Source organism: Poecile atricapillus, chromosome W (assembly GCF_030490865.1).
Source record: "Poecile atricapillus isolate bPoeAtr1 chromosome W, bPoeAtr1.hap1, whole genome shotgun sequence".
Taxonomy (NCBI): domain Eukaryota; kingdom Metazoa; phylum Chordata; class Aves; order Passeriformes; family Paridae; genus Poecile; species Poecile atricapillus.
This window is the reverse complement of record NC_081288.1, coordinates 25,025,345-25,097,433: the sequence shown is the minus strand read 5'-3', so window position 1 is coordinate 25,097,433 and position 72,089 is coordinate 25,025,345. Positions and strand designations below refer to the sequence as shown.

The 72,089-nt window shown below is 42.4% G+C and overlaps 1 protein-coding gene across 1 annotated transcript; it reads right to left on the bottom strand.

Annotated features, from left to right (window-relative positions):
• Positions 1 to 24,141: 24,141 nt before the first annotated feature.
• Positions 24,142 to 47,303, bottom strand: LOC131592037 (intestine-specific homeobox-like). Its single transcript, XM_058863280.1, has 5 exons — positions 47,132 to 47,303; positions 39,578 to 39,820; positions 29,146 to 29,297; positions 25,132 to 25,242; positions 24,142 to 24,437 (listed from the first exon to the last, which is right to left on the bottom strand). The coding sequence occupies exons 1-5, from the start codon at positions 47,301 to 47,303 to the stop codon at positions 24,201 to 24,203; spliced, it is 915 nt and encodes a 304-aa protein (XP_058719263.1). The 3' UTR covers positions 24,142 to 24,200.
• Between the last annotated feature and the right edge of the window lie 24,786 nt (positions 47,304 to 72,089).

Sequence of the window (72,089 nt, the reverse complement as noted above, 5' to 3'; positions counted from 1 at the left end):
TTCCAGAGTATTATGAAAAAAAAAGTGGGGGGATTAGGGGGGAAAACTAAGAGAAAAGGAAATTTTTATACTTCCTGCATGACAGCTCAGATTGTTGTGTTTGGAAAAATGAATCTACCTGCTACAACGATGTGCAATCCCCTTTGAAATGGAGTGTGTATGTGTGTGCTTTCAGATTCCTGGGTTAGTTTTAGAGATTTCTCTTTAGGAGCAGTGCTTAGCACACACTGGTAACAGGTTAGACATGTCCATTTTGAAACTGGAGCTGTCTAGGGAAGACTGAATGGAATAATTGATTTTTTATCAGACAAAATAATTGAGGAATAATGGAAAAGGAAAGCTCAGAGGAAGAAGGGCCTGGGAATTGTGGTAATACAAAGTAGAGGAATCCCTTGGGGACAGATCATATCAACTGAAGTGGAAGAAATATATAGGCTTTTCTGTCCTTATGGCCTCTTGTAATAGCAAAATGAAGAGGAGAGCTGGGAGTATGAAGGGAAAAATAAAGCAAACTTCTTCTCTCTTTCACTCCACTTTCAGTTTAACCCTCTGCTGTCTTGTGCAATTGAATGTAAAATGGGATGTCCTGCCTTTCTTCCTCGAATTGATGGATTGGGAAACTGTAATGCTCCTGGAAAACAATAGCAGTTCAGCAGGTTCAAGGGTAATGGCAAAGAGGCAGGCCTGGTGAGTCTGGTTTTGGGGTTTGGAAGATGCCATTTGGAGAATGTCTAAGAATAAGAAGCTCATGACACTTCCTGGGTAGCATTTAAAGAATGTGTGGATGGTCTGCATCGAGAAAAACAACCCCAAAATGTAAATAAATGTCTGAAAAACGTCAGGAAACCTTGGCAAAATCAACTGTCAATTTCCCTGCAAGCTGCCTACAAAACCCTTTTAGGGACTGATGGCATCTTACAATATCTCAGGTCACTGGGATGCACTGCCTTCCCTTGAAGAAACAAGTAGCATACTATCATTTCCTGATAAAGTTTTCTGAGACTTTCTGAATTAATTGATTTCTTTAGCTCTTCTCATGTTCCTCTTCCTTCCAGTAATTTTGCTGTCCCTCTTTTATATCTGCCTCCTTATCAGAAATGATCCTACTTACTTTCAGTCACTACTTAGTGAACTGGTACAAACTTTACTCTTTCCACTTTTTCTTGTAATGAGATGTCTCTATTCTGGTAATCAATATATATTGCTCTGTCAATAGCTTTTGGGTGTTGAAATGCCCAGAATAGAGAACAGTAGTTTAGGTGTGACATCCATAGAGAAAGAAGAGCATGATTTGATGCTGCATAATCTCTACAGTGCTTCTGTACACAAACAAGGGGCTTGCATTGTCTTGCCAAAGTCATATGCAATTTGCCCTCTATTATAGCCCTTAGTGCTCCAGTGTTGCAGTATCTTTCCCATTAAGCACCTGTGGTTTGGGTTATTTTCCTCCTCCCTCCCTGATCTCAGATAATTACCTTTTTTTCCTAAGCTTAATGTTTCATTTGGGTAATTTCTTCCTGTTGTTTCAATTTCTCCAGCTCCCAGTTTGTTATTTCTTCTCCTTGCCTGCCTTTGAAAGCAGACTCTCATATCCTCTCTACTCTTCCCCCCCCAACTATTCCACATCTTAAATGAAGATATTAATAAAACCAGAATAAACAATGGAACAATAAGAGTCTTGCTGCAACACCCCTCCTGATGCTCCCCTCACTGGGCACATGCCACCAGGCATGGCTTGCAGGCTTTGTTCCTGCTTTGTTACGTCCACATCTATGCCTCCATGAATTTGTTTTGCCACTGTAAGAACTCTCAAGTTGCTCTATGAAATCCCCTCCTTACCAATGTGTGCAGAACTGCATCTGGTGCATTTCCTTTTTCCCAACATATTTTTAGCTAGTGTGCCAGGAATGCAAGCCAGCATGTCCCGATGTGCTCAGTCATTTCCCAACACTCCTAACCCACGGTGCTCCTGTATTCTTCACTTGGCAGCCCACTTGCTCTGCTTGTGTTCCTCAGCTTTGTTTTACATTTATCTCCAAAACCCTTCCCAGTTCCCCAAACACCAATATACATCCTTAACCTGTGGTGTATGCAGCCCTTCACAGTTCCCTTCCAAGCTCACGGCAGTTTGTAGGACCAGAGCCTCAGCTGCTATAAATTGTTATAGCTCCACAGAAATCAATTGAGCTATGTGATTTGTTCACCAGCTGGACATCTGGATGGGATTTTATGAAAGACCATTTGCCTGGACTGCAAATAGGGCATTAAAGGTCCCTAGGGCCAAGTGAGCTTGGGGAATGAAGGAGGGAAAAGTTAAAAAACAAAAGAGATACTGTGGAATAAGCCAGCTCTAGCAGCCAAAAGACCTGGAAAAGAGCCAGATGAGACAGAGAAGTCCATCAGCATGGACTTCTGTACTCTGAAAATGCCATTAATTGTACTCCTGCAGAGATCTCTCACCTCCTTATTTTGATGGTTCACCTAGTCCCTTATACAAGTTCTTAGTATTGGGTCACGTCCCATTCTCTTGTATTTCAGCAGTGTCTCTCCTCAGGCAGCAAGACTCTTACTGTCCAAGGTGCTGTACCTGCACAAAAAGACCAAAAACTTATCTTAGAAACCTGCACACCACCTGCTACCAGTGGATACAGGCAGTGAGCAGAATACTGCTGTTAAAAAAGAGGGTGGGCGACTTGAGAGGCAGTGAGCCTTGTCCTTAATGCTGGGAAAGTTGACCCCATGGCTCCTGCTTCCTCTACCTTCTTCCCTCCCTTCCTCAGGTCCCATCTTTTCACATTGTCCCTTTTCTTTTGGTGAATCTCCTCCTGAAAACAACAAATCTGTTGTATTACTTAGAACAAGATAGTGAATGACAGTAATACCACGATGCCTTGTGTCTGTAGCTAACACTTGTGTCCTCCTTTCTCAAAGAGGAAAAGGGGAAGCAGGAAAACCCATCAAAAGAATGCTTTCAGAGGACTGCCCAGTGCATAACCTGGCATATGTTTGTGAAATCTTGGAGCCACTCTCCTAGAGAGCCAGAAATCACTCAACTTGTCCTAGCTGAGCCACAATAACTCACTGCATACCTTCCCTTAGCTCAAGACACGCTGCCCTTGGTGAACCCTTGCAGGAGGAGGTCTGAGCAGGGCTCAGTGCCCTCTGGCTTGTCACCAGCCCTGTGTGCCAGGAGGCAGCTGCTGGTGACCCTGAGCAGAAACTCTTGCCCTGGAAAGGGGCCTCTGCTGCTCACCTCTAAGAAACAATTTGTACTTGAGACGGAGAAAAGCTGAGGCTTCTAGCAATCATTAGGAAAGCACTGAGGCGTATAAGCTGTTGGGTTGTTAGTCATTTGGGCAGTCCCCAAGAGGCATTTGTGTGGATGGGAGGGTGAAAAATGTGCCTTACACAACATGTGTAAATGGCAACTAATTTTTCTTTTTTTTTCTTCTTTTTTTTTTCTTTCTCTGGAGTGCAAAAGGCCTATAAAACAATTAGAGCTTAAAATTGGACTCCTGGCAGAGAAGGAGAGAGGGAGTTTATGCCTTGTTAAGTGTAATCAGTCTGGTGATAAGGGGACAATTTCAGCTGTGTGAGATATAATTACATCATAAACTCCACATTACAAACAGGTCAAGCAGAGGTGAAAAGGTAAAGAGGGAATCAACTACGATACCCTTTGGGGGACGTGGCAGAGGAGACTTTTCTGGACTCCATTTCCCAGAGAAGCTTCTCTAGCTGGAATGGGAGCTGTGAGCATGCAGGAAAGGCATGCTGGCATCTCAGGGCTACTGCCTGCCCTCATTCTGCTGGGCAGCTGAACAGGGGACCTTGCCACAGCCACACCTGAGGTTTCACATCTGCCAGCTGGACTGGAATCTTACTTTGGGCAAGTTAAATATTAATCATGTTTCAGAAAACAGACAAACATTTCTTTGTGGCCTGAAGCTGGAGGAGAGTGTTCATGGCTTTGCTGCCAGGTGAATTTAGGATGACAGCCAGCTATGCAGAAAAAGGAGGTATAAATAATCCTCCCAGGTGGTGGTGGCACACCTGGGGCTGAGGATGCAGAGCCTGTTTGCAGGGACAGGGGCTGCAGCACAGCTCAGTGCCGAGCTGGGGAGAGCATGGTGCCTGAACAGGTGTGGGAATGCTGCTCTGGAGTCCACTTCCCAGAGCTCCTAGACCTCAAACAGGACCCTCAAGGAATCTCGTCAAAGGAGTGGTGGTGCAGAGCTCAGCACCAGCTTGTCCCTCTCCCAGGCTACCTGGGGCAGCAGTGGGAGAGTCTCCTCCCTCCACCCAGGAAATCACATCAGGCACAGACAGGGGACCAGACTTGCCCTGGGGCATATCTCAGAAATGCTTCTTAGAGTACAAGTGTCTGCTTGGGCCTATCCAAGAAAAATGAGAAACAAAAATCTGGTTTAACATCTGGTACTTTAGGCAAATATTTCTAGAGGTGATGTTTTGAAATGAGGAAAGTTGAGTAACAAAAAAGAAGGAACACAGGGAGGGGAAATGGGTTTGTTTAGGAACAGTTTAAGGAAATGTAAGATTTCTCAGCTCAGGGACTTGAATTATTGACAAAATATTTAAGTAATGTTGGGAAATTCTTCTTTCATAGTTTTCTGTCTCAAAAATAGCTGAGCATTTTTAAAACAGTTGTTTCAGTAATTCTGGTCCTCATTTCTGAATTTGCTACTAAAGATCTGCTTTATAGACTGGAGAAGTGTGTCTAGGTCTGGGATCAAGAGTTCCAGTTTTTTCTTGTCACTGACATGCTTCATGTTATTAGATAAATCACTTAACCTTTCTGTGACATACTTCCCCATCTGTAAAATGAGGTTGATAATCATATTTGCTTACTTCACAAAAGTGTTAGAAGAATGAATTATCGCTGTTTTTATAAGCACTTATATCTCCCTCTGGGGCAAAGACTGCTTTTTTTCCCCTGTACTCATGTGACAGCACAGGAGTCCTGCTCTGTAATGGATGTTGGTAAGCTCTATTATGATATAGAAAGATAAAAATTAAATATAGCTTTTGACAATGCAGCCATTGGGGTTTGCAAGTATGACAAGTACAGTGGGTTAAATTAAAAGAGCAGGGTCTCCTTTTTTTTTGATGCTGAAGGAGTAATCAATTACATATAATGATAGTGTCCTGAAATACAGTCCTGTGTCAAAGTGGGCAGTGTAACCCTTCTGTGATGACCACTCTTCTGTAAAGGACAGAAAAAATGATTGATGTTTATATAGCATTATGAATTGATTATTTTCACTTAGAGTGCTTGGAGAATTTGGTCAAGATCAAGCTGCTTTACAAGCCCAGAGCTGGAGACAGTCCTCACCCAAAAGAGTTAGAGACCAAAAGAGACACAGCAAGAACTTTAGAGAAACCATGCCAGGAGAAGTAGAAATATGTAAGTCCAAGAACATACAACAAACATGTCACTGCCAGAGATGGGGATTCCCAGGCTGGTGTTGCTTTAAGTCATTCGTGTCACTGCCTCCTTGTGACTGTGGCTCTTGTGCAGGTCACCTTTATTCACACAGGCTTGGTGTTCTTACTAGGAATAGACACAAAAATGCAGACTGGCTAATCTGGAGACTTAGTGACCATTCAGACAACTGAGAAAGCAGGGAATTGGGGAAGTTTGAGCTGGCTTTTAAAGTGGGACCATCACCAGCAGCAGTCAATGCAGCCTTAGCTAGAGCCTGATGCTGTTGTCATGGAAGAGACTTTCATGCATCAACCAGATCTGAGTCAGTCATAAGTAAGGAGCTCAGCACTTACTGACATATTACATTTAAAAGGACTAATTAGTCCCTGGTGTGGTCTACAAGGAAAGACTTAAGCTGCAAGTAGCTTAGCACAGTTTCACAGGATGGCAGTGAAGAAGCCTGGATTAAGCCCTGCTGTGAATCATTACTGCCACAGCTGTAGCATCATACAGACTGCTCACAAATAACTCTGTGTGAAGTTATGCTGACATTATTAGGCATCTTCTTGAGGCATTCCCTTTATGACTGGCTCTGTCCCTCCTATTCATGCCTTTTTGGACCAGCACAGAGGGAGTAAACAAGGGTCCTAGTTTATGGACAGAGAATTACAGCTCTGGCTATGCTTTAGGACACAGAAGTGGTTCCTCTTTCCTGGCTGTGCCAAGAGCAAATCTCACACAAAATTGCTGCTCTTGTGTCTAGGCCACTTTGTCACCTTCCTTTGACTTTGGGGGTCTCATGGCTTCTCCAAGGCCATGGGGAAGATAGTTTTTGTCATTTTCCTGAAGTGGCAGGGCCATAATTTCCAGGAGTTTTAGAGACCCTTCTCAGTATGACTTTCCAAAGGGTTTAAGGAAGGCTCACAAACTGGAGGATGGGCACCCTGCCCTTCCTGCCAAAGCTACCAGGGGTGGTAAGGACAGGGGTATGGAGATGAACAGCTGGGGCTGTGAGGAGAAACACAAACCAGACATCATGGAGCAGTGGGTGAGTCTTGTCCAGTCTGAATGTAATAACCTTTGGACTGAGCCCTTGTGAGACCATAGGACAGTCTGTGGTGTTTGTCTGACAGGTTTCCTGCAGTGCTGCCTGATCCTAAGGTGGGTTTCAGCTGCCAGATGAGGAGAAACAGGCACTGCAAGACCAGACAGGTTCTCCAGTCATTCCACCCACATACAAAGTATGCCTGTCTGGAGAAAATTTAGAGGGAAACACTTTTGTTTGCATGATTGCAAAAAAATATCCAAAAGCCAGTGGAAGTACAAAGTATTTATTCCCTACAGTCTATATTTTAGTCTATATTTTATAGACTAAAATATAGACTTTATAATATAGATTTTATAGTCTATATTTTATTCTCTATAGTCCTTGCCCAGCCTGGAGCCACCTCAGCTTGGCAATGTGGTGATGTACCTGGCTGGACACCCCTCCTGCCTGTGCTCCCTTTTTCTGCAGGGGAAAAAGCCAAAGAAATCTGTTTGTACACCAAAGAAATCTGACAGCAACTGGAAAAGAGCCCAAAAAGTTGAAACCCGCCATCAGTGTGGGAAAGGATGAGAGAGAAATTATGGCAGGCAGACCTGACACCACTATTTCTTGGCAGGAGACAAGTGCCTGTGCATCTCAGATAACTTCCCAGAGTGAGAAAACACAATCATAGCTCAGCATAGAGGAGCAAAGACCTTGGAGACAAAGGCCCCATCCTTCTCCTGACCCTTAAGGGAAAACCAATGTCCTCGCCACCCAGACTGGACAGTCTGACCAGCTTGGCTCCTCACTTGGCTTTCCAAACTTTCTGGGCAGTGGTTGGGGAGCTCTGTCTTCCCACCCTGCTGTCTCAGACAAAATCACTGTCTGCAGAAGGAATGCCTCCACGAGCAGGGCTGAACCTGGCTACGATGCCATCACTTTGCTCCCTGTGCTGCTGTGGTGAGAAATGCATGGGTTTGATCAATCCCAGCTGGACAAGCAGCCTGAGAGTTGGCTTTTCCCAGTTTCTAAGGACTTAGTTGCATTATCTGACCACACTTGGTGGTCACCTAATACCTGTGCCCAGTCTTTTTCATCCTTGGAAAAGGAAACAGCTGACATATTGCTTTGACTGTAACTGTTAAAAGGAGTCTGCCATCTGGCTGAAGCAAAACCCCAGGAAATCCTTAACAAAACTCCCAGCAGTGTCAGGAAAGTGACAAGAGACTGAAGCAAGGGCTTAATAATGGAGTGACTCTTCCAATCAATTGGTGTGAGTTAATTAATTAATTGCTGCAGTTGCAATGACATTCCCTCTGGCTGAGTAATCGGGGAAATCAGCCACCTGAGGCTCTTAGGGAGTTAATTGCCTTAAACTTTGTTAAAGCAGAGTGATAATACCATTTAAAAAATGCTATCAATGCACATTTCTTGTCTTTTGGGACCTTCCAAACCCATTCTTCATTTTGCAGAGCAAAACCTTTAGAGTTTTACTTGGAACAACCGAGTAATGGAGACAGATGAGGTGGAGAAACAGAGAGCACAACTGTGAAATACAAGTTCTGTATCATCTGAAACAAGAGCCATGCTGGTGAATTTGAAATACCCTGAATCGCTCTCCAAACTTTCAGTGTCCACCCAGACTCCTGTCCCTTCTTAAGCGTTTTTTCTCCATCAGGGAGTAGAGTTTCCCTATTCTCTGGAGTCACTATTCTCTTTTAAACCTTTTATGAGAACCCTTTTCTTTTTTTCAACCTGATTTTATCTCAAAGAAGTGTTGGCAGAAATAAGAGAACTATTCTGGGAAGAGAAGAAACCCTTCTCCTTTCACAGCTACCTATTTCTCAGGCTGAAGCTGAGTTTCTCTGTGCTTTAGACCTCCCTCTCGAGTGAGCCCTTTGAGATCTTTGCAGGACATTTGGTCTTCTGTCAGTGGAAGTGGGTATTTTTGGCTGGAGCCCCTGCAGACATCTTTTTAAGGAGGCAAAGTGGAGGCCTTTGAATGATGTCAAGCTGTCCTGAGGCAAAACTAGCCCTGTCTCAGCAGCAGAAAAATCCCTGTCAGAAAGCTTAGCCTGTGGTGTGTCTGGCTCTCAGGCTGTCAGGTCTCTGCGCTCTCCCTGCATTCCTGGCTTGTTTGTCTGTGGCTCCAACACACAGCGTGTTCCAGGCTTTGCTCTTCTGCCCAGGGCTCCCATCTGTACCCTGTAAGGTTTTGGATCCCTGACAAGTGATGGAACAGGAGGAAAAAAATTCTCTCTAGCACTCTGAGTTTTCCCTAGCCAGACCCTTCTAGAAAACTTCACCTTTTCTTGATGTTGCTGACTGGAAGCAACCCACAAAAAGTGAGCTGAAATAAACCAAAAGAAGGAAATAGCTTTGTCTCTCAAAAGTTCATCAAATGACAGTGAGCACATACAGAAGAAGCATTGAGAACTTGATGATATCAATTCCCATAATTTTTATTCCAGTTGTTTACAGTGCTTATTTCCTTGTTTTCCTCATAAAGCCCTTTGAGTCCTGCCATCATTGCACAGTCTCAGGGTTTGTCAAAAAATGAAAGGAGAGCATAGCCCTTTAAAAGACAGAGGAAAGACTGAAATGGTTAGATCTACAGCCTCAGAAAACTGAACAAAACCAAACGACTCATGTTATAAATGGTACGTTTAATCATTCCAGAGATTTTATAGGGCCATAATAATAATTTTCTTATTGCTTGAGGCTGGCAAAACTGGTATTTTCTTCCTTTTCCAGCATGAAGCATTCCTGGTCTCCAAGGGCCTTTTGGGGAGGTGACTCGGGGCTGAGTGTCTCAGATCTCCCCGCTGCAGCCCTGTGAGAGGCTCCCAGTGAGGAACGCCGCAGCTCTCAGATGCAAACCGCCGTTTTCTCCCTTCTATCTTATCTATCAGTCACTTCGTGTGGGAGTTCATACACATATTATTAAATATAAATACAAACCCCAGGCACACTTTTTTATCCTTAAGTAATAAAATCTAATGGAAGAATTTACAGTCATGGGTTGTAAAGCAATAATAGTTGTAAAATCATTTAGCAGGGTTCAAACACAGGTGAAAGGAGAAGTTCAGAAGTTCAGCATCTAAATATGTTTCCTGGCAGTTTCCTATGACAAACAGCAAATCCCCTATTGACATGGTACCAGCAAGGAAAGAGCAGAACTGTTCTCAGCAGCTCCACTGGTATTTTTGAGTTCATGGCTTGTTCAGGTTTATTACTTCTGAAGTGCACTTTCTACAGGTCAAGTTATTCAGTGGGCAGAAGTGAGAACTGGCTGAAAAGGTCACTGTAGAGACAACAGGAATCCAAATTTCTGTATGGTGCCACTCAAGCCCAATGAAGGGTGAATAAACTTTTTACTTGAGACATGGTACACAAGATGTATTACAGATGGAGACCACTGGCATTACCTGAGGGAAATTCCTGGTACAAGCAAGCCTGGGCTCTGCTTTTATTGGCACCTAGCGCTACACCGAAAAGACTAAGACGCAATTATCATTAAGACACTTACATGTATATTGCTTATATTGCAGTTTCTGCCATTTCTGGCAAGCAGCACTTTCTAGCAACTGCTGCTTACTACATGTAGCCATTCTAAGTTGGGCAACAACTTTGTTAAATATCTTCACCATGCCAAAGCATAAAACACATGCTTGGTTCGTAAGAGATCGAGCCTGCCTTCCTGTGCCTCTGTTGTTTATTGGTGTAGGAATAAAAGCTACTCAACCTAGGCCTCAGGAGTTGCATGAAGCACATCAGGTGGCTGACTTTAAACTCCAGGTCCCACCTGCCATGTGATGCCAGCCTGAGGCACTGAGGCAGGAATGAGGTAGGAATCCCACAGCCATTGTTCCTTCTGCTTCTGCATTACTTAACATCCCACCTGAACTTTGCCCTAATGATGGGGGCAGATAAGTAGTAAGGTTGCTTACTGGATAAGAAGATAACTTTGCCCTATGCTTCATTTCGTAATTATTTCTTTTAAGAACAAATTATTAGAAGGTGTGAGAGGTACTAAACAGAGTGTACCTTCTCTCAATAAAAAAGAACTCAATTTCTTCAGTAAGCTAGCAGGAAGGTGATAGCTATGATCTGTGCAACACAAGAACTTTAGCATTTCATGGTCTTTGGCACTTTTTAACTTAATTAACCTTGGCAATCTTAACTACTTCCCGAGAATCAAGGCTGTGCTCCCAAACAAGCCCGTTAGTGCCCTATCTGAAGAAATATCACCACTTCCTCAAAGCAAATCAAACACTCATATTTTTTCCATGGGAACTGAAGAGATTCCCTGCCATAATAATGTGCATAAAACGTATCTAAACATCCTACACTCTTATTGGAACAGGCTGCCATTTTGGTGTTGTGCTATTTCCACACTCTGGGATGCCTGATGTGCTGAAGCAGGCAGCCAAACAGCTGATTCCCCAGCAAACAGCCCATTATTCCTTCTGTGCATACAAGTGCATCATCCTTTCCCATGCTGTCCTCTGCACTAACACGCAGCAGGGAACGAGCTGCCCAGAGATTTCTGATGGGCTACAAGGGAGTTAGGGGACACTGTGGTAAGACAGGGGCTTAGAAAAGTGCTGAAACCTATCACTAGTGAAAGTGAGGATGGCTTCTCTATTTTGCTTGGTTTCTCATGTTGCCAGGCTGCTCTTTTAGGGTTTGGAAAAAAATCTAGAGAAAGCTTTAGTTCTGGTGGAAGTTAACACATTAGTAGTTTTACTTTTTCACCTGCTTTGCTCCCTCTGTCTGTTCTCTTTGTTTCTTTCTTCTTAATTTAGTCCTAATTCCTGGTATGATTTGCTTTCCACTTCCCAGCTCTTTCCTCAAGGACAGGTGACAGAAACCAAGCACAGGGTCACTGGCTGGAAACAAAAGGGCATCTCTGTGGATTGCTCCCATGCTGACCTCTTCTGAGAGTTTATGCAGTCTTGTCTGCAAAGAAACTGTGCTGGACACAGAGCAGGTTTGCAAGGCAAGTTCTCTGGAAGGCAGAGAAAGGCAGCATTTTGGCTGCCTGGAGGGGCTTGGTGCCTCCCTCTCTGTGCTGTCCTCCCTTATGCTCCGGTGCTACTGGCTACAACACCTTCAAACCTCGTTAGAAGAGGATCATCAGCTGAGAAACACATGGATCAAGAATTGTTGCCTGCCTGGGACGGGAAATCAGTGTGTTGGGCTTCTGGTGCAGCAGGGTAAATCAAAAGAGGACAGTTTACTGGGAAAAGATCCCAGGCCCAGTTTTCAGGGCTCAAGCAAACTGAACAGTGCTGGTACTGACAGAACTGTGGCCTTGCAAAGCAACAGAGACTGGCCCTGCACTTGTCAGGGATATGGTTACCCCAAAGGTAAACCTCCTTGCTTTCTGACATTAATTATCTATCTCTGGTTCTGCCATCTTTTTCTCATACATGTCTTTACCCTCCTTCAGTAAAGTCCTGCAGCTGGCTACAAGATTTGTCAATGCAGTCAGATGCCCTGAGACTGGACCCTAGGAGCAGAAGGCAAGCAAAACCATCTACAGTTTGCATCCTCCTGGGATCTCCAGGTAGTCTCATTTTCCCAAGTGAACAGCTCCAATACTGCATGAGGCAACTGGGACAAAACAGCTCCTCCAGCTCCACAAACAGGCAAGAAAAAGCGCTGCGTGCACAATGGCTCATGAACTCAGGCCAAATGTTTATAGTACAAATTTAGCATCGACTGAAGCAGATGAACAATTGGTTGCAGAGTTTTATCCACATCCCCATTGTCCCCCAGGACATCATGAGTCAGTGAGCAAGCTGTTGACAGCACAAGAGATCAGACCGTATCAGCACAGCAGTAACTCGTACCACTGTGGGCATCAGAACCTGCAGGTGGAGATCAGTGGGGAAAACTGGGCCTACTGATGTTGTTGTTAGGGCTTGGTGGGGTTTTAATTCCTAGCCTGACAGATGTCAGATAAGGGGGACAACACACTGGCAAGGGAAAACAGGAAAACATGGTTCAGAGAGCAGACACCCAATCCCCTCATCTGCAGGGCTCTTTGTGGTGGATTTGCAATGGGTCAGTTTAACCTACAAAAATTAGTTCTCCCCACAATCAGGAAAGACTGCATGAGATGGTTTAGAGGAACTGAAATCGAGCCCATGTCCTTGCCTGACCTGTAGTAAGAGCATGAATTTGTACCTAATACATGAGGCTAAGTGCCAGCCACAGCACCGTCAGGGGTCCTGGTATCCCAATACATGAAAAATACCAGATAGATGAATGCAAATAACATCACACTTACAGCAAACACTGTGGATGTACTGTACAGTTCTGCTTCTCAGGGAACTGAAAAAAATTAATGTCTTTCTTTATGAAGGAAGACATGAAGACTTTTCTTACTGTGTAGACACAGAAGCAGAAGTTGGAAACACTGGTTAGTTGTTCATGATATATTACTTGATTTGGAAAAGGTGTTAATGTTTCTCACTTGTCCCTAAAATGGCACATTGTGGATTCCATTGTGGCACTTGAGAGTTAAACCTTTTTATGGGTCACATTATTTTCCCTTATTTAGCTCTATGCTCCATTTCAGCACCACCAAAACCCAGACTGGTTTATGACCTCCCTCAAACAACATCTTGGAACTCCAAAGTTGCCAGGAACCATAGTACAATTGTAAATGAGCTAAGCTGGTTGGGAGGCTAATTGCTGCTAAGTGACTTTATTGTCTCATGCAGACAGCAGGAAGGTCTCTCTGTTCACATCTCATGTGTACAGTGCAGAACTGGGGTCACTTAGCAGGTGGCTGGTTAAAAAAAGTAAATGCAAAGGCTGCTGGCCTGCCCAGTCAGTCAGATACCTGTTTCCAGTCTATGGGGCTAGGTGGCTTTCTGGAGCTTTTGAATAGTCTGGATCTCCTCAGAGGGTTTGGGAGGTGCTTTCCTTCAAGAAGAGGGCATGGTTGCCAGGTACTCCCTCCAGCCTGGTGATGGTCCTCAGCCTCGTGTAAGTCCACAATATTTACATTTTGCAGCCTTTATTTCCTCATACCCTGGCACTGCTGAGGAGGTTTAAGTGCAACTGCACGTGGAGTGTGTAGTACGTGTGGGTCATTGCTATACTGCACTTTCTCCTAAGCACCCACTCTGCCAGCTGGGCTGAGGGGGAGCTGGGATCCTCCTGAGCTGGTCCCAGGCAGTAAAACCTATGCTATCAGCCATTTGATGAAATGAGCTTCCTATTCCTCATTTTCTTACCCAATGGGCAGAGCAGGGTGGTGCTCTCAGCTACAGGAGCAGACACCTCCTGGGGAGGCACAGAGACCAGTAGCTGTCCTGTTCCATGCACTGGCCTATGCAGTACAATGTACTCTTTCAGTGTAGGGAAATGGCAAAAAGTGGCAGAAGTGAAGCCAGGCTCTGAGGCAGGATCACAGCTTGTGTGTGGTGCTGCTCAGGGAACATAAAAGCAAGGACTGTGAGATGTGTGTCACACCTGATGCTGTTATTGACAATGATCACTGTGTGTGACCTTGCACCAAACTTCCCTGATGACTGAATGCCAGTCCCCTCTAAGCATTTTGCCTTCCCAGAGGAGATATTTAGGAACAGCATCTGTCAAGAAGTAGGATGACTCTGGGCCAGACTGTATGTGGGGAGACACAGATGTATTGCACACAATTTCTGCAAATGCTGAGGGGCAAATATCAGGCTGAATGGCCTTTCACAGGGCAGGAAACTCAAGATGTGGGGCAAATAAGTACTTCCTTTGCAAAGGAAAATTCCATCACTCAGAAGACCATGGTTTTATTTCTCCATGGCATTTTTGACTGGCATGTGGGCATTGACATTATGGTGGATAATGCAACCATTGCTCAGAGCAAGTGATAAAGCAGTCAGGATTTTCAGTTGAATTTTGCCACAAAGAAAAAAAAAAGTAAGTTAAAAAGTAAGATAAATCTTTAGTCTTTATTAGGATAAATGGGGCAAAGCTTAGATTAAACTCTGCTACTGAAGCAGCATTGATTGTGGGTAGGAGTTGCAGAGCTCAGCAATAGGAAGGCAACCGTGATGTCTTTGGCTAATGAACACATTCCTGCTGTCATCAGCCCAGGGGCAGCCTTTGCCCTGCCCAGCTAATAAGACAGAAAAGTTGCTCTGAGTTTTTAATATAGCTCCTACCTAATGTGTTCATTCCATCTGAGGTTGGCTCAGGTATTTTTCCAGCCTAAGGAGAAAACTCTGGGGCTTTGAAGCCATTCCTGCTTGGGAAAAAGAAGTCATTAGCAGAGACTTGTGCAGGAGCTTGTACCACACAGGCTGGTGGAATTCTGCTCATTGTGATGTTGCAGGATGTGGCAAGATAAATAATTTTCATCACAGAGCCAGTGGAGAATGTCTTTCTCCCCTTAGATTTTCAGATGACCCATGTGTAATAATGAAAAAAAAAATATCCCTTGAAAGGACTTGTAGCCGTTTCAGAATCAAGATTTAATACACTATAGGATGGAAATATATGGGAAGCATCTGTCAATGTGTCAGCATTTTAAAACAAGGAGAACAAAAAAACCAAAAAACAACTAACAAAGAAACTCCCAAGTGGACAAAATGGAGTATGTCTGAGAAAGACTATCCAGAAAGGATATTGCTTTGTTTTTGCTTGGATTTCTTAAGCTTTGTTGTCCCCTCATTTTATGCTAATGTCTCAGCACGCTCAGGAGATTCTGCCTGAAATGTCAGAGTTAATTTACACCAGGAAAATTCTGTGAGCCTTTGCAGGAAACCATGAAGCACCTCAGGGTGTTTAACATATTTTGATTCTTGCCCAGAGAAGCTGTGGGTGTTCCATTCCTGGAAGTGTTCAAGGCCAGGTTGGATAGGGCTCTGAGAAATCTGGTCTAGTAGTGGAAGGTGCCCCTACACATGGAACTGGATGATCTTTAAGGTCCCTTTCAACTCAAACCATTCTATGGTGCTGTGATTCTTTGGTTATTTTCCTAGGTGAGACAGCTCTCTGGGGAGAAAAAGTCGAGTTGGAGCAGTGGGTGGCAGTCCACGTCCAACATGCCGTGCATCTCTGGGGAGTCCAGGTGTTTGCCTAAGCTGTCCCACATTTTCAGGGATCCATGCCCATATAGTGGTGCCAGAGTGAAATGACTGTGGAAGGAACTCAGAATCGAAATTGTGTAAAATGCTTCCAAATTTGTGTAATTGGTGAATGCAGACTGCCTTTCCATAGCAAAGAGCTGGTGGGGGAAAACTCTTCCTAACATGTCCATCCTTCCCTCTCCTATTCTGGAGCTTGGCTCTCTGGTGAAAGGCTTCTTTGAACAGGGCGAGGATATCCCATGAAAGTGAATACAAACTGATTAAGAAGAAAAAAGATTATTTGGCAATCAGCCAAGGAAAAGGACTTGTATTTCTGTTCAGAAGTCACATGGTCTGGACATCACCAGAAGGTTTTCTTGTTTTGTGTTTGGGTAGCAAAACTCATCATTGTCAACAGAGAGATTGTGAGGCTTATCTGATCTTCCCAGAGGTTTTCAAGTTGATCTTTATTGGCACATACGTCTCAAAATTGATGGCCCATGCAGGGAGAGATTTTATTCATTCCAAGTGCAGCTGAGATGGGAATAAGAAAGCATATATATGTGACACAGGCATTCACAGTGCCTGTGGGATACCTGAAGATTCTTCATCTGCTCCTCCCCACCAAGGGCAGGGTACTTTGCTGAGGTGCAGCTCCTGGGCTGGTGTCCCTGAGTAGCTTGCAGGCTGAACCTGGCTGGTGCCTCACCATGTTATTGCTCTGCATTGGCCAGAACTCAGCACACCTTGACTGTCACTTCACTTTGCTCGGAGGTGACATTTAGCATGACCCATGACAGCTGGCATGACATGCCAACTGACCCATGACATGCTCTGTGTTGCATGAAAATGTTGGCACACCATTTGGCTACTATGGAGCTGGAGGAACAGGTCCTGTCTCTGGGAGGTGCAATCTGATTTATTCAGCAATTGAGTGTCTGCTTTTATTTTTATTTTTTTTTACAGTGGGACCCTGTAATGAGTTTAGTGAGTTAAAATCAGATTGTCAAGGGTGGCTCTTTACTGCCAGCAAAACAGAAAAAATTCATCAAGAGTTTCTTGTCAACTGCTAGAAAATACTTTCCATCACCCCTAGGGAGCTGTGCCTACTGGAGACTGAGTGATTTTGGAAGCAGCAGGCAGGGAAATCACTTATTTTATTAGCTATATTTTGCAGCCCAGTATGTTTGTACAGTAAATAATATTTTGCATAAAGTTACTGGCTGATGCTGTGCTTTTTATCATGGACTGCTATTTTTTACAGCTGCTCTTTTAAGTGTCAGCGCTGAGCATTTGTTTGTGTCATCATCTGTGCTTTACACTGCTATGTGTGGTGATATAACTGTTCCAAAGCTTTGTACTGTGACAGGGGTGTCACAGTTATTTGGGAGAGATGGAACCACACTTTGAACATTTTTCACTCTTTCCATGGCCACATTTATGGTGTTTGTAAAATTCTATGCGATTTTATGGCGTTTCTAAAATAACGTCATTTTATGGCAGTTGGGAAATGCTGTGATTTCAATGAAAAATGAACTACACTGGTTTCAGTGGGAGAATTTTCCAATGCCACTGAGGGATAAAAAAACCAGCCAAACTTTCTGAGCATAACAGAAAACTCTTTTGAGGACAGCAGCGATTAAAGAGTTTTCTGCCTTTGCTATGTAAGTGATTATTTTTCTTGTGGTAAACAGTATTTGCTGTTTTGTATGATATGTATGAGAGAAGACTGCAACAAGAAAACCCCTACAGTTAAGAATTTTAATAAAGCAGAACCTCAAGGAAATTATGTATTTATAGTCACACGCATATGTGAAGGAGTAATCATGTTCAAAGGCTGACAGGTCTCTAAAACTGGTATTGGTAAAATTTAGTTCTGTGCAAAGGGCCACAGAAAGGGCTTTGGGGGTTGTCTCTGCTCAGTATCCTCCATATTAATTTTTCCCTATTTGCAGGATGTTTATGCTCCTATTTGTCAGAATTAAACAGGAATGTCATTCAATACTGCTGTCATTTTTATTCTATGCAGCTGTGTAACCTTCAGTAGCTATGGGCAACTCCCCCAACCTCACCTCCCCTCCTTGCAGGCTGCACTCTTAGCCATAATTGAAGAAAAATCCTGAGAAGGGCTGGAGAAGGTTTGTCAGAGCTGCTAATTAGCTGATGTCATCACATCAGAATTACAAGCCAATTCCTTGGACGACTCCAGGGCCTTTTCTTGCCAGCTTGGAGACAGATGCCAAATTTACCCTCAGAAAACAGGGGCAGATGATGAGTGCTGACACCCTCCAGTTCTGTCACCGAACTGTCTGGCACAGGGTGGTTGTCTTAAGGGCCTTGACTGGAATTAAAGTTTTCTGTCAAGGCTGCTTTTTAAAAAAAAAATTATTAAAAAGATTTCCAGACTAATTCAACTGAATGTGAAATTTGATGAGGGACATTTCCTTTCCAGAGCTTCTCATTTTGGGAGGAAGGGAAAAACAACAGCAGCTCTGCTGATGATAAAATTCAATTAGAGTTGAACTACCATTGATTGTTGCGCTTTCATTTGCGTTTATCTTTTAATTAAGCTATCCTCATCTGATTTTTAATTTTTTTAATAAGATTTTTTTCCCCTTCTTTCCTTACATGTGGTTCAGGAGCAGGTGTTCTGTGACTCTGAATGAGTATATGTGGTGTTGCATCCCTTATTTCCCATGCTGGATGGTGAAGACAGCCTTCTGAGGAATATTGTTAGATATATATGTTATATTGAGGGCAGCACCCAGACCATGCCTGATACAAACAGGCATTGCAGAGCCATAGTTTTGTGGCCACAGCCAGACTGCCTGAATTAGACAGACTCTGTGGAGAGATTTAGGCATATTTGAAGTTCGAAAGCCCCCGTCACTTGAAAATAATCCTTCTCAGAGGTGGAAACAGCCAGCATTGTTGAGGGTATCTGCCACCACCAGCACTGAAGATGTGATCCCATTGCTGCAATTCCCAGGCCAAAAGACACAGCTGGACCGAAGACCTATTGATCACAGCTCCTACTCTCCAGGATGTGGACCCTCAGTTTTCTCTGCCTTCAGGAAGATGGGATGCACAGCTCTGGTTGGTATGGGCAAAGAGAGTGACCCATTTTCGGGCTGGCTCATGGTGCAGACAGGAATGCAAAGGCTGTGGGGCCAGGAGAGCAAACATCAAAGAGCACAGGCAGGATCTACCGGTCCTCAGAGAGAAGTAGGACTGGGAGTATTCTACCTGATCACACGCTTCCCACGGAAAATGAAGGCACAAGATTAATTTTGTTCCTAGTAAACATTTACACTAAGAACCAGTTATTTTATGACAGTGTGATAAAACATTTCCTGGGCTAGTGCTGTGTGCTGCAAGAGATCCTGCAAGAGCTGAGAAGACTTGGCTTCCCAGTAGTGGAGATTTGAATTTTCATAGCTCCTTCAGCACTATCTATCATTCACTGTAACATGAGTACAAATTTGACTTTATTAAAACAGCTTGTCTGAGATAGCTCAACTAACCACAGAAAACATAAGATGCTACCACATGCTGTTGTTTTCATAAGGACAGCAGCTTTAATATTGGAGAACACTAAATTGCCTGGAATGATATTAACTCCTGGAATGCTATACTAATGCTGGTCTGCATTTGAATAACTCCCTGTGCAACATAAACAGGCATCTCGCTGCAGTTCTCTTTAGTGTGTGTGTTAGAGGTGTTTTTTTCCAGCACACACCAAACTCAGAGTCTGCCAAGGTAGATGGGCATTTTCCTGTTGGTAGCAACAGATACTGAACCAGACTCCCAACTCCCACAGCCAGGCTCATCATCCTTCCTGGAGGCATTCCTAGCTCCCAGTTACAGAGAGCTGAACAGCAGAGTTTTGCAAGGTAAAGATCAAAAGGCAGTGTTTGCCCCATTGCACTCTACGTATTTTGTGAGTGGTCACAGGAAATAATTTATGTGTCTCCCTATTAGGCTTGAGGAGATTGCCCCACCAGGCTGATGCTGTGATTGAGGTAGTGGGGCATTCAGGAAGCAAGGGGAAAGGGCCCTGATGGCTTTCATGAGAGTCTGGGCCATGTGTTGTTCATAGAAAAGCAGGAACTTGTGGGGAGAAATTGTGCTGAGCCATCAGAATAAACGCTCCCAGGGAGCATCGACTCCAGAAGGAATGTAATTGCTATCATCTAAAGGATACACAATAAACCTGTGCAAACCAATACTTTTCGAAGACTAATACTTTGGCCAGATGACAGTAGTTGGTGACAATGATGGCAAACAGGAAAATTAACAGAAAAGGACACCTCTGTGCCAGGTTTTAAGCTCCTGCTCCAAGGGCTGTTTTCAAAAGGGCACCAAAATTTTGTCACCCTGAGTTAAAAAGCGCAATTTCCCTAGCCTCAGGGACTGAATTGCTTAGATTTAAGACACCGGCCTGAGGCAGACAGATAACACAGAGAAATGTCAAAATTTGAAAGTTAAAATTTGTTGAAATTCCAAGTGTCTGAGAGCAGCCAGATTGCACTGTGGAGTGCTGTAAAATGCCATCAATAAAAGACTGCTAACACCTGTGATGCAGGCTCAGATTTAAGACCCCTTGGTGGGGACCTGCTTTTTCGTAACTATAAGAAAGATAATCTTGGGACTCATATGATAGACCTGGAACACCAGACACCTATTTACTTCTGCTCCAGGGAAACAAAGGAAAAAGGCCCTTCTGAGTACGTCTTTACACCAGCAAGATTTTCACAGTAGTGAGGCATTGTTTACCCAGCGAGGCACCCCTAAAATGAGTGTGCACCTACTCTTGCTTGGGAAATCCTGGCAGCATTGTATGGGACAGCTCTAAATTCAGAACAGAAAAAAGAGATTAGTGGAAGGAATAAAGCAAAAGTAGCAGGGGCATTAGTCCTGTTAATGTGTGAGGGAGACAAAAGAAAGGAGGTGGGGAAAAGCAAGGCTTCAGAGAGTGGAAGATTCATGATGGACAAGGTTGGTATTGTTGAGAGCCCTAAAAGTTTTCCTAGCTTCAGTAGTCACAAGCAGAGGAAAGGTCACCCTACAGTTAGGAATGTGCTTCCTGCAGAGAAAGAAAGTGTTAAATCGGCTTTTCCTATTATTAAGGGACACAGACAAAGTGGCCCTTTTCTGCTATTGGAAGCATTGGAAAGCATTAAAAGCTGACAAAGCTTGCACAGGGTCTGCAAGGCTGAAAATAGCAGCATCTATATTTAATCAAAGATGATGAAGGATTCAGTGAATTTCTGTCCTGTAAGCTCAACATCAGCCATAAGACAAAGATGAGTAATGTGATGGCAAAGAACGTGACTATGAGAGTTTTGAAATGTAGAGAAACAGACAACTACTACAGACTCCTGGCACGTGGCTGCTGGCTGGTACTCTTTTAATTCTTAAACAGGTTTCAGATCATTCAGGTGGCCAACATGTACCGCTTGATACGATGGCTCCAGAAAGGGTCACAGTGCCAATGCAAGCTCTCTCATGATGGGACATCCTCTGCTTGAAATGCCCATGATAATATAATATATATCTAATAGCTGTTGGAATAATGAATCATTTGCTACTTTGGGGCACAGATTTTTTTTTTTCTTTTTTTTTTTTCTTTTCTTATTGAAAACCAAACCTGTTTGAGTTTCCTTTTAAAGCATTTAATCTAAACCCACCTTGTGGCTTTGACACCAGATTAATTTTTGATCAAACTCCAGAGTGCTTTCACAAGCTCCAAATCTGAAGACCTGGAATGAAAGGCATTTTCCCTTCCTTCCCTCTCCATTCTGCTGGGCTTCAGGAGGTCAGGAGGTGAGTTTTTATTGTTAGTCACTTGAAAATAAAATCATTCTGTGCCGGTATCTTTGGATAGACACTGTAAATTATGTATTTCAGCAAAAGCAAGAACATGTCCTGGAAGTGGGATAAAGCTGTTCCAGGAAGAGCGGAGGTTTGTGCAGGAACACAAGCAGCAAGGAAGTGTCACAGGAGACCTTCTTCAAAGAGCCAAACTCTCCTGGCTGGATAAAAGCCCACCTGAATTAATTCACTGACCATTTTATTTTGAATTAAGCCCTTATTTACACTAAGTCTTTTGGGTTAATCTCCCTGAGATGTACAGACATTGGCTCATTTGGTGGTTCCTGAGCTAGAAGTGATAGTGTTTTCTCATACCAAAGCCAAATCTAACTACATGGAGGCAAAATGTGAGCAGAGCAAGAAAACAGAAGTAGGCCCTCAGGTGAGACCAATCATCCAGGCTAAGGGGAGATGTGAGGGAACAGAGGAAGGACATTTTACAATTGCTCAGCAAAGTCAGGTCAGAGCACAGAGCAGGAAGAGAATGTAGAACTTGGTCAAAAAGCATGAGGAACCAGATGTTTGGCTGCTTTAAATCACAGCTTTTTTTGACCCAAGGTCTCGTGTGTACCTGCATGGAATTGCAGAGCAGGCATCGCCCTCTCTGCATGCTGTCTTTGTGACTGTGATCAAAACACGTGGTAAACACAAGAGAAAAAAAAGAGAAAAAGAAAAAAGAAAACAAGAGATACATTTAAAAGTAAACAACCCCCTCAAAACCCCAGCTCTCTTTTCTAGCCACCACCAAAAAACAACAGCAGCGACCATAAAAGGGAAGCTTTCTAGAGGCCCCTGGGCTCGCTTACTCTCTTTCTTTCACCAAAAAGTGAGTGTGAAAATGGAAATCAGGGCCATAAGCCAGGGAGAGAAATTGTTTGGGTCACAAGGGGTTTTAGGGAAGATTAAAGGTTGAAGCTGTCATACGGAAAATACAAGTGGAATGTCATGGAGAACTGTGAGACTACAGGAGTTTACCCCAGGGGGCTTGTAAACCCTGTCATTTGAATCACTTGTTATCAGGTGAAGAAGATTAGGATGAAACTATGACCACATTTCTGTCCTCATGTCTTGTGTGGTCAGCTTCCTTGGATGACTTCTCCCTGAAGCAACTCTTTGTCAGGTTTAAGATGTGTTTGCCGAAGTAATCCTGTATGTCTGAAGAACTGCAGAGTTGAGGATGTCCCAAGGACTGGTGTGTCTAACCTGGCATTATGTGGAAACATCAAGAGTATGAAACAATGTAAAAGTAGCATCCTAAGCTTCTGACCACCATATCCTGACCAAGGAAAATGGTGATGTTGTGATCATCCCAGAATCCTCCTCTAGGCTAAAGAAATATTCATGCAGGAAAAGCTATCTCAACCCAGGTTATTGTGCAGTCATGTCCCCTTAGCTTTAGATGATTATGATGCCTATATTCCAGATAATCACTGTGTAAGGACAATTCACATCCCAGAAACTGCACTCATGAGTGAACTGCACCTAATAAAGAAACCTTAGTGTGATCACTTTTTCTTCTTTAAAGTAAGCTCAAGGTCCTTAATTTGACTCTGTGTGTGTGTGTGTGTGTATCTACAAAGCAGTCATCTGAAGTTGCATGATGTGAACACCACAACTAATTTGTGTTGATGTAATCAGTTAGGTGTTTAAGCTCTTTGCTGGAGATGAAGTTTAGCCCTGTATCTGACCTGAGTGTCCTTCACTGACTGATAAGATGACAGGGATGAAGATGATAGAGCATTCAGGAAAAGGTCTTGTAGAAGATCTGTAAGAGTAAGGATACAGTATATACACTGCAGACAGTGGAAGCAGAACTGGACCCTGAATAAGCAGGGGAGAGAAAAGCACCATATGTTGGAAGGTGATGAGTATTATGTAAATAACAGGGATAGAGACGTTTTGTAAATGGGCAGGCTGATCTCATTATTTATCTACAATTAAACTAAACTATGGGGTCATATCATCCTATTGAATCTAGCAGATTAAACTCAGGCTGTCTCCTTTTGTTATTGTTTTTGGGGGAGTTTTGGAGCTTTCTTAATTTAGATCAAAAAATGAGAGGCTTCCTCATAAGCATTTTAATTAACCAGCTGAAGAATTCTCTTGCCCCCAGAGACTTGCAGTACCAAATTCAGAGCTCAGACTGTTGTATTTCAGCTCAGATTGTGTTTGTGTCCCTTTATTCAAGTCAAAAACATAGACAGCAAAACAACTTCCCCCTCCCCGCCACCAACTGACTACTTGGAAAAAAAATAAGGTATCTTCAAAGTTTGATTTTTGACCTAAACATATTCTTTGCAGCAGCCCAGTACTTGAAGACCAGAATGTAAGAGGAAAGTGACCAAAACCTGCAGAGAAAAGCACTTTTATCTGGACCTTATGCCTATGCACACTTTATCCCAGGCACCTTTCCTGCCCCAAGGCATGAGTGCAATAGGGTCATCCAGTGTCTCGTGGCTGAGTAAAATCCCAGTCCTTCCACAGGGCTGCTTGGTGCACTGTCCCGCTGGGGAGAGGCTCTTGGTTGAAGCGCTGGGTTTCCATGGAATGTGCTGCTCCTCAGGGAGATGAGGAGCTCCTTTCTGGTCCTTGGTGCCTCTTGCCCACATCCATTGGGCTGCGGCAACTCCCGACAGCACTCCTCCAGCACGGCGACCTGGCACCACTGCCACCCATCATCCCAGCAGGTTTGTTCAAGGAGAGGAACCGCACACCTTCATGGAGGACACGGGGAGAAACACACTCCCCAGACAGCCTGTGTCCTCCTCTAAGAGGAGCTGGCACAGATACTGCTCCTTTCCAACTTGTGGGGTAGCAGCGAGCCGTAAGGGGGCAGGACATTGAAGAGCAAGTATGGTTTTGGGAAGGGCAGCAGCTCCACGTGGTGGGGAGCGAAGGAGAGCGTGCTGGGCAGCCGGGCAGTTGTCAGCTGTCCTTGCAGTGGTGAGTAGTATCCCATGGCAGGAAAGGAAGCAGAGAGCTTTCTTGGCATCAAGCTAGAAGCCTTTCAAGAATAAAAGCGTAGTCTCAAGTGAATTAATATGGACTTAATAAGGATGAAATTTACAATCAACCTTATTTGTTTCCCTGGTACTCGCTAATTAAGAAGAGAAGTTTAGAAAAACAGACTTCCTAAAACCCAGCGGTGTCTTGTCACCCAGGACACAAAACAAAATACCCTTTTTTCCTAGTCATGAAAATCTCCTGTCAGGGAAAGAGCCTGACAGGCTCTGCTGTGTGGCAGCCTAAAAAATAACAGTCCTGGGCTGCTAAAGCATAGGTTGAGGGCAAAAAGTGCTGGTCAGCCTAACCAAGGCTGTATGTTGTAAAGAGAAAAGAGAAACATTGATTTGTGGCTGCAAATGTCTTAGGTCCTCATTTCCAGGAAAATTCTGATTATTAAAACATTCTGAATTAAAGTATGGTTTACAGGGAAGTGATTTAGAAGCAAAATGGGGAAGGACCACCCTACAAGAGACACCTCACAGAATATTTATGGAACAGGTTTAATTCTGTGAAGAAATGTGTTATTTGATCAGTGGATTGATGGTGGGGTTTCTTGTCATTGTATTGCCAGTTTTGTCTTTTCCAGTGCTCCTTCTCTGGGATAGTCCCATGGGATTACTGGTGGAGTGACTACCTGGTGAAGGATAGCTGTCTCTCTCACAGCAGCTTTATACAAAGTGTCAAATACTCACTGTTATATCTGACTTGGGAGCAAATTCAACTTCTGTCATATGCTGAAGGCCACCAAAGTTCCCGAACTTCTCATGTTTCCTCCACTTTGCTCGCTGATTCTGGAACCAGATCTGGATAAAGGTAAGAATGAAAAGGTACAGAAATTAACAGAGTATGAAGGAGGAACTTCTCAAAGCCAACTACTTTCCCTAAACTCTGAGCATCAGAAAACACTGACCTCCAGTTTGGCAGAACCAGGGGATGAATGTAAAGTAAACCCCTGGGTTTGACAGAGCACTTTTCACACTTTGCATAGCATATGGGATCGCTGGACTACCGTGATACCCTGTCTTCTGTTGTGGCTCACAGAAGAAATAGGATCACCCTGTTCAAGGAAAGACAGTTTTCCAGGGCTCTCTGGGGAAAGCAGATCCTTCTGTGGTCAAAGCTGTGCAGTGGTCAATGCACACAGCATTCTGTGTTCCTTAGAAAGTGTGACATTTCATGACAGAGCTCTTCCACCCTTGGAGTCATTCCAAGTGAATAGACTGAGAAAAGATCCACCTAGATGTTTTGCTGGGCTGCAATAAAAGTCTGTCACCTGTGCAGATGTAGTTACAGGGTTCTACCTACATTTAGCTGGTAGCATTTGGAAATTCACATAAGGGACCTAAGTGAAAGACCCAAGGGGATCACTCAGCAATCTGAATATGTTGTCTGCCATCTCTTTTGCACTAGAAAACAGACAACTAATTTTGTCTGGGGAGTTCCTTTCATCTGTCAGCTGATTTGACCAGTCTGTCTTCTGGCAGAGGTATAAATGTATTTATTGTGCCTCTGCAATTGTTCATCTTGCTGCATTGCTGTGGAAAGTTGAAGCCCCCTTCAATTTTAGTTTCTAGCTTGCTAAGGGACTTGCTGTTTGAATGTAAGCAGGTGGTTCACATGAACACGAAGTGTTAGTTATTGAAGCCATGTGTTACTGGACGTAAATAAATATGTATTTTGAGCCAAATAATGAGCATCTCAGTTGTTTCTGCATCTCTCAACCAAGAAGTAATGGGAATGTCAGGAGCCCTTTGCTATATTGCTGATAGTTAGCTGCTATTTTGCTGATAGAAGTATCTGGGGTTACTGAGAGGACTGTTCTGTTTATCTGGCTTTGCATGTGTCTGGAAACTGCTTAGTGTGTATGAACTTCTCCATTCCCTTTCTACCATGCAGGAGTTATATGATGAAACAGCAGCATTTAACACTCACCAAGTGATAGAGGGCAAAGGGGGCACTCCAGCCAATATTCAGTCTCTGAAGTGCTCCTTCTAAAATCTGCACGTGGAATAAAGTTCTAACTTCATGGACTTACTTTTTTATAACTAAAGGCAAAGATTTTAACACTTTTCAGACCAAACTGCTCTTTTTTGCCCAATCAGCTCTCCAGCACCCTTATGTCTAAAATGATTTCTCAATACCCAGCATGAGTTCTTTTTATTGCGTTTTAAACCTACTCTGCGTGCTCTGTCTACCACAGGTATCATACCTTTATCAACCAAATACACAGAATCACAGAACCATAGAGCTGGTCTCAGCTGGAATGTATCTTTTAAAGAAGATCTAGTTCCAACACTTCTGCTGTGAGCAGGGACATCTTTCACTAGACCAGGCTGCATAAAGTGCCATTAAGCCTGACTTTGAACACTTCCAATGATGGGACACCCACAACTTCTCTGGGCAATCTGTTCCAGTGTCTTGCCAATATCACCATAAAGAATTTCTTCCTCATACACAAAGTAAATCTACCTTCTTTCAGTTTAAAACTGTCACTAATAATCTCACCATAAAAAGATGAGTTTGGCAGTGTCTATTTTCATGAACCAGTGCTGATAAGCATTAAATACGTTACATTTTCTTTAACTCTCCATTAACAGAATATACAGTCCTTTTCACAGTTTTGCCAAAAATCAATGTTTGTCTGACAGGCCACTCATTATCTGCTTGTCCTGTTTACCCTTTAAATACTGACGTAACATTCGATTTCTTCAAGGCCCCTGGAATGGAATGTCTCCCATGCTCCAGAACTGATTAAATATCAACACTGATGACCCAAACTGCTTCTCAAGCAGTTTTTTCAGAACCACTGGAGGTAAGTTACTTAGATGTGTAGATTAAAAATTATCTGTCTGTAGCAGCTGCTGTTCAACCTTATCCTTAAAGAAAGTGCTGCCACCTTACCTGACATATTTCCAAGGATAGAGCAGAAATTATGAGAGAACATCTCTGACATTTATGCACTATCATTGACAGTCCTACTGTTTCTACAACGGAACAGATCAGTATAATTGATCACTTTGGATTTTGTTGGGGTTTTTTTTTTGTTCTTAATTGACTTTAATTGAGTTTTTGATCCTTAATTTTTCTGATCAAAGCTTTGGCTTGCACCCTCCTGCTTTGCTTATTTATTTTTTATAATTTCTTTTTTCTTGTGTTTATTCATATAGGATTCTTAACTTTTTCTGTGTAACACATGTAGTTATACAATTTCATCTATCCACTTAAGCTGTTTCACAGCAATCATAACTTTTTTTCTTGAATGGAAGACAAGATTTTTCACAGTTATGAAGGGTTTCATTTGGTCACTGAATGGGTGTTCACTTACTTATTTGACAGTTAAGTTATATTTCTGAGGTGATCTGACTGACACAAAGCTTTTAGCTTTGTCAAAACTGTTATCTCAAAGTAGCAAGAGCACATTCTTTGCATGCTCACACAAATTCTCTGTGTGCTATTTGACTTGTGTGACAAATGCAGTCAATCAAAACTATAACTTGAAACTTGAACCCAAATTACTGCTAATTTTTAGTTTTGTGGCTGATTTCCCTTTATTAGCCAGGATGAGGTCAAAGACAGAATTTCCTGTGTCTTGTATAACACTGTCTGGATTGGGAATTTGCCATCTGCACTTCATACATGAGAGACTTTTTACCTCTTTCATTTACATCTCAGGTTGATGTTACCCATAATAACTCATTTTTATTTTTCCCCATAGTGATTAAATTTTTTTAAACAAAAACATGTCTGGTTCCTTCACGTTTCATTGTTCTGTGGAGAACATTGACTGGCAGCCCAGCTTGTGTTTTATGCTGTTGGAAATGCATCGTTGGTGTACTGGTATTGCTAATGGGCATATTGTGGCAATGCAGGTCTAATTCTCCCTGTCACCTAACGATGAAGCAATATCATCATGGCTAGTCAATAGTCCCAGGCACGCCATAGTCAATAAACAGCTCTGTGTTGAACTTTGATTGTTAGAGAGGGATATGTGCAAAAAAATACACCAATGACTATAGCACTGGGGCAAGTGCAAAAACTGTCTCAAGCAAAAATCATCACTACAGTGCCTGGTAGACACCACCAAATGCCAGTACAGAGTGGAATGTACATTTTAATGTAGGAGATTTACTATGCAGTAAGAATTTGACATCAATTTTTAGCTCAGTCAGCAACATTATATTACAACTGGGGGAAACTGGATTAGTTTCTGTGCACTGAAATTATAGCCAGGCCATTTACAGCCTGTGATATCAAAATACAGAACACTAAGAAGCACTTCCATTTTGGCAATTATTTTCACATTTTTTGAGACTCTGTGGAAGATGGATGTGGATGACAGTTTGTACTGGATGAATATTAGCCTATAAATGGTTGATAAATGATTAATAAATATTTCCATAAGTGGCTGCTCTGTTGCTACAGAGTCCAACAGGTTGCTCATAACCACCTGTAACTCCTATTTGCTATGCATTTAGTATGCTGGGAGCTCCTGTTAACCCTTTGATTAATTCCATTTGGTTAGTCACAGCTGGGTGACAAATACTTCTTTCCCTATTTGTAGGAAGAGAAGAGTGATACTGGCCTTGTCTGCAGGGTAAGAGAGAGGTCACGTATCTCATTAGCATTGCCACCCAGGCACAAACTGTTAAGCATGCCAAATAATGAATGAATTGCAGTGAACATAGCCTTTTGGAGACACACAGTACCTGAACTCTGGCTTCTGGGAGGTTTATCTTTGCTGCCAGTTGATTGCGAATATGGACATCCGGGTAGTGAGTCACTTGGAAAATTTTCTCCAGTTCCTGGAGCTGCTCAGCTGTGAATGTTGTCCGAATTCTTCGTTTCCCTTTCCTCTCAGCTGTGAAAACCAAGGAAAGATGTATTTCTTTTTACAGGAAAAGGCTACAGGACCACAAGAAGATTCAGAGGTGCAGCAGTTTCTGTAAATTGCTCTGCAGTTGGGATGGCATCTACCACACCTTCTAGATATGTACTTATCACAGGTGACTGGCGCCTGCCATTCTTTAGCAGACAATGTGAATGAACTCCTTTATCATTAAAGAAATGAGTCAAAAGTGTTCATTTGCATTGCTAATTCCATGTATACAACACATGTCAACAGCTACAAATGCCTATGTATTTTAACCACACTAGCCCTGCAACGAGTTTGTCACCAAAGTCCTTCAGTGTTGGACCAGCCATCAACCCCTGAGTGACTGCTGCTCTCTTCTCATACCATTCATACAGCAGCAGGGATAGCCAGCAGTTTAACTTTGCAGTTGCAAAGAAAAGGTGTTTTTCTGACTACCATTGTGTTGTGAGGACTTTCTAAACAAGCTTAACTTTAACTTAACCTTAAGAGTAAGGCATTAGAGCCCATGCAGAAGTTTAGGCGCTGTGAATTCCCAAGTAGACTCCTAGATTGCAACATTGCTTCACCTGTTGTGGTGTGATCACAAAAAGTACTTCCCTCAACACTCCTATAGTGTTTTGAAAATGCCCTCCTACACCAGGATATTTCATTTCAATCATGAACTCTGTATAGAACTTGATGTAAGTTAGAATGAGGTCTCTGTTGCTCCAAAATGATGCTGAAGGTCTTGCAAGGAAGAGGAAAAAGCAGCTGCAGAACATGGAGTTCAACCCCATTCCAAAGCTGGACTCTTCTCTGATTGACAAATGGAGTATCTTCCCACTGACACTGAGTGACCAGTACAAAAAGCCACACCCCAAGCACTGTGAATCACAGGGTTTTTCTAATGAGCTTGGAAAACTGATCTGACCAGAAAATGACGTTTTTCATTCTGTAATCAAAACCTCATTGTGACTCTGTTGACAAAGAAAATAAGGATTAAAATATTCTGTTCATCAGCTTGGTACGAAGCAGCCCAGACACAACACCATTGTGAATATTTCATCTTTTCTAAACCTTCTGGGGACTTTGAAAAGAAACCAGTCATGCAAGAATAACTGAGGAGTGTCATTTATCATAAACACTGTCAATACTACCATGTCTCAGAAACAGCCTAATAAAGCTGATGTCCAACACAGTTAAATCCATATCATTAGACTTTCTACCAGCCTATCAAAGTACTACTCATTAAACTGCAGCACTAGCTTTAGATTCAAGAGAAAAACAGAATTTCCACTGAATCTTGCTGGCACTACTGGGGCAGAGCTTTGAAATGAGAAATATTCCTGTGTGTTTATGCTGAAGGTATAAAGGGCACCTTCTCCTAAGAAGCCCTGATTCCATTTACTTGAACCTTCCCAAAAGATTACTGTAAAGGGGGTTTATTGCTGTATGCAAGAAAAGGGAAATATCAGTGCTGATAGCAGAAATCTTAGGACACTACATCCCCTGGAGATAAGATAGGGTTCCCAGTTCATAATGCTGTTTCTTGAGGATTTTCACCTCACATTTACTATACAACTTACTATACTCTGTCCTGCTGGCACCTCAGAAATGTCCAGGACTAGAGAGCACGGCTTTAGAGAGAACAGGCATGAGTTCCTGGTGTCTCATACCAGCTTCTTGGGTATGAAAATGACCCAGATAACTTGGTGATGAGCAAAAGAAACTCCCCATTAGCTCACTCTAAATCTTTCACATTTTTCTTTCTGGAAAGCTGAATTGTGTTGTAGACAACTCTTACGTAAGGGGAGGGTCTGCACAGCGCTCAGAAGTATCAATCCTACTGAAACCAGACTTTGCAAAGCTGAAACTCATGATGAGATTGAACAAAATGCAGTAACATGAGGTCAGTTATGGGCCAGTAGAGACTGAAGGACAAATTTTGATTTTGACTAGATATGAAATTAAACTGCTAACAAAGTAGACTCCTGTGAACTAATCAAGGCTTTTGCCAGCAAGGAATATAGAAAAGTGTATTTTTTTTAAAATAAGTAATCAGTCATTCCATTTTTAATTTTTTTAAAAACTATTAAGAAATGCAAAAAAATCTGGGACTCAATGTTAACATTTTGTCTTGCAAGATTAAACTTTTTCCAACTGTAGCTTTGATAGTTCCCTTTGCCTTGGGACCTCAGCTTAGAGATCCCATAGCAAACAACAGCATTCAGAATTACAGTCTAATAAAGAATGTGGGTGGAAGATGTAGGACTAGGAAGTGTTGGAAGTGTGGAACTTTGGCTTTTCAAATGTGGCTCTAGAGTCTCTGGGGAAATAAGACTCTGTCTGAGTTTCCTGAGCTATTTTTTATGTAAAAGCTGGGGATATTCAAGTGCGCTTTTATGCTCTGTGAAAGTCATTTGCAGGTTAGCTGGCTGCTGAAACCAAGACTGAAAATACAAGGCAGCTAAATATGTCAGCATTTTCAGATGCTTAAGAGATATAGCTGTCTATACACTGCCTTACTGTTGACATTGGAAGGGCCAGATCCTCCACACTGATAAAGCAGTATAGCTCCTTTAAATTCAGTATCAGGCTCATTTGTCCTCTGCAGATCTGCTTTATTACTAGGTCAGACTTGGAGCAAGTTGGAACATATGAACTTTGTAGAAATAGAAATTCTTCTTGAAGGTGCACAGTGGAAGGATGAGATCAATGACTACAAGTTGCAGCAAGGAAAATTCTGGTTACATACGAGGTAAAACATGTTTTTATTATGAGAGTAGTCTGATGTGGGCCAGGAGAGGCTGTCAAGTCTCAGACCTTGCAGACACTCTGAACTTGACTGGTCAAAAGCCTAGGCCACCTGATTTAAGCTAGCCCTGCTTAGATTTGGGGTTGGAAAAGTTAGTCTCCAGAGGCCCCTCACAACTTATTTTATTATGTAATCTCTGACCTCCAAATAACGACATGAATTAAAGCCCCCCCATCATTCCTTACCTAAAAAGTAAGAGAGCTTACAGCATTAAGGCCTTAAACTAAGCACAACTCAAAGCATCTGATTTACAGTTGCTTATATACACAGTTCTGGCATATTGCAGCTTATTTCCACTGTCCAGTGTAACAGAGTTTCAAGAAATTCAAGGTATGAGAAAATCAATACTGATGACTACTGCTCAAAGAGGTTTTTTAACATTTGCATTTTATGACATAAAAGCTGCACAGCTGCAATAATGCTATACTTGGGGAAAATGTCTTCTGGACTACATTCTGCAGTAGGCAAATTGCCTGTGGTACGCCTTGCACTGCTGTTTCTTAGCTGCATATCTGAACCAGCTAGAAAAATGCTGCCTCAGGGAGATCCGTGCAATCGTACCCCCCATTTGTACTTACCCCAGTGGCAGCTAGGACTGTATCAAGCCTACTTGGGCCATACACTGGAAGGACAAGGAATTAAAAATGCAGGAGAAGGGCTGGAAATCAATGTTAGCATGTATTTGCCTTGAAGTAAGTAATCTAGGTAGATGAAGATTGGTGGGACCAGTTTATCTTGCTGCAATCTTCCTTGTCATTTCTGGACAGACACCCTCTCACAGTATGTGACAACCAGATACAAAGATTCTGCTTCTTCTTTGACAAGGAGAAAGCAGTTACATAAGCAAGTGGCTTTAGCTATATATCCTCACAAATACATTTTTCTCTATGTAACAAAGGTGACTATATCATTTGTTTCTCAATAAGAAACTATGGTGTGTTGAAATAGAGCCTCATTTTATCTGGTTAAGTTCTGTTTCATCCTTTTTTGCTTTTTTCAGAGAAGTTCCTCTCTCTCTCTCTCTTTGTAATTCAGATATGTGGATCTCCCAGACAGTTCCTTCTGGCTTTTCTGAATGTTGTTTTCCTTTGGTGATATTCTGCTCGTGGCAGACAGCCCCATAGCCAAAACCTCCAGTTATTACAGAGAGTTAATGGCATCAGGACAAAACCTGCTTGTCTGTATAAAGGGATGTGCCCATGGCAGTCCCTCTCCAAGTGAAAGAGTGGGCTCATGGCTTTCAAAAGAGCTTGTGCTGCAATATTTAGGCATGAGTACTGCAGTGTTGCTAATCTTTATTAAAGTGGTTTTCCAGCCTAAGAAGGACTGGCATAGCCAGTGAGACTGATCCTAATTGGATGGGTACAATATGCTCCAGATAGAGCCTCCTGCTTGTAAAACACAGCATTTCACGTCCAGCTGCTGCCTCTTCAGGCATTGCCAAACTTAATTCAGAGAAGCACAACTTGAACTTTTAAAATCTTGACCTCCTCCCTTCAGTCCAAAACTCCTTCATATAGAGTTGCTTCCATCCTGGCACTGGGTACAGTGCCTAATCACCTGACAGCAAGACTGAAATGCAGAGAGAAGGTACAGAGGGTGTGAGCAGGACTGCTAAAAATACCGGGCTAGAAACCTGTTTAAGCAGGCTGTACGGTGGTGGTCAGGGGAGTTTCTTAAGCCTGCTTGTCAGAGGAGTTGGCAAGGAGTAGACAGTATGTATGAAACCATTCATGCAGACAGTTTGTTGTGGAGGATTGTGCACACCATCAACCTGAGCCCCTGGTGAATTTAACCTTTCCTGTCTGCCAGCAAAGTGATGACAGTTTTTACAAATTCTCTTGCCTGAAATGGTGGTGTGCATAACTCTGGCATGGCCAGTGGTCAGCAGAATATCTGAAGGATGAAGGAAACCATCAGGTCTGTACCTAGGGCAAAGGTCATGCACACTCATGAACTCCTTCAGGCCAATGTGGATTGCGGGTAGATTCATGTGTAGGTTCCTCATGCAGCTAAACCTGAAGCTTGATGCTTGACACATTAATTTCAGTGAATGTTTGCCATAGTCAAACCTCACCTTAAGAACAGTGGCCAGCCTAAACCAATAATGGTTCTCATCAAAGAAAACAGGTTCCCCATCACTCTCCCCACACTCTCTGGTCCAAAACCCTTGTGAGAAACCAACCATTTGGAAGAGGGAGAAAGCTGAGCTTATTGCAGGCTGCACAGACAGCCTGCTTTCTTCTTTATTCCTGCTCTTTGTGGCTATTTGTACCTGCAAACATCTAGACACCAATCAGGAATGTTTATTTACATCTCTGCCTCTGCTGTTTCCCCGTTAAGCATAAAGGGCTTGCTACAGTAAGTAAAAGACCTGCCCTCAATCTCAAAGGACAGCAATTAACAGTACCGTATCCTGTGTCTTTAATGAAAAGTTCTAGGACAATTTTGGAGAAGCCAATAAATATTTATTAAGACCTCTGAAATTAACTATTCATGATGTGCCATCAGCTTTACAAGTGGTCATATTATACAGATTCTTCTAGAAGGAACAAATTAACCTCTGGGTCCTGTGTAAAGTACCCTTTTGATCCAAAATTCCCAGGAAAGAAGGGGCTGCTTGAGGAAAGCATTGAATGTTAACAATTGTTTTAAATAAATAAAACTCCAAACCCAAAACCCATGAAGAAACAACACAAAAGGAATTTATTATAGTCCCCAGCTGCTGACAGCTTTGCTTTCTTCAGTGCTTACTTGTACCAGTGAGACTACTATGCGAACAGAGTTTGAAGGGTGAGAGTAAAGGATTCAGGTTTTCACTTAATATCCAGGGTGTCATTATAAGCAGTCAGTCTTCAAAGAGGGAGGAAAAAAACAGGAATCATCCTTCAACAAGTAAACCCACCAAAACAAGGTCAATGACCTGGGGCATTTCCAAGTGTATATAGAGGAACATTGCACTTTAGAGACACGGGGTTGCAGGGACTATTCACACAGATAAACAAAAGGCTGGTAAAACAGCTAATGGCAGCCAAATTATATATATGGGCATTTCTTTTCTTTCCTCCCGCTTTTCCTTTTCATTTAGAATTGTTTCCTTTTGTTCTGCAGGACAATGGGATGCTTGTGCCCTTTCTCACAGTCCCACTGGCATATTCTGGGCAGCTGATATTTATCTGGGATTGTGATTGCACAGTGCTTCGTTGTCTCTTGGGTGTTTCAAAAATGCATTAAGATAAGTCATATTAAGATAAGCATATTGGGGAAAAGACTGTCTGTGAGAGATAAACCATGCTGTTTCACAGGGGTACATGGATTTGACCATATTGTCCACAAATGAACAGTACTAGTGAATTTATTACTTCAGAGAAAACACAAACATTGAGCTAAGGATGTCTGCAACTGGCATCAGTACAGAGGGGACATGACTTATATTGCTATTCTTCCAGAACTGAGATTATCTCCATTTCTGTTGCCTTTATGAAAATTGCCACCAGAATTCATCAATATGCTTTGGGATAACAGATGCTATCATAACAATAAAACAATTAGATTAATAAAAAGATCCCTGAGCTCCCAGTCAGCAATGTGCAGAGGATTTCTGCTATGGAAATATTTGGGTGATGCTGACTCATTAGGGCAGCTTCCTCTACAGCAAATAATGAAGACATGAGCTGCAGGAAGTAATGTGAATCTCTGAACCACGTGTGGTTCACAGACTGAACACCTTAGTTTCTGGTGGAACTAGGAGCCAGCTCTGTTTATTGAAGCATGATCTATGCTGTCCTTGAATTATTTCCCAGAGAAGAAATCCCACAAGACCAGACATCACCACTGAGGGTGATGCCTGGCCTCTCCAAGGCACTGACTGCTCCTTTGCTTGAGCAGAAGACTGGAACCATTACCTGTGTGCAATGCTGGGCACACGCACACAGTGCCTTTGGATGTAGTTACACTGCACACCTGTCCAATGTATACAATCAGACCCAGCATGTGTAAAAGACAAAAATGATTGCCCAGGAGGATCTAAACTAGGCTGGAATCTTCTACCTGGTAATCTCCACCAGGAGATCTAAACATGCCTGACTAAGCTGGACAGATGATGGGCCCCTAATCTGAACTGATTCTGATCAGGGCTCTGGAGCTGCCAAAGTGAGCCTGCTGTCTCTCTGTCAGACAGAGCAATAAGGGGTTGGTAATGCAGCCCCATTAACTGGCTCCTACACAATGAATTTTCCCTAACTGCTCCTTAAGAGCAGACACTTGGGGAATGCTGCCACACATCAGGCAGGCATGGGGGTATGTTATCCTCTCAGGCTCTGGTGCTCCACTCTTCTGAATAGGCAAGCCAAGTCTCAGGGGGGTCAGACAGAGCAGAGAGAAGTAATTAAAAGTAAAATGTGAGCTTAGGATTTGGGTGTTTACACAGACAGGTTGCTGAGAGGCAGACCAACAACCACTAGAGTTTGCCCTGCTTGCTCTGAAGTTTTGAGTACCTTGGAAGTGATGGTGGTTGCACGTGGCAAAGGGGCTGCAATGACTCATCTCACAGAAGCTGGCCCAGAGTCTGAACCTGCAGCTCCAAAGTAAGGCCTTCCTTAGAATGATCTTCTAAAACAGATTTTATCAAAGCTGTTTCTCCTTCTAAAGTGGGCTTTTTCAATGCTGCTTTCTAAGAATCCAGGTTTTCTGAAAAGGCTCTGCTGAGCTTTTCATGCAGAAGGCCACAGGTGAAAGCATACAGCATTCAGAATGAAGGCACCCAAATTCAAATAAGGGTTTAGCAAAACTAAATGCCAGTGTCAGCATGTCTCTAGCATATGAGGGCTCTTCTTTTTTTGCTTACAATGCAGCCTCTAAGTTCAAAGTACAAGAGGCATTGCTTCCTGCAAGTGGTTTGTGATAAGGGCATAAATCTATTTAGCTTAAATGACACTGCATTTCTAAACCGCTTAGTGGCAGAAGCCATTTTGTAGGAAAAGAAAAATTTTAGGGAATTGTTGCAGGATGTCCTGGAAATAGGCTCCAAATCCATATTCAGGGTCACAGTTGGAGTGCTCTTGCTACCTCAGACCAAATGCCCATGAAGGAGGTTGTTGTCGAAGCCTCCTCCTCACCTTTCTCCTCCTGTGCACAACAGCATCAAAGCCCAGCCTTCCTGCCTCCAAGGTGATTGTATAGCATGCCTGATTTCTTCTGTTCCCTGACAACTACACAGATGTGTGTGTCTGGATAGAGCCCAGGGCCCTTCCTCTCAAATCATGAAGGAATTTTACACCAATAGACGTGTGCTGAGAGGGAGAAGTGAGGGAATGCCCTGCCAAAGGCTTCTGATGTCTTCACATCAGAAAGGTCTCACGCTGCTGAGGCTGGTGCTGTTCCTCTGAGTGCATAATGGCGTGGTCGGTGTGGGTGTGAGGGAGGTGCTGGGGACACCTCCATGGATACACTATGGGCATTTGAGACTGCCAAAGTGCCTTGTCAGAGGACCCATAACTGACCTGTAGCTGCCATGCCAAAAGCATTTCTGAAGTACCCCACAGCTGACAGGTGCATAAACAGAAGTTAATTTGCTATCAGCTTGAGCTGTCAGCAGGACTACGGACTGCTTCCAGGAATGATGCAGTCTACCCTTCCTGCAGGTGTTGTTGCTGACTTTGTCCAAGAAAGGTGATACCTGCCACAGCCAGAGGCAGGAGAAAAAGAGCTGCCAGCTCTTCCCCCATAATGTAAAGTGGAAGAAGGAGGCTGAAACTTGAGATACAGGGAAGTATTTTAAACCCAGGCCTCCAGCTCTCTGCTAGGAATGACACAGTGCATGAATGGGATCCAAAACATCATTGTTTGCACACCACGGGGAAAATGTCAATCCTGTGCTTTAGGATTCTCCCTCCTTCTTGAGCCAGTTTCTATCAAAGGCTCAGCAACTGCAGGAACCAGTAGCCTAGGAAATGGCAGATCATTAAACCTCTGCTTGGCTTCAAAACCTCACTGCGATGAGGGAACAGAGGGATTTTGTTTAAAACGCCTTTAAAATACACATTGCAATTGAAGGGGGCTGCTCATGTTGGCTCAGGTTTGTGCAGGCAATTACATGCTTCCTCCCCTGCTTTACTGATGAGGCTGGTACCCACCACGGTGCTGGTCAATGAGGCTAAGTGCCAAGTCAGGATAGCTACCTCCTGGCTGGAAATTCCCTCACATCTGAATATTCTACTTTTATACTCAGAGGCAACTCCAAGAGCCAGATACATACAGCCCTGACTCTTCTGTGAGGAGGCAACATGATTTAGCCCTGCTGTCATGAGCTGTGTGCAGCTTACAGGGCAGAGAAAAGCTAAAATTTCCAGTTATCTTACATGGCTTCTCCCTGCATCACGACTGACGGCTGTCTTGTGGTAGAGGAGGTGACAGCAGCTTGTCACAGGACTCATGTGTACCATGGCAGCAGTGGCAGAAACAAGGATTTTCTTTCAAATGTATGTCACAGAAAGTGTTGTTTCTCCTGCCAGCTTGCAGAGTATGGAGCAAGGATGATGTGTGGATCTTAGGAAAGTCAGCTGAGTAACCCCACATCTGCCATCTTCAATGGACTTAAACGGAATGCCCACTTTCCCCTCAAGTAAATAATAACAAACTGCAAAAAACACCTTTCTGCTGCTGCTGAAAACATGTTTTCTGGAGTGTAATAAGAATGTCTGTATTTAGTTTTCCTCAAAGTCAAAGAACTTAGAGGAATTCTTCTCACATGCAGCTAATTAACTGCCCTCTGTCTGTTAGGAGCTTGTCTTGTTCAGATACCACATATCCTGCTTAGCCTAAAGTCTCTGTGCAACATATTGGAAAAGGATATTTGTGCTGTCCAGTGCTTTGGCTAAGAGAATAGACCGTTGTTTACCAGTGCTCATAATTAAATTAACAGATTCACCAACATGGCCAGAATTGAAAATTGTGTCTGACGCATCCTGCCAAATCTACTGCGTATCACTGGTTTGCTGGTGTGCATGCTGATGACCTCTTCATCACCTGTACAGTGGGTCCAAGGTGTACAGAACACATTGAGCTGACTCGGCTTATTCACCAGCCTCTCTCCCCACCTTGTGCAATGCACATTCTCCAGGAAACGGGCATTGCACAACCCTGGCAGTGAGGCTCAGAACGTGCTAACTCCTCACACCCCGAGCAGGAGGGCAATAAACACCCAAAACAGTCCCTACCATTAACATTGGTAGAGTTGGTAGGACTGAGCTGGAACTTCAGCTCAAACAGTGGCTCTTCAGTCTTCTGATGGCAAGAATGAAGAATGAAGACGTGAGTCTCTGTGACTCAGCCAGGAGCTATGGCCATCTACTGTGACTCAGCCAATGGAAACATTTGTAATGTCTGTTGTTTATCACCATGTACGTAATTGTAAGATAACAGTTGTTTTTTGGGGCATTGAAGGGGAAAGTCTGGGTATGGAGGCACTCACCATGAAGTGGATGGTCCACTGGGAAACCACATAGCTGATCTTCCTCTTCCTCATGTTTTCTTTTGCCTTCCAGACATTCACGTCCCGTGTCCTCACCCAGAAGGGACACTGGGTTGGCAGTAGGCCTTCTGCAGTGAGCTGCCTGAACTCTCCTTGCTTTGGCCATGGGTGCAGCACATGTGGTGGGAAGAAGCATTTTGACTGAAGGTAAACCACAGTCAGACTGTCTCTGGCTGCTGGAATCTGTGAAGGACACAGCACAAGACAGCTTTGAATAAAGCAGCCACCGTTAAGTGCACCTTCCAGTTTGTGTGAAAAAAGTGGTCTGGATACTATGCCATTCAAACCTGATCATACTTTAAATGGCCTTAATCCTTCTGTGCTGTACTTCAATGCCAAGATTACCCCATGTTGCAGACACAGGATCTCAGTGAATTTGACCCCCACATTTTGCCTGTTCTCTGTTTCCTTCCACGTTAAAACCTTCAATGGTCCTTATGAGAGATTTTTTAAAAGGACCGTAAAAATAAGGAGACATAACCAAAAGATGGAGAAATCTCAGCTTCTCTGTCAGTATCCAAATTAGTGGCTGCCTTTCTTGAAGAACATGGAAGTGAAGTGGATATTGAGCTGCTCTGAAAATCTGTCAACAAGATTGCCATGGAATTTGCTGGACATCAAATGCTTTTAAAAGTCTGGTCCTTTCTTAAATATCCCTGTAGATACACCTACCCTAGAGGAAAATGGGCCAATGAATAGGTTAAAAGTCAGTGTCTTCCCCAATTCAGGTCCCTCTGTCCTTTCCTCTCCATCTGGGCTGCCTGCTGCTCTGATTTAGGCATTGGACAATTCTAAAGGCAGCCTTTGCCCAGGCTGTCAACATTTCCCTCTGTGACAGATGACACTGGTGATATCTAGGAAGGTACTAACAGCCAACTCATCTCTGTGAAATCACCTGCATGCTCTTGTTGATAGGCCAAACAGGAGAAGCATGTGTTGGCCTATTTCCATGAAGTGCAGCTGTAACATGAGCTTAGATTTGAGATGGACATTATAAACCATCTCTAAGGTAACTTCACCTCCCTTTTCTATATTACAGCCTTGCCATAAACCCCGATGCTGAATGTTCAATATGCTGCCTTTGGTAGCTGCAATCATGGCTCAGTTGACTCTCCAGAGACAAGACATCTGTATCTGTGCTGCTTTAATGGCAAGCCTAGAATTTGCTCCAGTTCTCCTCCCCACCTGGATTTCTTTGCTTGGAAAGACAGAGTAAAAGGCAACACATAAACATAACGTACCCATTAGAGAATTTAGGTTTCATGGTTTGCATGGTCTGGGAGCAAATATAACAGTACAGGTCTGTCTGCTATTATTGCCAAAGAACATTAAAATCCTAATGTTACAATGGACTGCACCCCTGAGCAGTCTCCTACATCTAGACTCTGGGGTTTGCTGCATCTGTGGGTGGTCCCCTCTACCTTCTCATATCTAAAAGGTAGCAGGTGTGAACCACTACAGACTGTGCTGGAAGAGACTCCTTAATTTTTAATGCATTTTACTATATTATATTAATCATATCATATCATATCATATCATATCATATCATATCATATATATATAGTCACATCTGGCATTGGCAAAACATCTAACTTTTTAGACTTGTTAGAGATTTCTTTTCTCAAACAAACAAGTTCTATTTGAAAGCAGCTTTGGAGCAATGATCATTGTAACATCTGGAGACAAAGTACCCAATTCTGATTCTCCCCTCAGTAAGAGCCCACACAATAGGAATTTTATAGAGGGTTGACACTTCCATGAAGAAAATGAGGTTGTAAGAGCTCCAAACATTGGACAAAGCTTCATTTCAATAAAGAATAATTGTCTAAATGTTATCAATTTAAAATATCACCAATCTTTGAGTAACCTTCTAAACACAATTACATGTGTACAGTCATGTGGACCTTAAAAACCTGGCCCACCTCTGCGTTTGAGGCACATTGTGCAAAACAGGAGTCATTTTATTCCTTTAGTATCAACTAATTTTGAGTTTTCTGGTGAGAAAACAGGTGAAGTTTTAAATAATATTTGTGGGATAAAGGAGAAGGACAGACCTGGGAATGGTTACTAGCATGAGGCAGGGGTTAAATAACAGATGATCAGAGGCTATCAGTACTGGCATAGGTTCTTAGCCCAGGATTTCTATCTCAGTCTCCCATCCCTAAAATAAGGACTAGTTGCACTCCTTTGCTAGATGTGTTGCTGTGAAAATTAATATGTTACAGAAGTGATGATGCATATATCCTACAGTAATGAAAAATGTAAGGGAACCTAAGCAAGGTGCTCTTATGGGGAGTGATTAAAGCTTTCTAAGAATGACATTAGCATTTCCTAAATTATAGAAGACTTTTCATGTCTTCATTCTTCATATACAACTTTCCTCCCCAAAATTTTTCCCTGAGATGCTCACATACCCTAGTGATGAGCGCAAGTTACGTATAAGCACAGCAGTGAGCAATTACAGACTGAAGTAGTAAGAACAGGGAGGAAATGGAAGACAGTCCTAGGCAGATGGGAAAATGCCAATGTCTCTGTGAACTGGTGAAAAGGAGTGGGAAGATCGGTTGTTTGAGATCAAAGAAGTATGAGCCTCAAAGATAGGGGAGTTTTTCTGGAGGATAAGATTGAAGGTAGATGATACTGAGTTTATAGCACATAGAAGAGAGTTAGGAGCCCCAATCTTGTTTGTATTGCAACCTTCTCTGGTGTTTATTGTTCTGACCAAGTAAAGAGACTGCCTGAAGTGGTTGTTCTTTAGGCCAGCTAGAATTTTTTTGGGTACACATTCTTGTGACTCCAGCAGGGAGCTCTGAAAAATAGCTATGAACTGACACAGGGCAAAACTTCCTCTAGGGAATGTAGTTTTCTTTTTTTTTTCCTCCAGGGAAGGCAATGACATTTCAGCCTAGCGCAACACGAGATACTTGTTACTGTCATGAACAGAAATTACTTTGACTTGTGGCTCAAAATGGTCTTTTTGTCTTGACTTTCAGTTGCATAGGAAAGGATGGACAATTTCAGGCAAGATAGTAGGGTATTATTTTGAAAGCAGGAGGTTATTTCAGATGACCTAAGTTCCATTTAAGCCTTCTTGTGTAATCACTGGAGAGAGACAGACCTGTGGAGGCACAAGGTTTACGATTTTAGGGTCTTACTAAGGCTGTGAACAGGGAAGAGTCTATCACTGAGAAACAAAAGCATCTTTGTATTGTGTTGTTTTTCTATTTCTTCTACATATTTTTTCTTTCTTTCCTATTTTTTTTGCTTTTCAGGTTTATTGGTTTTCCTTGTAATAGGTGGGGTGAATTGGTCTTATTGGCCAGATGGTGTCTGTTCAGTTAGATTCCTTCAGTTTGTTTCCTCTTTAGTGATAAAGCTGGGTGGAGTGTTGCTAAAGGTGAACAATCATCATTTGTGTGTAAAGTGGTGGTTGTATTCCTGTTAATTTGCATATCATTACCATGATGGAGCATAACACAAGCAGAATGACAAAATTACCGTATCTGTTACTGCTTTCACTATTAATTTCCCAGGTGTAACACTCTTATCCCAAGCTTTCCATGACTTGATAAAGGATCTCCTGTTGGTGAAACCTCACTAGCAGAAACCAGGGCAGTAATGAACAATCACTTCAGATGTTCAATTTCAAGTACATTAACATCCAGGTTCCCAGGAATTTCAGAACAATTTTTTTTTTTTTCCTGAAACAGGCCTGATATTCTTCTGTGTTTTAAATGACAGAGTTGGCACAAGGAGATCAGCACACACTGGGTGTTTAATTGTGTTCTTTGCAAAGGCCATGGTTACCCTTTCTAGGCACTGTAACAAAAGGTTAAGAGGAAAAGCACAGACTGCATACTAAAATGTCTTCTTGTCCATTATTTGGTTTTTATTTGGTAAGAGTCTTCAGTGATTTCAACAGGCTTCAAAAACTGCAGCTCCACGTCCTCCAGCTGTTGTGTTTGTGCAGAGAACTCCCCTATGACTAACACTGCAACTAGGAAGCCAAATGCTTCAGAGAACACTGCACACTCCTTATTCCAACTCCCACTGGAATGACACTCACAAAAACATATGAACTCAGGAGTCAGGCCCAGAGATGTTCCCATACATGATGAAGCCCCAGCTTTTTGTGAGATTGTGCTGGCACTGTGCATCACAACATCCTTTTTGTCAGAGACTCAGAATAATTTGTTAGAAGCAACTTCTAGAAGTCATCTGGTCCAGCACCCATGGGTTTTCTTGGGAATCTTGGCCTGCACCCCTTATTTAGAATCATAGGTTGGAAAAGACTTTTAAAGTCATCGAGTCCAAACATTAGATCACCAAGTCCAACCATTTCTGACATTCTGCATCTTCTGCTCCCCCGGTCCTACCTATCTCCTCAGCTCACAATGTCTAGATTTAGACTTCAGGACAAGAGTGATCTTGGTACTGAGACTGTCTACATCAGATGGTAATTTCTGGCCTCAGTATTTGCCCTATAGTAGCCTATGTGATGCCATATGGATCTTCCCGTCTCTCATATGAGTCATGGCTTTGCTCAGATAAATACCATCTGGTGCTGTGGGGAATGTTCTTAAAATCTATAGTAAGATATAACTAAGCCCTGACCTGTAGTACTTCCTTCCTTGCTGCTGCTGAACTGTTATGAGAAAGCAGCTGGATCTGTATCCCATCCTGGAATTTTCAGCAAGTTCCCTAGCTCATTTCAGTTCCTTGACCTTGGCCAGCACCGAGCCATACTAGATGTGGCTGATTATTTACACAATTTTTTTAATGACAATGTTATATGGTATGAAGCTGAATGACTTAGATGGAATACAGCAATTATCCCAAGATGTACAGCACAGAGTATTGTGCTTCAGAAATAAATATAATTTATCTGAATAAATCACAGTTCTGCTCAGAAAGCAAAGGGTAATAAACTTAGGTACCACATTCTTAGGTAAGAAACAAATAATGAAAAGGTTTTAATTTTTTTTAAGCTTCCTTGATCAATCAAAAACAAAATACAACAACATTCTGGAAGATTTCTACAGCTTTCCTGCTTTCCCACTTCCAATAGCAATTAAGTGAATCTTCACGTGTATACACCATTTCCTTTAGTTAATATTCTATATTCCCTTAAGTCTATGAATTCAGCCTTGCTTTCTAGCAGGGGAGAGAAGGGTCACTATATTCTCCTGCTACAGCTACAGTCTCTGTCTGGTGAAGCAAAGCCAAAGGCAAGGCCTGGTAGTTCTGCCTGCATTGCTTTCAAGATGAAAAAATGACTGTATGCTCAGGTGGAGCAACTTGGGGTGAGGCTGCACTGGCAGGGCAGTAGTGCAGTCCCAGGAACCCACCATGTCCTGCATGCAGATTTGTCAGACCCCTGTGCTTGCAGCAGCCAAGACACACTTAGCTAAGACCACAGCGAAACGAGGCTTCGACATATGCATTGTTTTGAAAAAAGACTTAATACATAAAGATCCTGTCTCTGCTCCCAGAGAACACTCTTGCGTTGTTGAAATCCAGTTCTGTGGCCCATGTGGTGAACAAGCACTGACTGAATTTTCAGTGGTGTTATTTGTCTCACTTTGGATCCTGCGGCACAAAGCGACTGCCACGGGCTCTCAGGAAAGGACTTTCAGCTCACAAAACCACACTGCCATGGCTCACAGCAGCATTTCTCCCCCTTCACAACCTGGCACCTGTGCTCCTTCAGCACATGGGCCCCACTGCACCAGGAGCAGCCATGTCCTTGTCCACCCTGACAAACTACCAAGTTCTTGCTTCTTTCAGGACTGCTGGTCCAGTTCCAGCCAGCAAAAGCAGCTTAAGGAAACCTCCAAATGCTCCAGTCCTCCAATAGTACCAGTGGTGAAACAGGCAAGCAACACTTGCCAAAACCTTCAGTAACCTCGTTTTTATCTTTGGAACAGCTTTTTCTTTGAGAAGGAAGCTGTAACTCCAGATGACCTGGAGATGTTCCCTCCAAAACCCAGTTATCCTATGGTTCTGGGAAAAAACAGCAGAACACTATCTCTCTTCCCCATACACAAGTTTCCATGGAAAGCTAGTTACCGGAACAAAGGCAGTAGTGGTATATTCAGCCCCAGTGCTGTGAGGTGAGTGGTGGGCCGACTGCCACATGGTGAGGAGACGAGTTATCCTGTGTCAGAGATGAACAAAAGGAAGTCCAAATCTTGGGCAAAGCATGACTCAGAGTCAGTGTTAGGGTGCTTGCGTCCAACCCCAGTAACCAGTTACACTAGTGAGGAGGTTCCCTCCCCATTAGGTCTTGTTCGCTTTCCAGTCCAGGTCGGTATCCAGTTTGGACATAAAAAAAGAAACTATGAAACCATGCACATAGGCAAATAGTTTCTTGGACTAACAGACTCTTGGAAAAAGACTCTCTCCCTTACTAATGAGTGGTTCATCCAGTGTCCTGGGAAATGGGGTCCTGATCCATTAAAAAAAATATCTCTATATTATAAAAAATAAAGTGTAGTATTAAGCTTTGTTGAAAGCAGTTGAGTTTGAGGTGAGTGAAAAATTTTGTGTCAAAACTACAGGTAATTTTTTGTTTAAGTGGATCTGCTTGTATACATAAAGTATCTCTTTTTCATGGAAGATGCAGATTGAAAAGATGAAAAAATACTAAATCCAGAAAATGCTGGATGTTGTACTTTCTTTAACCAAAGAAGGAGGCAATTTCTGTGGGGGTAAAAGTTCACTCAAGGCCAGAGTAACTAAACTGTGAAAACTATAGTCAAAAAGTCTAATGCACTTGCTGGTTTGCTAAGATCAAAGTTATGCAAGTTTTCTACTAGCTGTTTTTATTTCGCTCATGAAAGAACCTAGTGTCCATGATGATAAGAAGAAATTATTAAACATGTATGCTTTTTTATTCCAGCAATTGGGTTCTAAGACTCCTATAGGTACCATTTCCCTTAGAGATCGTTTCTCCTGCTAGAGGGCAAGTGGTCAGATCTATCAGAAAAGGGTGCTGGTATGAGATTTGACTGTAATTTTAGACAACAGTCAACTCTTGATATAAGTGAAACTCCGAAAATTTTGTTACGTTTCAGCAGTCTTAGGCTTCCTGAGTGTGAATGCCTTCTTATGGCAGGCATTTATCTGTTTTATTCCCCCCTACCAGATAACAAGAGTATTGTTTTTCAAAAGGAAAGATGCTGTATTTTTTACAAGAAGCACTCCTCACTGAAGAGAGCTACCTGAAATAACTTTTCATGTTGCATACTCACCTCTCCAATGACACTGGGGCCTTACAACATACAAACCCCCAGTCTGATCTACTGCGAGGTTGAAAGCAAATTATTTTTAAAATATTATTTCTGTATATATAATGAATGATTTGTACCTGATAAGGGAAATCCCAAATTCCTACAAAAGTTAAAGAATCGAAATTCCACACAATTAAACCCGACAGCTGTAGAGATCAAAAAGCAAGGAGCGCTTTCATTAAGAGCTATAACTGGTACTTACCAAAGGCCACCGCTGACCCTGCTTTTAGGGACTGAGGTCTCTCGGCGTAGCTATTCCTGTTTCTGGTTTCACTGCTCAGGACACTGCTGGCAGAAGGTTTCTTTAAGATTTCCTCAATGGAGAAGGACAGGCTGGGCTTCCTCTGTCCAGCACACACCCGGGGGTCCGTCATATTCCCGCCAGGGTGGCACACAGGGCGGCACACAGATCGGCACACAGGGTGGCACACAGATCGGCACACAGGGTGGCACACAGGGTGGCACACAGATCGGCACACAGGGTGGCACACAGGGTGGCACACAGGGTGGCACACAGAGCGCTGTGGCGGTGCCCTGGCTCTCGGAGCACGCCGAGGAACACGCGGCTGGCACGGTGCGTGTCTCTCCCCACCCATGCCCGCTGACCCGCGGCAGCGCTGCGAGGAGAGACAAAGCCGACCCGCAACTCAGCACACAGCCCTGCTGCTCGCTGCCGATCTCCCCGGGACCAGGACCTGCACTCCCCGAGCCTGGGGAAGGCAGTGTTGGAAGTGGGGGTTAAAAGTCTTACCAACCCCACCCACTGCTGAGCATTCCCCCTGCCTGTCGGGCTCACGGAGCTCTCGACAATCGTGTGGCCATTCCAGGAGGAGCTGTGCTCCTTGCAGACCCAGGAGAAAAATCCCCTGGAAGAGTTGCCTCTTGTTGGTAAATCCTGTTTGTGGGGAAGTTATCTTCCTTTTCTGCTTTCAGGCTGAAACCTGCAAAAAGTCCACTGGATTTGCACCATTATGGAGTTAAGAAAATAATTGGCTGAACAAATACTTGTCCCTCGGGCCGTTTACCAGCAAGAGAGACAACCTGTAAACTTCTCTTGCATACAAGGAGTTGTCACATATTAAAAGCTTCCTCACCAGCAGTTCCCAGGTTTTTTTTTTTTCAGCCATGCCTCCCTAGCAATCAGCTTTGGTTCAGATTCTCTTTTCTTCTATTGCGAAAACTCTTTGAATTTCTAAGCAGGTGCTTTTCAACATCATCCCATCTTATCAGTGACCGGAGAAAAAGAGATGGCCCTTCCAACACATGTACGGATAGGAATTACTGCCCTCTACCCCCTACCTACACTTCTAAAGAGAAAACATTATTTTCTTTCCATCCTGAGCTATGAGGCAAGGTAGCTTGATAATCATCCCACTAGTTGCTTACGCCTCTCAATTAGGCATCCAGCACAGCGGGAGATTTCCTGGTTAATGAGGGTGAATACCTGTGATTCCTCTTCTGACCCACTTCTATCTTCTTGTTAATTTTTATTTTGGGGAGAGTGTGGTTAGATACACTACTGTTCCTTACCTCTCCCTCCCCCCAGGGGCATTTCTTGCGTTCTTCTGGGATTGTCCCTCACCTTTTAAATTGCTATGGTCGTTTCTCCCTTTCCTGCTGGCTCTTCTCTGTGCCTTCCTTATCAGGCTCTTATAACTGTGTTGGCAGTCCCTGCCTTATTTGTCCAGCGAACTGACAATTCTTGAGCTGATATCCCATCATATGACCTTTTCATGGAGTTGAGACCAAAATTACTGTGTAACCAGGGGGCAATAAACCACACCTGATAAGATGAAAGGCTTTCAGCTTTTTCCAGATTCTAGATACTGGAAAAACAGTGGGGGTGATGAGGAAAAGAACAATGGAAGAGGTTCAGCATGGTGCAGCCAGTCATGATGAAGAATATTTAATTATCTTATTTTATGAATTAAACTTCTCCCCAGGTGATGGAATAGACCAGTGAGCGTTTTTCACAGTGATGACACACATGGGGTAGACTGGGAAGTGTTTTCCTTTGTTCCCTTTGCATCCCTCTGCAGTTTCTATAGAGGAGGACCTTGTGCCTTCCCGGTTGTGTGGTGAGGTGGCAGCTGTCATGTGGGTGCAGAAGTTCTTGTGGCCCTCTCCATCAAGCAGGGAACATCTTCCCGTTTCAATCCCCTGCACTGGAGGAGGAATGCCTCTCCAGCCAAGCTTTGTCCTCTCCAGCTTTGCTGCCAGTCTGTAATCCTGGCTGTGTACAAAGAGGGAAGTGTCCCCCTTCTTTGCTTAGGCAGAATGAAAGAGTGGGTAATTTATGGGCTGAGAACAGGTGAGTGTGCTGCCTGTGTGCAGAGAGAAGGGAAGGAATGGTGCTCTGAATCCATACCCTGGATTAAAATTGCCTATTTAATAACGAGCTTTCCATTTTTTCCTTGTGATTCCCGATTCAAAACCCATAAAAAAGCACAAGGAGAAACCTGGTACATTATTTTACAGTCACCCTACTTTCCCTACTCTGTTTGCCTGAGGCACTAAAAAGGGGACCACTCTTCTTGCTTTCTGGCTTCCTATGGAGCAATGGCTTCAATTCTTACTTCCCAGATGCCTCAAGTTGGGAGTCCTTGACCCAGCCTTCACTGTATTAATTTAGTATATTGTACACTGTCTGAACTCTCTGATGTTTACTGTGCTACCTTTTAGCTGTAAGTTTCAGGCACAGGAAAAACAGATCTAGGGACATCTGTTTTTTAAGCCTCCCCTGCTGTCCATTTTTCCAAAGGATCTATATAGGTGCCATAGTGAAGCCTATGGATTTCTCTGCTTCAATTATTAAATGAAACAAGGCCACATTTTCCTTTGCAATGGAAAACTTCGGTTGGTTATTAAAACCTAGGTGTTCATGAGGCTAATTTCTTGCTGTATGGGCAGGGGGAGGAAGAGGAGGATTTCACGGGAAAGTCTGATAGGTTCCAGTACTCCTCATGAGAGGACCCATATCTTTGGGTAAAATAGCTGAGTAAATTCGCTTAGAGACTCTCAGGGCAAAAAATATGCCTCCCATCCCTCTTCCTTGCCCCAGCTCCATTTTTGCTGAGTTTAACACCCACAGTTTTGAAAGGGAAAAACTTAGCCTTCTGGCAGAAATACATGTGCATTCATGTTAAAAAATTCTTGAAGTAAGGAGAGTTGAGACAGGCAGACTCCAACCTTCCATCTCAGAATAGAATAAATATTTTTATTCTATAGTCACGAGTGGAGTCAGCATTACCCCATACTCAGAGTGTCTTCACTGCCTGTCTCCACTGCCACCAGCTTGTTCTGTGCAGACACCTGCTGAGATGATTCTGTAGTCCCATGTCAAAAAATCAAATTGTGCATGTTTGTATAACTAGTCTGTCTCAGTCTGCAACTTTAAACCTCCCTGCTGCTTGCAGTGACAAGTTGATTTTCTGTGTGTACTTAAATTAGATGCTCACATGCAAATTTACAACTTGAAAGTGTCCTTGTGAAGGCTTTATTTTTGTTCTGTCTGATTGTATTGTACTTTTTTATTAAAACTGAAGGCTATGCCAACTGAGAAATATATTTTTGTTCTTCTATATAGGAAAACAAAACAAGCACTAAAGTAGGAAATAGGATAAATAAGTGACAACTCTTGAAAGGGGATTAGAAAGCAGCAGTGTAATGATGCATAAATCCCATGTTTTGTGTACAAAAGTTTCTTTAGAACAAAAGGCAGGTTTGATATCAAAATGTTTAAGTAGTACCAAAAGACATTTTACTATTTTTAATACAGAAATGGAAAAATAGTGTTAAATACAATTTCATTAACTAAAAAAAGAGATTAAATACTGTCTTTGGAATGACTGCTCACTCAGAATTTCTTTGCTTTGTATTATGTTAAAATAAAGATGAGTGGCAAAAAATAGACCCTTGAAATGCAAATGAACATTTTGCAAATTAAAACAGTTCAGTTGACCCTCTTTCTCAAATGATTGAGTTGCTGAAATATAACAAATTATTTAAGTTCAAAACAAGAAATTATTTACTTTTAAATTACCGGAGAATGAAGAAGTTATTTTTCTGCCAAGTTCAAATATGCTGGCTTTTGCAGGGTAGTTTGGGGATATTTTTATATTTCTGCTTGACCTGGAAATGCAGATGACTCTCATTTGTTACAATTATTGTGCTACCCATCTAATTTAGTCTATAAATTCCTTGAGGCAGGAAACACATCTTCCTCTGGGACTGCTTGGCTCTGAAGGCAACCCATTACAGCAGAAGGCGGCTGTCTAGAGCAAAATCATGCCATGTTGATTTTCTCAACTCAACCTCTCTGTGCCAGGCAAATCTAGAGGACCACACAACCCCTGAGGTTTATAAATCAAAGAATTTCAGAAAGTGAAAAATTCTGGATGCATAGACTTAAAATCAGCTTGGCATTTATACTCTGGATTTTTTTTCCCTATACTGGCTATCTCGAGGAGGAAGTATTGTATTTAACCTGTCAGTCACGGAACAGGACCGTTCCCTGTCCCACTGGTCTCTCCCACTGGATAAAGGCAGTAATGGGATGATATTCCACCCAATCCTTCTGAAGCATCTCCTTTAAACTCCGTTCACAGATGTGAGTCAGAGTCAGAGCTGCGCAGTGTTTATGCACAGCGTGGATGCTGCGGCTCACAGCAGCTCGTCTCCGAGGGCCTGTGCTCAGTCAGCTGCTCAGAGCCAGTCAGCCAGCTCAGGCAGCCGGAGACACACCGGTGCACCCGCAGCTGCAAATTGCCCACATCACCTCTGCAGCCTCGTGTCCTTGCAGCTTTTTCTTCCATCCTTTATGCCTTACTGGACTCCACCAATCTCCCCACTGACATCTGAGCTGCTCTGATCTCCTCAGAGTTCAACAGCTGGCAGTGATCTAGCGTAAAGCTCACGCAGCCTGCTTCTGGAGTCCCTTTCACCTCAGATTTATTAGCCCTGTTGTCTCTGTAGATTTCTCAAAATGCTCATAAATTAGAAATATTAATAAAAGGGACACTGTGGATTTAAACAGATAATATTTATGATTTTTTTAATGGCACAGTTATTATCAATTGACATTTAAAATGGCACCATAATCCATCAAGGTGAAATGGACTCAGAAAAATATTTCTCCCAAGCCAAAACCCATAACAGCAGCAGCAGGATTGCAAGAGAGGAAGGACACAAACAGTTTGAAGCCCAGGTCACTGATTACATAATTCAGAGGTGTTTTTTTAACAACTTCACTTGCTGTTTAATCCATTCTTGTATTTCATAATGCTTCTTCTCCACTGCCAGCCCCTCTGAGCCCTTTGTAGAGGTTTTTCTATCAAAAATCTTTAGTTAATCCATGATAGGGGGAGCAATTTGCTTTGAATAGATCAGGAGCTGTTATGTGTTGGAAGGGCTGGAGAGATCAAAGGCTGTCCTTTTCAAAACAATTCAGGCCATGGAGCAGCAATTGCCATGGAGAGCTGTCCAGCATGGCTATAAACAAGCTTTGATTTTTTGCTCTTTGCCTGATGGAAGGTTAAAAATAAAGAAGGAATGTGCTTAATGAGGTCCATCCTCCCAAACATGGGGAAGGACAACAATTTTTTCCTCACCTACTGAAGAAGGCTACAGAATCCATATGTACAGAAATGAAACCAATTCTTCAGGGGAAAAAAAGCGGGGAAAAATCCCAAGGAATCAATAACAGAGTAAAACAGAAAGTCCATGACCTGTAGCTCATTATTTGAAATTGGTTGTAGCTTGGTAGTGAATATATTTCTGTGGTGATGCATGGAAATGAACTTCCTGTGACCTAGAATGGTTCTTCATCATCCAGGTGATGAAGAGAAGGCACTGAAAGCTACTAGGAGTCACTGGTGCTATGCTGAGCTGCTGTTGTCCTGCAGTGGTATCTGCAGCTAAAGGATTAGGTTTTTACTGCATAATCCATGAGGGAAATGCCAGCAGAAGATACTCTTTGAAACAGTGCCATGGCAAACTATCTCATTTGCCAATGAGGAGGAGACTGGCACTGCCAAATGGGCAATTAAAGGTATCCTTAGGCAAATGCCTGAGAGAAATGTACCTAATACCCCTCAGGATGCACTTCACTCCCTATATTTTCAAGAGAAAAAGCCTCAAGAAGTAGTTTAGGTTAATTGTCTAAAAGTTAGATGCTTGAAGTACAGTACATACATCCCTCACTCCCAAACTGACCATGCAAAATGCACAGATTGGGAGTGAGAGACTGAATTATTTTTTGTTCTGTGTTCTTAACTACATGTGCTTTTTTCAGTGTATTTGTATGAAAAAAAAGCACAGACAGACCAAGTGAGTACTTGGGCAGAAGTCAGCGAGGTTTAGCTGACCATCAGTGTGTTAGCTGTGAGGGAAGTTTTCAGGTTACAGTAATGGGATTGAGCTGGCATCTGTTGTCTCATTCCTGAGAAGTTTGGTCTAGAAGTAATTCACAGCCTGGGCACAGTTTCATAGGAAGCAGCACTCTGGGAAGATTTTGAGATTTTAAGGAATGTTCCCACACCAAACCAGAACAAAAAGTCAAACTCTGATCGACTCAAAAAACAAGGTGGTTTTTTTTTGTTTGTTTTGGGTTTGGTTTTTTTTTTTAGTCCATTAAAACTCAGCTCAATAAAAACATTTCATTTTGATCATAATAAAATGTTTTGTCTTGCTGTTGAACTTTCAATTACATTTTCACTGTAATCAATTCATTTTTAAATAAAGCAGTAATCTTGAACATGGCAAAATGACCTTTTAAAGACTACTGGAACAGCATGTTTCAAGAACATGAAGAACTTTTAAAATTTATTTTATTTTAATGAACAGTGAATCCAAACTATTCTAGCCTGGTAATGTAGAACTCTGTGTGTGCAGAGCAAATGCATGTTTTTGCAGCTGACCCAGTTTCCTGGTCTCATAGATGCAAAAAAACATTTAGGGAAAGTTGTAGTATGTATGTTTTTCCTAAGGCTGCTGTCTGTCCTGATTAACAGGATGCATAATTAATTATCATATTATGTTGTTAAGCCCAGGTTTTTTTGTAGAGATTTTTTTCTCAAATTTAGCAGTCTGGTCTGTGAGGTATCCTGGAAAACAGTTACTGCATAGATAATTTATGTGGGAATAAAGAAATTCTATACTGCATGTGCAAGAGGGTTTTTATCTGTCTGGGATGGTCACATATTTCAGCGTGTATGGATTTGCCAACCTCACCTTTCTTTAAAACTGCCATGATTTCCACAAGGAAAAAGCATTACTATGTTATAAAGTTCCCAACTGGCTCTGACACCCTACATGGATTTTAACCACCTTTCACATGATGGGCTTTGCAAACCATGTTGTGAAACAGTGCTTTAGTTACCACTAATTAATTCAATGCTCAGGCTGACAGAGCCAGAATTAGGGGATCACTGCTTGAACTATTTCTGCCTCTCAAAGCCAAGCAGGAGAGGGCAGCATGTCCTGTGGGATAAGCACACCAGGGCTGTGACAGCCCAAGTGGGGAAGTGAAAATTGTATTACATCCTCACTTTCCACTTTGAGACATTCCCATGATGAAAAGATGTCACAGAATGCGAAGTGGTAGTCTTACCCATCTGATTTGCATGCAAGGATTCTCCTGCTATTACTTCATACACTAAAGCCTGTGATTTATAAGCCAAGAACAACCTTGATTTTTTGCATAAAATGGTTTCTGCAGATTTTCAGGGTGGGAAAGAATTATAGGAGTGGAATGGAATGGAATGGAATGGAATGGAATGGAATGGAATGGAATGGAATGGAATGGAATGGAATGGAATGGAATAGAATGGAATAGAATAGAATAGAATAGAATAGAATAGAATAGAATAGAATAGAATAGAATAGAATAGAATAGAATAGAATAGAATAGAATAGAATAGAATAGAATAGAATAGAATAGAATAGAATAGAATAGAATAGAATAGAATAGAATAGAATAGAATAGAATAGAATAGAATAGAATAGAATAGAATAGAATAGAACTGTTTTAGTTGGAAGGGACCTACAGTGATCATCCAGACCAACTGCCTGACCAGCACAGGGCTGGCCAAATTAAAGCATGCTATTTAGAGAATTGTCCAAACACCTCTTAAACACTGGAGCAACAACCATTTCTCTAGCAAGGCTGTTCCAGTGCTTGACCACCCTCTCAGTGAATAAATGCTTCCTAATGTCCAGTCTAAACCTCCCCTGGCTCAGTTTTAAATTATTCCTACACAGCCTAGCACTGGATACCAGGGTGAAGAGACCAGCACCTCCCTCTCCACTCCCCTTTCAGGAAACTGTAGAGAGCATCTAGTATCTATAAGGAAAGCCAGTAAATTAAAATTAGTTAAAGGCTGGTTGCTAAAGCCTGTTTTTCAGGTGACTTATTCTTGTCTTATTCTAGAAAGCACAAGAGAAGCTGAGTTTTCCTGTCTTCTTTAAACTTCAGTCTTTGCAGCACCCATACACGTAACTTTAAAGAAGTTTATAGTGGGGAAAATGAAAATAATTTCTGATTTTGTCTGTCAATCATCCCAAACCATATTTATCCCACAAAGTGAAGAGAGTGAACTGATCCTGAATCCTCTTGCCTGACAAAACCTTAAATATTATTTCAGGATGTGCTGGGATGGTTTGTATTAATTTTTCTATGGGTCCTGAATAGGAATGGCAGGAGGGCATGAAGATATATCCTCAGATCCATAACAAAGGCAGTCCCAAGAGAATAAACTCTTTGCTGACAGAGGAGTGAGAGCAATAGATAAAAAATCTTGATAGCAGGAAGAAATTCTGGGCAGGAGCAAGACACACCTGCAGAGCAGGCTGGACATATAATCCTTGTAACTTATCCTGTCAACACATCATCTTTGTCAGTGCTAAAATTCAGGTCAAACTCCATGACAAGAAAGTAAAAGAGATTGCACTGTAGCAATTCATTAGTTCTAATTACAAAACATGAAGAAAATGTCACTTCCAAATTTAGACAAAACATAAAAATTTCAGCCTCTGCCTGGGACAGTCATGTTAGGCTGGCCAGATGGCAAAATGGCAAAACAAGCTAACAGTCCACTGAGGCCCTGCAAAATCTTGGGAGAGCACAAGATATCCATGTACAGACTAGAGAAGGAAAAATATCACCTGCAGGCACATGAAGGAGACATTCTTCCACTTGCCAAGGAGATACAAGTCCTTCTTGCCTGGCAGAGCCCTCACACCTCCCACTTCCTTTCACTTAGACAGCATTGCAACTTTCCCTGTCCTGTCCATGGGGATCCTCAGAAAATGATGAAGTGCACAATATTCCTAGGCTCTCAGCATTTTGTTTTGTTTAATGGGCTCCTGTGGGAACTCCTATTACTCTACTCTGGAGGGAAGAGCTTTTTTGTTTTTGTTGCTGCTGTTGTTGTTTGCCCCCTTTTGCCAGAGGCAGGTCATGAATTATGTGCCTGATGTTCTTCCTCACTCCTGGACTTTCTGTGATGCCCCACAGGGACCTATTAAGAGCTTTCCTGCTGCATCCTTCCAGAGAAAGGCCAAGTGCTGAAGTGGCAGAAGCAGGGGTAGAAAGAGGCTCTTGTGACTCAAGGATAGTTGGAGGAGAGCAGCAAGTCACTGTTAGGGTTTGGATGGGCCCATGGGGGTCTGCTGGGAAACGGAGATGCATACCAAAACAAACTGTCCAATTACAGGGCAAATGCATGGTTTGTGTGGTTTTTCTCCTGAAGGTGCATTTTGAATCATGGTATTTCCACTCATGAAGTGGCACCAGAACTCAGACTTCAGAGAAATGGGCACTTCTGACCTGCAGCTAACTGCAGATCTTTCTGTGGTCTTGTCCATGAACTACACACATTGAGCCAAAGTTTAGATCCAGCTGCTAAAGCTGTCTATGCTGTTGAGGCAGAAAAGCCCTAGTTTGGTTCCTCTGGGTGACATCTAACTCAGCCACTTTCATGCACTTCAAATAAATTTCCTTCAAGAAGCCATCTCATGTTTTTATAACCACAGACATTTCAAACATATTTCTGTATTTTCTGATATGCCATTGGCACAGGCTATGAAAATTATTTGGGCTATATATAGTTGGACTTTTTTCTTTTTCCCCTTGCAGTTTTTTATAGGAAAGCAACATTTCTGTAGCTTTGTGCCAACCTGGCCTCTCTTCAAGTGCACTGTCTGCTTTTTATCCATAAAATCACATACCGGAAAGTCCGTCTAAAGAACATTATTAGCTGAGGCTGCCGAGTCAAGTACTGGAAAGCTAAGGTAACGCCAGACTTGAGATTGCTTCTGCTCATACGTTAAGGGGCAGATGCATTAGGACATGGTGAAAGCTTTTTTTGATGGCCAGACTCTGCAGAAGGTGGGATGATCTGTCTCACAGGCAGGACTGATGAATTACCTGAAAAGCAATTCATTTGTATGAACTCTTTATTCCTCAGCTGTGACCCCCAACCCCCTTCCCTGTGCTCATTTTGGTCCATTTTCTGTATCCTCTGCAAGTCCCAGCAGGTGCTAAAACCACCGTGGCTGTAACACACACTATGGCACTGCCACAGATGGAGTAAGGGGAGGAAGAAGAGGAAGCAGGTGAGGATTGTTTGGTTCAGACAACTTCTGGGGGGGATGAAAGGGCATTTTCTCAGCCCAGAAAGCAAAAGACAAGAGCTGCTTGATAGATCACCCCTCCATGTGGTTTGTGCCTGACTCATTCAGCCTCCTTTGGTGATGAGGCATCAGTCACTGGTGAGACACTGAAAAGGACTACAAGAGTAGTGTTACTTTATGATCCAGTAAATATTTCCACAGCCTTTTCGGAGGAAAAAGTGAAAATTTGCCTCCACTGCACATCAACATAGCACAGGGGAGCTCAGCTCTGCATTGCCAGGACAAGGCACTGAGGAGCCCCCTGCACAGCTGAAGAGAAATCTGGTGACAGAATGGTGAGGGTTGTTTGGGGCAGCTTGTGCAGGGTCTGTCTTTCTCCCCCCACCCTTGCCTACAATAGTGTTAATGTAACAGGACAGTTCATTTCCTTTCTGGCTGAACACTGAAACTTATTTGCAGTTTAGGCTGCCAAAAATAAAACCAGTTGTCTGAAATATTCCATTTAGTTGCCTTATTATGGGAGTAAGCTTTGAAAAATGAAGACATTTTCAGGTTGTCACTGCTCTTGTTATGGAATCCATGAAAATGGAATTTTTAAAAATGAAAAATATTCTCTGTCTTCTTTATTTATTTAGGGGGAAAAAAGAGTCCCTGTGATTTCCTTTTAGCTTTAGGTACAGCCCTTCTCTCTGTTGGACTGACAGCAGATTCGAGCAGATGTTGCTCTATCCATGACATGCAGGTTGTTATTTCCAGCTTTCCTTCATGGCCAGGAGGGCTAAAAGCATTCCTTAATAAGGAAAACACAAATGTTGTTGACATCAAAGCAGAGCTGGAGCCCCAGGCACACTCCTGTGCATTAATATGTCCTGGGCATCATGGAGATTTGTTCCTCTGGATCTGCAAAGGCAGGTACAGCCTTGTGCTCTATCCACTGGATCTTCCCTGCAGACTACATACTAATTGACATCCCTGTACTGAAGACACAGGGCAGTCAGTGCCAGCTTTGGTTGGGTTTTTTTGGGTAAATACTCTCTGAAGTTTTTTTACGTGATAGTACACTAATGGTAGGGGTGAGATGAGGTTAAGAACCAGCTTATTACCTATTACTTTGTATTTTAAAGAATAAGTTTCTGTTACTTCTTTGATGAAATATGAAGAGCAAAGTCACATTATTTTTACATCTCCACATCTGTCACATTTAGTTCACTGCTCAGTTAACAACACATGTAATGCCACTTGACTAACAATACTGACATGGGAAGTATCTCTAGATCCCACTTCATGTTCTAGCAATGGTTATTTAGAAATTGTGCTACATTAACCAAAGTCTAGTGCCAAGTAATCTGAATGCTGTATTCAAGCATCCTCCTGCTTATACATGAAGACCTCCAGTTTCACTTAAATATTTTAAAAAAGCTATGCACCCACCTTGACTGCCATAAAAGTAAAATAAAAAGTTCCTTTGATTGAAATGCTGGTTGGATCAAGCTTGCAGCATGTCTGTATTCTTTCATTATTACAGAAATGTTACAACTACCAAATATATCTGAAATTAATTTTCTGAGACTATTCTGAGAAGAGTTCTGAAGATGCACATTTTGGACTTGGGGCTTGTAGCTCATAATAGAAATATCACATTTCAATAAAAATCTACCTCAGGCATAACAAGCTAAATCACTAAATATGAAGTTGGCACCACCTTAATACAACACAGCTACACAGCAGTAAAATAATTACACACATACACACACATAAATAGTCACACATAAATAGTCATACATAGCCAAGGACTTTTTTCTCTTGGTAATGCAAGGTAATAGTGATACAGAAGGCATAACAAAATTCACAAAAGGGAGTAAGACAGCTGGCACTGAAAGCATTTGAAATAGTGTGGACAACATGCAGGGAGGAGACCATAGAAATAAGGATGCAATGAGGGACCTTGTCAGTGCAGACGTGTTGAAGCTAATGTCCAGCAGAAACAAAATCCCACTTGGGACCCTGCATCCCCATGCTGATGTTCTCTCTGGATGTGAAAATAGCATAATGGTTTATGCAGAGCATCCACAGGTGACTGCATAGTTAACATCAACCTATGGATAATGGACATACAGAAAATCAAGAAGAGCTGCAACATAATCTTTTTATTATCTTCATCCTGAGAAAGGACAGTCTCTGCCTTCCACAAAAATCTTTTGACTAAGAACTTTTCACCATCTGTAACTGAGCTAATCAAATTCAGAATACTTCAATCCAAAGAGAGTGCAGGGCTCCTTAGTGTGTGGACCCCGACAGACTCCCTTCCTTCAATAACAAAGATTAAATTTACTTGCACATCTCTTCTAATTGCAGCTGCAGCAGGGAGAAAGATGAGGAAACAACATCTTAAACCTTAAGTACAAGCTGGTTGCTTAACCTGGCTCATGCCTACCCAATTTGCAGTTGTTTTTTAGTGCTGATGGTTAGCTTCTCCTCCTACTATTGCCTCACAAGAAATTCTTGATAAGTCTTCCTAGTGACATTTTAGAAGACCAAATACAGACAAAGTGTTTTAAAAATACAGAGAAAGAGAATTTGCACGGTCTTGAGTCTGTCTTGAGGAAGCTGTGATAAATGCAGTTTGAGAGTATTTTTATTTGCTGTCTGAGAGATAAAGAGAATGATAACAAGTAATTTTTTGTAACAAGCCAGGCTGGATGGGGATTTGAGCATCGTGGTCTAGTAGGTGACACCATCCTCTGCATGACAAAACACAACTAACACATGATCTGGGTACTTTTTATGATCCATGCAGTCAGGTTTCCTGCCTGGGATGATGGCTGAGTATCCATGGACCACACACAGCTCAAGTACTAAATTTCAAGGGCACTAAAGACCTTTACACATGGAGGAAATAAGATTAATGCCCTTCTGCATTCTTCGTACAGACTTAGTTCACAGCTGAAAAAACCACTTGGTTTTGGATCACACTGCTGAAGTGCAGTGGCAGCATTTGGAAGAACACAGACAAAAGGATTGCACATTTATAAATTGTGCAATGTACATGATTCAGGTGTTGGCTGGCCTGGAATATTGATCAGGTGAGGGTTTTGCTTTTTGGCTTAGAATTGCAACTGTTAACAAAGCTTTCCAACTGAGGTTGATTTAATGCCTCATTTGGCATCTGAAGTTTCCCCCAGGCCAAATAGTACACGTGCTAGGTCAGAGGAAAAGGGGACGGCTCTGTGTCTTCCCAATCCCTTCTGCACATCATGATTGCATTCAACCATGCAGTGGGTCCTTTCCATGCAGCCCAGGTGTGTGTCTTTCCTCATGCCTGCCAACATGAGAAAAGGTGGAAGCTGTTTGCTTGGAAACATGCTTCAATCTGATGGATTTTTTTTTTATTGTGGATATTGTAGTTATATTATTCATTGATTTTGTGTTCTGTGCTTGTTCAATGCTCCAGACTGTAGCTTCCAGCTGGGCTTCTCAAGCACTAGACTGAATTTGCAGCTCACTCTCTTTTAACATCTAAAAACCTCCTTGTGCTGGAACTTCTCTGTGTAAGACGAGAAGTGTCCAATTAATGCAGTGATCTTATGGAAAAAAAAAAAGCTACAAAAGTCTTGTTATGTCTTCACACTACCCTTTGTGGAATTGGGCTGAACTGAGATGACCTAAACCATGGCTTTACTTTAAATATTTGTATCTGAACTTTATTCCAGGTGCATAGGGCATGTTAGCACCATCCAGTTCAGAGATGTACAGACTAGTTTCAAACATGCTGGTTTCTTCAGGTAGAAGTGTTCCTGAAATTTGCTGTAGCATGATACTGCTTTTGCTGTGGAACTCTCTTAATATAGACTGCCAAACAAGTGGCTTAGTCCTGTGGTGTGAGCCTGAGAAGGTAGTTATTTTTCATGGCACTGACTTTTGTTTTGACATGCAGTGCTGCCCAGAGTGAGGGAGATGAACCCCCTATTCTCAGTGCACTCTCTCTGAGCAAGTGAAGAATAAACTAGAAAGCAACTTCTTTCCCAGTATTTCTGACTCTGCACTCTACAGACACAGCTAGTCTGCCATGAGTTAGCATGTTAACAGAAGCACTGAGCTCTGAGTTACAGTTCCCAGCTGAAATGTGCTACCCTTGCAGGATGCTGGACTCCCTGTTCATCAGCTATACCTTTTCAAGGTCTTCAGTTAATTTTTCTTCATTCACCTCCCCTAGGAGAAGAGGTGAACAGCATAGTAAACAGGATTTTTTTTGCTTTTTTCCCCCCTTGTAAAAGCATTCATCTCCCAGTGTTGCTGGGACTTACATAATATCTGGAGAGCTGTGACAGTGCCATGGCTTGAGATGGACCATGGCAGCGAGTTCAGCAGGAAATGACTGATGGTCTTAGCAGGGATCTGGGGCCGTGCTGGTCGGTCGCCGCCAGATGGCGCCGTGGGCTCGGCTGGCCCGGGGTTCCCTAAGGGGCTGGGCCGCGACGCCCGCGCCGCCCCAGAGCTCCGGGAGCGCGGCGGGCGCCAGGGGCTGCGCCCGCGGGAGGGCGGGATGAGCTTCTCTAATGAGGAACAGTGGGAAAAAACTGTGACTGTGGGCATCACCTCCCCGCGATGGGCTGGGACTAGGAGGCCAGGCTTTGGGAAAGGGAGTTTTAGTATAGGAAGAAGTTATGTGTGGGTATTAGTCTCTGGAAAGGAGCAGGGGAAAGTCACATGGCCTGGGTACTCCTGTGATATTGCACGGTTTGGATAGTTTGTAGACATTAGAAGGCAGGGGCAGCTTCACAGGAGAGGGGGATTGTTGGTGTGGTCCCACAGGCACAGAATGCCTGTAAGTACTTTCCTTGAAAAAGTGGTGAATATCCATTGGCATATCCAGCTGCTGACATCCCATTATTTACCACAGTCAAAGATAATACTGTTTGTGAAGGCTTAAAAAAGGTGCTCAAGAAACTGAGTGATTGGGTAATAAAATGGCAGATGAAATTCAGTGTCAATAAATGCAAAGTAATGCACACAGAGGAAAACAACCTTAACTATACATTCACAGTGATGGACTCTAAATGAGCTATTACCACTCAGAAAACAGATTTGGGAATCATTACACATAATTCTTCAGAAACAATCACCTCAAAGCCTAGCAATGGTCAAAAAGACAAATTGGGTATTAGACATTATTAGGAAAGAAATAGATAACATGATAGAAACATACTTTTTTTTTTTTTTTTTTTTTTTTTACCATGCAAACCAATGCAGTACTCACATCTTAAATGCCAGGAGGGAGGGAACAATTTATTAGACACTTGGTTTACAAGAAGCACCATATATTTTCAAGAGATGACACTGTGGAACTCATTGTCACAGGAAATTTTAAAAGCTCAAATGCAATTAAATTAAAACAATAATTAAATAAATGTGTTGGCATTAGGTCAAATAAAGTTTGCATTGAGTGATGTAGACAGATCTACAAGCTCAGGTAATAACATACCTTCTAGCTATGGAAAGGAATGGGGATAATCATGCTATCCCAGTTTGTTTGTTTTGTTTTTGTTTTTTTTTAATTCTGTTGGGCTGCACAGACCTTTGCTTTTAATCATTAAGGTCATACTTAAATCATTATCATGAAGATAAAGAAATATTTTGGTCCTAAGTAAAATCAATGGCAGAATTCATTGATTTCAAGAACAGGAAAATCAGTTCTGCCTGTAGCTGGGTCATGTCTCACTGTGCGAGGTGTTGCATTGATTGAAGCAAGACTGCTGGCACAGCATGAGCAGCTTATAGCAGGTATCTTTGAGCTACCCAGAAAGTAGCAGTGACTAAGAGTGGAATTCATTTCAACTAACTTTAGCTGGTGGTGAGAGCTAGGTGCTGGTTCTTTTAGCAACTGAGGTACTTCTTCCTGTCACAGTGTGTCCATGGTATGAGTTTTGACAGAGAAAACAATGACAAAATACATAGCATGTTCCAGAAAAAAACAACTAAAGCATCAGAAGCACAAGTCACCTTGCTTGCTCTTTAGCATCTGATATAGGAAATTAAGATGGTGTTTGAACACCTTGGGGTAAAGACAGAAGATAGGAATGTAATTTCCACAAGGAAAATAAATGTGACACCATTTGCTTTTGGTACATAACAGACCACCCGTCCTTTTCAGGTGTCTCAGTGACAAAATGAGCAACCAAAACCCAGAAATGTTATTTGCATTAGAAGCAGAAATATTTCTGTTTGGTGCCTGATTATTGAATAGGGATCCCACTTTAGGGCCATTAGTGAACTGCTGCAGAGCTGTAACTGCTTCTTTCTGGCACAGTTTCATCCCTGTCTACTGGAGAAAAACCTTCTGCCAGTGAGGAGGCATTGCTTCTCAGAACTGGTCTTGACTACTGGCATAAGCATGTTTTAAATTAGTAGCAGGCAGACCCAAAGCAGAATATTGAAAAAGGCAATACCAATGAAAGAATCCTTTAAGCTTTATGTTTTAGGAAGGCAGGAAGAAGAGGACTAGGTTTGGTGGAATGTTTTGCAGGGATATAGATTATCTCTCTTTTTTTTTTTTAGATTTGCTTATGTAGCAGCTGATCTCCAGTTCTTCTCCTTACACTGAGGTGTTTTTTTTTTATTTTTTCAATAGAAAAGCATAATGAATCAAAGACCTGTGCAGTAATGAAAGCCTAGTATGTTTGTTCCAGAAATAATTTAAAAAATTGAAGACACCATTTCAAAATCCTGAAAGTTTCATTGCTTAGGAACATCCCACTCATTCTTTCCAGATCTCAGGCCTTATACACCTTATTTTTAAAATGGTCAGTCACTGAAATTTTTCCATAGAGAAGAAATACGTACATACAGTTTATGTATGTATTTAAAAGCAAAGAGAAGAATAAAGAGCTAATCATCTTTTCAGATGTGGGTACATAGGACCTGCCAGACAACTGATTTCTTTGGTTTATACAATTAATTCATATTAATTATTGTGTATTACAGTAGTTCTTAGCAGCTGCCACTGAAACTGAAGGTGCCTTATGCTGTGTCTATACAAACACTGGAAGAATCTGTTGGTCTTGAAGCCATTAGTGCTTAACTGAATGAGAGAAGGCATGGAAAGAAGGAGGAGATGTCTCCTCTGTTTAATTTAATGTAAGAATCCTCATAGCTTCTAAAGGAACATTTACTCAAAGCAGTGCTTGGTCAGAGATCTCTGACGAAATTAGTGCCCCAAAACAACTCAGGGCACTGCTGTACAGACACTAGAACAAGGCCTGGATCCAAAAAAGCCTCACTGGTGGGGTGCTGGGCCACCAGATTGGTGTGAGAAGGCTGACAGGCTGATTGTGACTTCCACCTCTACATCTAGAGCAAGTCTGTGGAGCACTGGCAGAAGAGCCATCACTCATTTTGCCTTCAGTGACAACACACCTCAAGTGGCATAGCTGAGGCATACAGATGGGCAGCACTAGAATAAATTCCAGACCTGCCTAAATCTTCTAAATGAAGAGCTCCCAGTCCAGCAAACCTTATTGACGAGTGTGGTCACATCTAATGCCATTTACTGGGAATGACACATTGTCTCTGGGAAGAAATCATAGGTTTTTGCAGCATATGTTGGTTTTGACTACACCTACTCTTTCAGTGCAGTTTTTGGATACTGCCTTGTATTTGCATTGTAAAAGACTTTCCATTAGTGCTTAGTGTTATTTCAACATAATGGTAAAGTCTGCATTAAAAATGCATAGCTAGGTTAGATATTTAACATTCAGTTGGTGTTCTGGTACAGTCTGAGGGCATGAACTGTAGCCAAGAATATATGGGTTCTTAAAACTGTTTCCTGTGCTAAATCCCAGCATCAGCCTGTCCATAAGTAATGAGGAGAAGGATGATGTAAAATAATGGTATTGTTAAAATACTGTCACTTCTCCCTCCCCCACATATTTTAAAGAAATATATTACAAAAAATTCATAATGCACCTGGCCATCTTTGTCATGTCATTCTTTCTTCCTCATCCTGATAGAATCAGTTCTCTATATTACTCCTTAGATTCAAGCGATTATGGCAATCTTCTCTGTTTTTTCATTAGCTGAGCTGATTCTGCGCAAAAGCTGTTTAAGATTCATGAGTGATTTTGCCTCTGCAAAGAATAGGAATGCAGCTGAAGGAAAAAAAAAACCCAAAAACGTTTCCAATAGTCTAGACTGATGATGGGATACTGATGAGAAATATGCACACAATTAACTTGAAAAAAAAATGCAACAATTTCTTCTTTAAGGCTGTCCCCATAAATTGAGGTGTGCCTAGCTTACTGCATCCAAACCCTTACATCCTCCTTTTTGTACACAGGCACATTCCTACTTTACTGTATCTCTGCAGAGCCACAAGATCCTGACGATTATCACAGAATTTTCTCAGTCTGGGAACCCTGCAGTCTGTGGTTTTTGTGGCCAGGACCCATTCCTTTAGGCCAAAGTTTCTTATTTTCTCACACCAGAAGACTTGCAGACAGGGAAAATCAGACTCTGCTGGCCATTGATCATGAGAAACTGGAGGGAGATGAATCCCCTCTCTGCCCACAGATGTCATTGTGCCTGGGGCTGCTGCATGGGTGCCTGAACAGCCTGCCAGACTCTGGCCGAGGGTGAACTTGGGCTTAGAAAATTCCTGTGCTCCACGTCTTGTCTGTAGTTCCCACTTCCCACCTCTCAGTGGACACAGGGATTATTTTAACTGTGTAATTTTAGACTGATTGTCACAGATCTCACAGGAGGAAAAGCAGAATAAGTAACAGGATCCCTGCTTCAATGGGCTTATCATGCTAAGAGGTGCCGGTTACAGCAGTCCAGTGAAGTGCAGTTCAGTACAATGGCTTTGCCCAGAAAGTTGAGGAAACTGATGTAAATGATTCACATCCCATGGATTTGCTCAGGAGACCACCACTCCAGGTGCTCTGTAATGTCAGCTGTTCCATACTGGGAATTGTTTGTCAAAACTGTTTGCAAATAGCACCCATCTCCCTTCCCTTCTGGCTTTCCCATACTGTTTCTGCAAGGTACTTGGAGCAAGATTATGCCATTGAACACAAGACTGTCTGAAAAATTATCTTCAGGCTTACGTTTAGGCCCACGTGCTTCATTACATTCTTGGATTAGGGCCTCAGCATCCTGCAGTCACCAAGTGAACAACCCTGACGTGAAGCCAGTGCCAACTTTGAGTGCCTAAGCCACAGAACTGGCACACTGTACTGATCTTCTCTTCTTCATTAAGAAAGATGATTAAAATATTATTTCTTGAAAAGCATCCAGTCTGTGAAAAGATTCAGACAGTGTTGATGAAGTTACCATGGATTTCTTTTGGGACATTCAAGCTATTAAGAGCAGGAATGTTTTGTCTGAAATTCTATACAAAACCTTAGTAATAGAAATGATCTCTTGCTAGCTGTTACCTTTCATCTTTTGTACAGGAGTAAAAGTTTACCATGTTCCTAATAGCAGTGATTTAGATGAATTTGTCCTAACAAATCAAGCCCTTCAAAGAGTGAATATTTTCTGGAAAGGGAAGAGCAAAAAAACTTCAAGCAGTGAGTCCAGAATAAAAGGTTGCAAAGATGGGTGGACATGAGTCATAAAGGAGGGATACTGTAGGTGTCCTTCATACCACTGCTTAACATTTTTTCTTCTTGTGCAAAGGAAATTAGTAATGTTGTACACAGACAGCAGAACATCTTTATTTGAGGATGTAATTTATTGGAGCTTCTTAAAGAACTAGTCACTATTTCATATGAGGACAAAAGCCTTTGGGGTACCCTGGAGCATGCAGGTTCTATTGACCACTAGAAGATCATTTCTACGTTCTAGAAATATTTCCAAAATGAACTCTGAAACACAACTGGAACCATAGAAATAATTTTGTTCACTGCAAGTTGCAAAACAAAACAAATGAGGGGCTGATCTAAGAAAATGTGTATGGCCCTTTGTTCTCATTTGCAGAAAGATCTTTAAACAAATTTTAGTAAAGTAGAGTTGAGTGGAATGTGACCACAGTCTAAGAGTGGGGAAAAAGGAGCAGCCACTCCCAACCCTGTGGCTAAGAGACTACATGGCAGCCAGTGTATGCTGTAATCAGACCTATAGCCCCATCAACCCTTCTCCCTGTCAGTCTGTCCCTGTCGTAACACCAAGGAAAAATTATGCAAAAATAGTACTTGCTTTCACCTTAATGTCCCATGCTATTGTAAAGGTAGGGGAAATTAGCATCAGCATTTCTATACATAAAAGGGCTGCTTGTTATTATAAGTCTTTGCACTGTCTTCTTCAGGGTTATGAGGCGTAACAGCAGAATCACTCTGAACTTGTCTGAGGTCTCAGATGGTTTAAATATTTCCTCAGGTTGTAAGTTAACACAAATATCACTGCTTTAATTTAATCTAGAGGATGCTAAAATGGAAAGAAACCCAGATTTCACTTGTCTTTATGAATGGAGAAAGCTCTGGGGTAGAATACTGTCACTTTCTAACAGTCTCTATTGCAACTGCATAATTGACTGGGGCAGAACAGGAGGAAACTGAAAATGTAAGAACAGCTCCTTGGTGGATACTCCCTGCCCTTCTATGTACTGGAGGCGAATCTGAAAGTTCACTGCTGTTCTTTGGGAATCTGTCAGCTGCAGAGGACGAGGTGAGGAGAGATAGAGGTGTCACATTACTGTGCCTGACAAAGGAGACTTCAAGATTCATTATTTAAACTCTCATGTTCCCAGAGGGACTCAGGGAGGATTATGACCTGTCCTCACTGAGAGCAGGGTGACTTTAGTTAATACTTTCTTGATTTGGTTTCTTACTGACTGCACTTCCTCTCCAGCTGGGTCAGCTGATTAGGATGGGGATCCCCAGCTTCTCTGCAGTTGAGAATCACTTGATGAGAAGGTTGCTGGGATGCCTCATGCATCACTGCACACAGCTCCCCAAAGGCAGGGGTATGGAGACTGGGCTGTCTCTTGCATGGGTGCTACATTTTTTGTCTTGCCACCATTTTGACAATTAATATTATTAGCAAACACTGCATGACAGCATCTTCAAACAGCTGGAGTTGGGCAAACGGGAGAGATGATGAAGTCATCCTAAATCACTTCCTATATGAAAAAGGCTGCAAGATTTGCTCTTTAGAGGCGCTGACCAAAAGAGAATATGTGTTGTAGGTGCAAATGCTGCTTCTCCAAATACAGTACACCCAGTGTTTTTGGGACCAGACAAGCCTTTTGAGTTATGTGTTTCATCCAGGTATTCCTATCACATTTTGGATTGGGGTTTCCTGGATGGGAACACACAAGTATCAGGAGCTAGACACTCTTTGTTTACATCACAGCTGCTAAGGGTGTATCTTGGAGACAGAAAATTCATGTTTTTCTGGACTGACTATGCTAAACAATGATACTTGACAAGAAATATTTGTCTGAATCCCCCAAAAATACCAAACCCTAAGGATTTCGAAGGTCACTGGTACTTCAGCATGTAGAGGCAGAAGAATAAAGAATATGACCCGAGTACTGTGCATGGATGGCAGCCATACTTGAACAGTGTATTTCCATTAGTTGCAGATGAGACATCCCAGAGCACGGGAGAAGCTGGAAAATCAGATATACAGGATGGCACTAGACCTGTTGGTCCAGTATGTCCAGCCTATGGGAGTGACCCAGAGCAGATAATTCTGTGGGACGTTTTCTTTCCCATCATGAAAAAATGGTTTATTAGATATGAACTGCTACTTGACCTTTGTTCTGCACCTGAACCTCTATGTTCTCTTCATCATCTTCCAGGTGGCTGCTGCAGGACCGTTTATCCTTGCCTTGCTGCCCAAAGTTTGTGCCTCGGGGCTACAATCACTACTGCCACCTCCTATTTAAACCACTTAAACGGAGTCGAATGAATTCTCTTGACACAAACTAAGGAATGCTGACACAAACTGCTGCGTGGCCTGGTTCAAAAGGGTGCTTAACACTAGAGGAGGGAAGGGGTGGGACAAGGACCGAGAACACCACAGATGAGCAGCTGCAGTGGTAGCACCCAGCAGCACAGCTGGATCTGAAGGAGGATGTTTGTCCACAGCCTCTGAAAGCAATTAGACTGGAGCCTTGGGGGGTCTAGCACATCTGAGAACAAGTGCTACTTATTTTGTTAACTAAATAGGGATTTGGATATCTGTTCTTATTTCCAGACTGGAACATTCATGAGCTTCTGTGTGCTGTGTAAGCATTGAAGATCTAGCTGCTTTAATTACTGGTAGCAGCTCCGTCATTAAATGGTGTTTCTTACTTGAGAAGACAATGATACTGATCACTTAGGTGAAGTAGGGGGAAGGATAGTTCTGCTGCTGTTTCTTTTCTTCAAAATCAAGCTGTCTAAATTCAAAATGACACAAAAATTCAGAAGAATTCAGCTTTGGAAAAAGGTTTTGCTTGTTTTTCGCCTCCCGGATTTCTGTATTATCCTTGCTTCCTGAGGAGCCCTGTGACCGCTGTATTCAAGAAACCTGTCCTCCCAATGCCTCCAATGCCTGTGACCATTTCTGTCTTACCCCCAGCAAAAGGTATACAAGGGTGCTATACATCCTTGGGCAATGTTATTTATAACATTCTTACGTTATAAGGCCATCTTCATTGTTTCTAATGCAGCTGTAGTAAATAATTTAATTGTTTGGCACCTCTGCTCCTCACAGCAAGTGCAAAATGCTTACTAGCTTCAGTTGGAGTTATGTGCACATAACTATGCAGGAAATTAATACAACCCTCTGATTACAATAAGTTTATAAGCAGCAGGAATCCATTATGATCAGCAGTAAAATTAAGAATTTTTCCTAAATCATAAGTGTTACTGTATAATTTCCACTCCTCCTTATCCTTTTTCTTTGTGTGCACCTACAAAATTATATTTTGTCCTAATTTTGTGCAATTGTCCCAAAAGCTATTAATCAAAAGAGTAAGAAGAACAAATGTATTAAAATATATTGATAATATTTGCCTGAATTGACTGTCTGCTTCTTTGCCCTAGAGTGATATCTGACTTGATTGTCACTTTGCATCCTTGCAAAGTCTGCCACATCCTGCAGTACTTGCATGCCCAAATGGCAACAGAAGCATGGTTAGTATCAACTTAGCAACTCCAGAGCAGTACAAAGAGAAGCAAGGAGGAGGAAAATGCTACTGGCAGTAGTCCTGCTACTGCTGCTACCACAGTGTCTGCCTGAGGTGGTACAGTGTGACATCTTTTCATTTGATTGTGAGCTGCTCTCAAAAGGCATTTTCCCTGCCGTTCTGTCACGTAGTGGTGATTCTGGGAGACCGGGGTTTTCATAACAAAAGCGGGGGGTGCAGGCAGGGCCTGGGACCCCCAGTGGCCGTGGGAACTCTGGGGCAGCACTGGAAGAAAGGTTCCATGGTTCTGAGGTGAGGGTGGAGCTGGGACTGTCTTTCCTTTGGCTGTAACTGTGCACCCGTGGCTGTCAGAGGTAGCACAGTGGGCTAGGCAGAGCTGCATCTCAACTGTATCAGCTCCTGCATTTCACACATATCTGAAATTCAGGCCAGTGCATGTGCCGTGCAAATGGCCAAGAATTACACCCTTTTTGATATTAAAGAACACATTCATTCAGAAGATCAAGGAATCAAAAAACAAAAGAGAAAATCTTTGGCAGTACAGGTGGAGTTATATATCTCAACAAAGAAGGCAGCATATCTCTCCTGACATACGAACCAAATGGCAAGCTGGGTTTCTCGGGAGCAGATTTAAAATTGCATGCTCTGGTACTGTGTGCTGACTGATTATCAGAAAGGTCTGTTAAGCTTGTTGACATTTCTGTTGTTTTTCCATAGCTGCTTCGGTCCTGGCAGAAGCCAGAGTTTATGTGTGATTTTGGAAAGTGCCCATCCTGTGTTTCAAGGACCGACCCTTCCTATGGAGCAGATCTGCTGCCACAAGGAATCTACTACATCTTCCATTAAAAACTAAAAAAGAATTCCTACCAAATGCTGTGTGGGTCTCTTTAGTGTAGGAAAAGCCATCAGAAAAATTCTTTACAATGATCACATAAAAATCCTTACAAGATTAGAGTAGAATGATCTCACTGTAAAACCAGATAAGTCAGTGCCTTATTGCAACTCCTGCAAACACTAGTACTTTCATGTTTCTTGTGTTTCAAAAGTGAATAGAGAAAAAAAAAACAACTGAATTTTTTTCCAAGTTCCTTCATATTTTTCACTTTTATTTGGCCACTTTTTTCATCCTAGAAGTTTTAAAAGCCTAGATTCAGGGTACTAGATGCAAAATTATGAGTTATTTCTATATTTAGAAAGACATAGTACCAGCTATTAAAGCAAGAGACAACTATTTCTATATTTAAGAGGGAAAACTTATTTATTAAAAAAAAATGTTTTTTCAATAGTTGTAGCTTGTGAAGTATCTACCTTATAGACTAAAATGTGCCATGCCTGGTGAATAGTTTTGAAAACTGTACATATAAAGTATTCAGACTATTTTTAAATTAAAATG

Coding starts and splice junctions, on each gene's coding strand:
- LOC131592037 (XM_058863280.1), bottom strand. CDS start 47,303: ATGACGGACCCCCGGGTGTGTGCTGGACAGAGGAAGCCCAGCCTGTCC. Junction 39,821..47,131: donor AGGGTCAGCGGTGGCCTTTG/GTAAGTACCAGT, acceptor TGTCCTTCACAG/ATTCCAGCAGCCAGAGACAG. Junction 29,298..39,577: donor AGTGGACCATCCACTTCATG/GTGAGTGCCTCC, acceptor TGGTTTTCACAG/CTGAGAGGAAAGGGAAACGA.